Source organism: Gobio gobio, assembly GCF_949357685.1.
Source record: "Gobio gobio genome assembly, chromosome: 15".
In the NCBI taxonomy this organism is placed as follows: domain Eukaryota; kingdom Metazoa; phylum Chordata; class Actinopteri; order Cypriniformes; family Gobionidae; genus Gobio; species Gobio gobio.
Window position 1 is genome coordinate 33,455,431 of NC_137108.1, and position 72,089 is coordinate 33,527,519.

At 38.7% G+C, this 72,089-nt stretch overlaps 4 protein-coding genes across 6 annotated transcripts in view; all 4 read right to left on the reverse strand.

Annotated features, from left to right (window-relative positions):
• Positions 1 to 7,067: 7,067 nt before the first annotated feature.
• On the reverse strand, positions 7,068 to 18,850 carry faxcb (failed axon connections homolog, metaxin like GST domain containing b). Its single transcript, XM_079836306.1, has 6 exons — positions 18,405 to 18,850; positions 16,599 to 16,734; positions 16,157 to 16,353; positions 13,244 to 13,461; positions 10,677 to 10,793; positions 7,068 to 9,548 (listed from the first exon to the last, which is right to left on the reverse strand). The coding sequence occupies exons 1-6, from the start codon at positions 18,662 to 18,664 to the stop codon at positions 9,256 to 9,258; spliced, it is 1,221 nt and encodes a 406-aa protein (XP_079692432.1). The 5' UTR covers positions 18,665 to 18,850; the 3' UTR covers positions 7,068 to 9,255.
• A 2,207-nt stretch (positions 18,851 to 21,057) lies between these two features.
• coq3 (coenzyme Q3 methyltransferase) lies at positions 21,058 to 31,673 on the reverse strand. Its single transcript, XM_079836066.1, has 6 exons — positions 31,424 to 31,673; positions 31,095 to 31,247; positions 27,286 to 27,385; positions 22,404 to 22,646; positions 21,839 to 21,998; positions 21,058 to 21,592 (listed from the first exon to the last, which is right to left on the reverse strand). Exons 1-6 carry the CDS (start codon positions 31,585 to 31,587, stop codon positions 21,402 to 21,404), a joined length of 1,011 nt encoding a protein of 336 aa, XP_079692192.1. The 5' UTR covers positions 31,588 to 31,673; the 3' UTR covers positions 21,058 to 21,401.
• An 835-nt stretch (positions 31,674 to 32,508) lies between these two features.
• On the reverse strand, positions 32,509 to 46,062 carry pnisr (PNN-interacting serine/arginine-rich protein). Of its 3 annotated transcripts, none has more exons than XM_079836067.1 (12): positions 46,011 to 46,062; positions 45,335 to 45,442; positions 45,061 to 45,243; positions 43,871 to 44,106; positions 43,606 to 43,774; positions 39,385 to 39,575; positions 38,338 to 38,484; positions 38,155 to 38,254; positions 37,498 to 37,551; positions 37,002 to 37,193; positions 33,226 to 34,273; positions 32,509 to 32,870 (listed from the first exon to the last, which is right to left on the reverse strand). In XM_079836067.1, exons 2-12 carry the CDS (start codon positions 45,423 to 45,425, stop codon positions 32,840 to 32,842), a joined length of 2,442 nt encoding a protein of 813 aa, XP_079692193.1. In that variant the 5' UTR covers positions 45,426 to 45,442; positions 46,011 to 46,062; the 3' UTR covers positions 32,509 to 32,839. The 3 variants fall into 3 exon arrangements, with proteins under 3 accessions (XP_079692193.1, XP_079692194.1, XP_079692195.1); XM_079836068.1 differs by having other exon boundaries at positions 33,226 to 34,270; positions 46,011 to 46,049; XM_079836069.1 differs by having other exon boundaries at positions 33,226 to 34,270; positions 45,335 to 45,455; positions 46,011 to 46,035.
• Positions 46,063 to 52,202: 6,140 nt separating this feature from the next.
• usp45 (ubiquitin specific peptidase 45) overlaps positions 52,203 to 72,089 on the reverse strand; it is a 55,523-nt gene continuing 35,636 nt past the window's right edge. The window contains exons 9-18 of the mRNA XM_079836714.1: positions 63,896 to 63,983; positions 60,629 to 60,710; positions 60,306 to 60,397; positions 60,050 to 60,106; positions 59,779 to 59,907; positions 58,544 to 59,204; positions 55,827 to 55,924; positions 55,454 to 55,540; positions 55,204 to 55,345; positions 52,203 to 53,454 (exon numbers count right to left, since the gene is read on the reverse strand). Of these exons, the coding sequence (XP_079692840.1) occupies positions 53,324 to 53,454; positions 55,204 to 55,345; positions 55,454 to 55,540; positions 55,827 to 55,924; positions 58,544 to 59,204; positions 59,779 to 59,907; positions 60,050 to 60,106; positions 60,306 to 60,397; positions 60,629 to 60,710; positions 63,896 to 63,983 (1,567 nt within the window). The 3' untranslated portion in view covers positions 52,203 to 53,323. The remainder of the gene's footprint in view (positions 53,455 to 55,203; positions 55,346 to 55,453; positions 55,541 to 55,826; positions 55,925 to 58,543; positions 59,205 to 59,778; positions 59,908 to 60,049; positions 60,107 to 60,305; positions 60,398 to 60,628; positions 60,711 to 63,895; positions 63,984 to 72,089) is intronic.

Below are 72,089 nucleotides of genomic sequence, written 5' to 3' on the forward strand. Positions count from 1 at the left end.
AAAAAAAAGTTTGACTTTTGATTATTCAGACTGACAGCATGTCTAATGTCATAGTGCCCTCTATAGGCTGTAGGGAGAATGTGTTCAGTGGGTCTTTCTCTGGAGTGTCAGCAATAGCGGCCTAGTCCCGGATAGGTCACCATCAATAGCAATAAGGAGCAATAAATCAGTAATCAGGCACAACAGAAGTGTAACTGGAACTGAGATAAGATATGAAACTGAGGGATAAGCTATTTTTTCACTGTTTAAGTGAAGCTATTGACTTGTATCCATAAACAGCTGTCCACTTAGGCTCATAAGCACAACACATATTGTGGCACGTCTGCTGTCGTTGCAGCAGGTCGCCGCTTGAGTACCTGCAACTGCGAAATAAATCTCTTACACTGCGCCGCCTTTGGGAAAACTTTCAGTATCAGTGCCCCCAAAAAAGGCCCACGCCTAACTGATCCAACTGTTCTGTTTGCGCTCGTGTTTGTAAACAGATGAATAATTGAGCCAAGTTCAAATCCGCCGTGGCAGTGGGGTGAGAGAAGAGGAGGAGGATAGACAGATGGCCTAGAGCAGATAGTCTAAAGCGCAGCGCTCCGAGCGCACACACTAAAGAACGCGGGCCGGCATTGTTCCGCCCGCCAGGGCCGTGCTGTCATGCGGCGTACAAGCCATCCCCCCAGAGCCAAGGTCTTAGCGTGTCAGTGTCCCGGGCCCATTGTCTCTGCGTTTTTTAATTTCTGGGACGCAATCGAGTGTGACGCCAAAATGTTTACCTAGCGTGTCTGCCTTACCCATGAAGTGAGGAAAATAATAAAAGACAGAGAAAGGGAAAAAACATGTCCAAGGGTCTCAGCACAAAATAATCCACCGTAATGCTAGAGAGTTTAAAGAGGCTTTGCCAATATCCCTCTGTTTTCAGGAGGGAAAAAAAGAGGAGGGAGAGATAAAGAGCCAGGAGAAACCCATCAGGAGAGAGAGAGAAAGCTGCTAAAAAACCCCTCAGCCTCAATGGGATTGCTAATGATTGTTTTTAGAGAACAACAATTGTGGTATTAGGGCATAAGCAGCTGAAGATAACATCCAGGGGAAGAGAAACAGCAGCTTGGGGAAGGAGATAATGAGGGAAAAGTAGGGGATTCTGGGATGGGGGCCCGCTCTGTTGCTCCGATGCCCCTCTCAGTCATGGGGTATCAAAGTGACTCGCCCTCTCTCTTTCTCTCTTTTGAAAAAGTACCTGCTCTAATCCACCAAGACGACGGGGGTTGAAGACGTCCTTGCAGAGCAGATCGTGAAAAGCTGTAGGTCAGAGAACATGCACCCTCAGAAGCATCAAAAGTGAGAGTGGCTTCTCTGTCGTCATCCATTTGTGAGACAAATGGTCAGACATATGTGGGTCTTTGCAAAGAATATGATCAAGAACATGGCACATTCGCATTCGATTCAAAACAGGAGCTTACCGCGAGCTTATCGTTTCTGGCTCTGTCCGAGGAGGCTTTGAGAAGCGATGTCGGTGGAAAGACCAGCCCACACACATACAAACTCCCCCTGGCTCTTGTCCAGCAGGCGAGGAGACTCGTCCAAAACAAACCGGGTGCCAACAGGCAAACAAAGGCGTAATTGGTGAAGAAAACAGCGCCACCTGTTGGCGTTGTAGCCCGGTCTTTATGAACCACACCTGAGTCTGGCTGCCAAGGCTGAGGGGAGCGAGGTCTTCGGGAGGGCCCAGGGAGTCACCTGGCACATGCAGAGCTGCACTCTGGGCTCATGTGGGCCGTTTTATTCCCATCTCTCTGGATCCACAAAACACACACAAACAGGAAGACAGCGGGGGGCAGATGGAAGGGTCACTTTCTCTGCCAGGTGGCCAGGGGGCCTGAGGATGAAGCCAGATACGGTTTTCTCGTATAACACACACACACACACACACACACACACACACACACACACACACACACACACACACACACACACACACACACAGACTGAGAAATACAGAAGTATTATACACATAACGGTTCAAAGAAATGGGCATAGATTGTAGACATTCTTCACATTTATTGTTATGGTCTTTGTATATTTCATTTTATAGGACAGATTGGAGAGACAGGGAAATAGAATGGGATCGAGACAACACAGGCTGGATTCCAGATATCTTGATTCACTGCCTTACAATTCCCTGTTTATACCAGACGGTGTGAAGGAAGCATGTTCCATATGGATTGTGGAATATGTGTTGACTTTCAGCCGTGTTTGTGACTTTTCCTAGAGCCAGTGTGCAAACAAGTGAGCAGATGACTGAATGAATAAATGAAAGTATAGCAGAGCGAGTCCCTGCCATGTTCCTGCATGCTGATTACCCATAAGACTGGTTTTATTCTAAACCATTTAAACACACACACACACACATGCACACTCTAACTCTTTTGAAAGCAAACTCAGTATCTATCAATCATTTTTAACAAATCAGTAGTTCATAATTTAACTAAGTTATGTTCAAATCCAGTCCTTATATATTATCTCAGACTTAGGCTATATTATAACCCTAGATATTTTATCGTTAGAAATTTTGCTATATCGTTTATATTGCGGTATTAAAATATACACATAGCAGATAAAAAGTAGGACTTCCATGATGTTAAAAAAGGTGAATGTGAAAAAAGTACGTTACTTGCACTTACACACCCTAAGCACGCACAGAAAGCCACCTATCTCAGACTCTCTCTCTCTCTCTTTATTTCACTTTAACGGCTTGTTGCACTTGAATGGTCACAATTATGTCAAAATGTCCATCTTGTGGAGTATTCACATAATCACAATCGTTAATGCCTTAAATGAACATAAACAGGAAAGAAACGGATGTGTGCCAGTAGGTCCGTGCATTTATTCTTAAAGTGACAGCACCCTAATATACCTACTGCCGTCTGTCATCAATCAACAAAAGACAAAGAGAAAATGATCTGCTCTTAAATGAATAACTTTTGTGTCTTTAATAAGAATCAATTTATATGCAATTCATCACAGAGATAAGACATTTGATTATTCAGTTTCTGTAGTAGCCTACATCTACTGAACCTGAAATTTTATTTAATTTTCATCTTTGTTCTACTGCATTAGTTCAATTGATTATTTGCTTCTTTGTTCTTTTTAATAACTAAAATAAAATAACAAAAATAGCTATATCGTGATATATATCGTTATCGTGAAATAAAATGTGTCATCTCGTGAAATAATTTTTGCTGCAGCATTTCATTTTTTACTTAACTGTTAAAAATAAAATGTTTTTGGCTCAAAAATTGGAGGTGGCACATTTACATAAGCATGACGCTTCTGACTATTAGCAGAAACAAACAGGAGCTTTAAAAGGGATTCGCTCTAGGGTCTGAAAGTGGAATGACCTAAAGTCTCCCTGTCTTGGTGCCGAGCGTGTGCAGGCTGTGCCTGCCTCTGCCATCCTCAGTCCAAAGCCACAGATGCTCCAGTGTTTGTGTGTTGACTCTGTGTAATTTGTTTGCACTAATTTGTTTTGGGGTATCAGGGGAGTTCCCTTTTTAATTTGCCTCTCTCTGTTTACCCCTCTTTGTGGAGCACTGATCTGTTAAGCAGCAGTAAGAGCAAGAAAGAGAGAGGAAGAGAGAGAGAGATGGGGTGTAGAAGAGCCTAAATTAAAAGAAGGTACTATGCAGATTGTTTTAAGCTCTGGCTGCTCCGTCGGGCCCAAAGGCCTTGCTCGCAGCCTGCACCTGCTCCATCCCGCGGGAACCTGGTTCCTGATCCGTGGCCCCTCTCCCTCTCCTGTCTCTCTTCTCTTCTCTCTCTATCTCCCTCTCTCTCTCCCCTGCTGTTTCCTCTGCACGCCTCCAGTGCCTGGAAACGCCTTAATCAGCCCTCCTCTGCGCATGAATGGCTGCCACTCATTAGCCTGATTGAAAAGATGGTAGCTCATGCTAAACACACGCATACACACATGCACACACAGGTTGGAAAACATTCACACTCTGACTTTTTGAATATTAGGCCTAAAACCTATATTTAAGCAATTCAAAGTCAGTGTTCGTGTTCCGAATATCAGCATGACAGGTCATAAACAAAAGTTTAAAATTGAGTAACTTATTAACAGTTCAACTAACAAGACATTAATATAAGGCACTTCAATTTCAGACAGAGTATTGTCAGGTACGTGGTCTATTTTTGCTTCACAAATGAAAATACTGGCTTCAAAGTAAATAAAACATCCAAGCAAAATACAGTAGTGGTGTTTGGTTTGAGAATGAAGCAGAGTTTCGAATGAATCAATACAATGAATAAATCAATGACTCACTCATAAAACAAGTCAGGCCCTGTCCCAAATGGCACACTTCATATGCACTTTCGGTCTTGTGGATTTACAATGGCTGCCGTGTGCGCGTGTCCGTTAAGTCCATGAGGCCGTGGGTGTCCCATTTGTTATTTTAGGTCTCAGAAGGGTGCTCGCGAGCACCCCCCTTGCGGTCGATATGCGCCCTCGATGTGCACTTTTGCAGAGCCCGCACTGATGCCATTTGGGACAGGGCCTCACTTGTTTCGTTCCTGAATGAATCAGTGTTCTGAATGAATCAGAAGAACAGTGAATGATTCAATGTCTCACTCACAAAAGCTGCATTCTAAATTGCACAGTAGTAGGCGAAAAAAGTATGAGAAGAGTATCCAAATTCAAGGTATTCATATAACAGTAGGCGAAAAGTACCTGGATGACTTACTACTTCCGGCGAGATTTTTGAAGTGCGCATTTGAAGGACACTTTACTCAGGGCCGGCTCTAGCTCTTTGGTTGCCCTAGGCGAGATTGAGTTTTGCCCCCCCCCCTTAATTGTTAAGCCCACCGGCAACTATAGTTGCCAGTGTATAGTTGTCATTTTCCTTCTGTAAGTATTTTTCTAGATATTATCCATGTTTTATATCTTAATGACACACAAGCAGACAACCAAATAAAGGATTTCAAGAAGAAAAAAAAAGTATTAACTTCCTTCCTGTCACATGAAACTGCCAACTTCCTACCCCTACTTCCAGGGAGCACAACGAAGGCAAACCCTCCCAAAGAAAGGTCATTTTCATGTTACTAATAAGTATTTTTTGTTGACATATATATATCAACATAATCATGAAGGTCTCTAGAATCATCCAAACAAAACAAATCTTACAACAGATCTATAGTTTTTAGTATACTTAGTCAAACATAATACATTTGATTATGAATAAAGATTGATCTGTTGAAAGCAGTTATTTTGAGTTAGATGCTAAATGTTCTCCTCTTATCCATATTTGACATCGAAGGGGTGCATACGACATATTTGCCCACCGGCAACTATAGTTGCCACACATTCAATACGATTTTCAAGAAAAAATTCAAAAACCTGGGGAAAATAAATGCAGAACATGCCATTCAGAAAAAAGTTGGGCACAAATGGGTTAAGTATTTATAAAAACTATATAAACAAAAATGCTCCTATAGTTACTCCAATACTTAAGTGAAAGTTATCAGTTAGGGAAAGAAATTGATTTTACACACTTAAAGCTATATCGTATCGCATATCGAATATCGCATTATTTAACAAGGATATCGCAAATCGCATTTTTCTTCAATATCGCACAGCCCTAAGGATGTTAAAATAAACACAAACAAAAAAAATCACCTTTCAGGGGGGTATTCCAGAAAGCAAGGTTAACTTGCCGTCACATTCACCTTGAACTCCCGGTTGATTAATCCAAACCTTGCTTACTCGAGGTATAGCTGGTTCTAAAAACGAGTCCCGGAGCAAGTTCAGCCAATTCAGAGTATGTTCCCGGTTAACACACAACACATTCTCAACAGAGCAACGAATCAATGATTCACCATGGAAACAGACCCCCCCCAAAAAGTGCGCCATTCTTTTTCCTTCTTCTTTTGTTTAATGGCGAAGTTACATAACCTGCTTAGTGCACATCGCCACCTATTTGGTAGTTGTGCAATCATCTTTTCGTTTAATAAGTAGCCTATTATTCACTGAGAATACGGATTATATTGTTTGTTTGATGCTAATTAATTGAATGCATATCGTGTTAGATGATAAAAAATTAATATATTTGAATTGAATTAACATTTAAACATTACCTTGTTGTAATAGTGCTTTAGAATTTATATGTAATATTATATAACTAACTATATAACAAATTGAGTTATATTAATAATCATAGCCTACATCTGAATACCTTTTAAGCAAACTAACCCTAGAACATAACCTGCTCCGGAGCAGGTTAGAGAGTGAGTTGCTATGGCTACTTACATACCCTGAAAGTTACCTCCGTTTTTGGAACCGAAAGTTGAGGTTATCCGCTTACTTACTTTTAAACATAACCGGGTATGTCACATAACCTGCTTTCTGGAATACCCCCCTGCATGGTTTGTAAGAGAAAAACATGCCACACACACACACACACACACACACACACACACACACACACACACACACACACACACACACACACACACACACACACACACACACACACACACACACACACACACACACACACACACACACACACACACACACACACACACACACACACACACACACACACACACACACACACACACACACACACACACACACACACACACACACACATTGTGTTGCATTGTTGGGTTTTCATGTTTTATGGGGACTTTCCATAGGCGTAATGGTTTTTATACTGTATAAACTGTATTCTATATCCCCCTACACTGCCCCTGCCCCTAAACCTACCCATCATAGGAGACATTCTGCATTTTTACATTTTCAAAAAACACCACTTGTTTTTCACCTAAAAATGTCCCCACAAGGACGAGGATTTCGGATAGTGCCATCTTTGTGGGGACATTTTGTCCCCATAATGTAGGGATTACCAGTCCCCACACACACACACACACACGCACGCACGCACGCACGCACGCACGCACGCACGCACACACACACACACACACACACACACACACACACACACACACACACACACACACACACACACAGCTATTTTGATTGATGTTTTGGATCAATCATTGTCAAACAACCACTCAGTTCAGGATAACTAAGCACTCATGGGATGGTCTCATTTGTGCACATTTTATATTGTAGAATCTGTGCCTACATATATATTTATTATAATCATCATTTTGTTTCCATAGACAGGAAATTAACTCTGTAAAAGTCTATTTATATATACACATATCACAGAATTAAAATGCATCGGTTAATGCACATTTTTGATTTGGCTGCAACTGTTATTAAATCAAAATGACAATCAAAAAAATCACTGAAAAACCTTAATGTTTTTTTTATTAGGCTACTTATATCCCAAAAATAATCTGCAAAATTAAGTAATATTAACACAAAATTCATATGAGACTGGGTTTACAGGGTATTAAACCGGATCTATGCAGGGAATAAATATTTCATAGAAGATTTCCACTGGTGCACTTTACACCAGGTCACACAGACGCACACACACAAACACATGCAGGTAAATGATGTATTACATTTAGCTACTGTATATCATACACACACACATAACACATCTCACTGATTGTACGGACCCTGTTTTAAGTCCTCTCATTTTTCCATCCGTAACTGTACATTGTCCAATGTCTTTGAATAATCTAAAATGTGCAAAACAACAATATGGAAAGTAAACAACAGAAGTCTGCATAAAAGATCGAACCTTCCTGGGATTTGAATAATTTAATTTAGTACAGGCTTGGGTTTCAAGTAAATTCAACAGAAAGAGGGTGATCTCATCATGCTGCTGTTGATCACAACCATTTTTCCCTCAACTAAGGCAAATCCGCTTATCTGCACGCACTACACTTTGGTACACAAATCAGAAACATGGATAAAGAAAATGTATACTCGACCAAGGCTGACTGCTTAGTGTTCACTAGAGGTTTACTGTTGTTATTAATATTGAGAAATGTTCTTTTAAGGCAGAAGCTTGAAGCGATGCCAGCAACGGCCATACAAGTGGCTGCATAGGACCACCTCAATATGTGAATGGTCACAGTGCCCTCTGGTGGTGACATGCAAGCAGGTCTGCATTACAGAATCAAACAGAAAGAGAGACACATGGGGAAGAAGAGAAAAGACTGTCACACACACGTACAAATGGTTGCAGTCAGGCACACAGGTATTAAGCACCATTCAGACTGATCAAGAGTCAGCTGACACTGATGACACACACTGGAGCTTTAACAAATAAAGATGACAGAAAGGGATTCTGTACTATTGTATTAGCCTAAATATTTGGGATGATTGGATTCTCATTTTGTTATTTTAGTATTAAATGCTTTATAAATCTTCATCAGTCCTATTTTTAATAACTTTAGCTGATCTGGGAACAGGAATTATTAGATTTAAAGTCTCCATGAAGTCAAAGCTTTTATTGAATTTGGAATATTGCAGTATTTATTTAAAAAAACAAAATTATTCATGTGCCCTCATAATATTTAATCAAAATAACTTCCCCTACCTCTTTCAACTAATGACGTGTTTGCTGTCGTGAGGGCGGGACAACCTGTCACTAACATGAGATCGACCAATAGCAAACCACAATGATCCAATCAATGGACAAAATGTCCAGCCCTACATTTTTCCTTGTTTGAGAAGCCATTTCACTCGGATATACATCATAATAGGGAAGAAAAGATTATTGCAATTTCCGTTTCATGCCGAATTTAAACAGAAGCGAGTAATTCACACAGATTTAGTTTCAGTTGGCACAAAGGAAATCAGCCTGTCACAAAAAAATTCACCGTCAACCTCACACAAACATCCTAGAATCATGCAGGCTAGTGTTTAACTACATGATTCTGTTCAACGTTTGAGAGAAAACACATGTTTAGAAATTCCTTGACGGGTGTTACAAATTCAATGAGCGGAATTTCACTTGAAATGAAAGCCAATTCAAAACCATACTGAATCTGAGGACAAATGAACAGTTGTAATGTAAGACATCTGAGAAAGATGGATGAGATATAATGTTTTTACAAGGGTAACTGTTCAAGGATGATCTTTTACACGTCTCACTGGGAACTAAAGCGAGCGTCCGACTGTTGCGGTGTAAATCTTGAGGCGTACATGTCCCTGACTGATGCCACGTTGTATACACATATTTTGTTTTCCATCAAAGTGGGATTTATCCAGGCATGAAATATCAATATCAGTTTTGTGTGCCACCAGATGATACAGCAGATGAAACGCAACCACCTCTTTTAGATTTAACCCTTGACCTGCTCCACATCTGAGCCGTCTACTTCAATGTCAGAGTCTGAGAGCGAGTGTACAGAATGGTCTGAGTCTTGAGAGTTTGTGTTACTGAGTGAGAGCAGGCTTAGATCGCTCTCCTCTAAAGTGTCTGTCCTGGAAAAGAGACCAAGGTCCAGCTGGCAGGTGGGCGTCCCGCTGCTGTTGTTGTCGCTGTCATAACAGAAGTCCTCTAAGTCCACAAACCACTCAGGCCAGAACTTCCTCCGTATGCGCTCACAGTACATGGCGAGGTTGATCAGTTCTCCTGTGGACAGATAAACGTAATTGTTTATTGTGTAGCTTTCGTGAAACATGTCAAACAGGGTTAGCTGAGAATAAATGTTAATTATGTAGAAGAAAATGTTCTAAATAGAATCTTAAAGGGTACTTTCGGGTGCTTCATATATGGGTTCCTTTTAGGGATTCCCAGGATTTACTTTTAATTCATTTTTAATGTTAATTAAACTTTATGAATTAAGCAACTCATAAACATACTTTATCACAATAAGAAATATTAAATAACCCGTTAAACATGAAAGTATTGTGCAATAATTTAAGGACATTTCTCCTTATATAGAATCTTTTTGGCATAAGGGATTCTTTAAAATTGAGTCAGGAACTCTAGTGTTCTATATAGAATGGTTTTGGTTTGGTTTGGGTATTATGGTTTGGTTTGTTGTGGGTATTATTTCTTTAAGAATACAGCAACATATTTCTATACTGGTGAGGTGGATTAGCATGCAGACATGTTACATAAATAAATGCCTGTAATGCCATCTAGTGGATAAACTTAATAGTAACGTTCAACAAACTGCCATGCAAGGGCTCAAAAATGTAAAATAGTTTATCCAAAAAATTAAAATTCCAATACCTGGAACACAAAAGAAGATGTCAATCAGAATGTTCACGCTGCTTTTTAAAAAAGCAACTAAAGTGAATGTGCTGTTGAGCTCCAAAAATAACAAATGTACCCCAAAGTACCATAAACAAAATCCAAATGACTTGTGCACTATATGTTAAATATTCTGAAACCATATGATCACAAACAGACCATAGCTTGAGTAGTTGCAAATCTTACTTTTTTCTCCTTATAGTACTCATCCCCACTCACCAACATTGTATAGAATACAACAATATGAATATTCTGTCTAATCTCCTTTCTCATTGAAAAAACAAATTCATGCATGTTTGGAACAACATGAGGTTGAGTATTATTGGACAAACTGTCCCTTTAAATAACACAACAACAAAACTCCACGTGCACGTATCTCACATTTGTTCTCCAAATATTACTACTTGTGTTTTAATCGGCTAGACAACAATATCCGTGACTGATGCCGAGCGTTATGTTTCTATTAGGCATGCAAAACTGCAGTTGTGAGTTCTTGCTCACCTTTAATGAGCTGCTCGGGTCGTGTGCCAGGCAGCGTCCACATGGCTTGTGCAAGGTGACCGAACACTGTGGCATCCACACTGGACAGCTTGGGACCCATGATGTACTTCTTATCCCCTGGCAATCCAGAAAATAAATATCAAGCCCCAGGCATAATGTAAGAAAATAACATAATCTTCTTTAAGATTGTTTCAAAAACACATAGCCTTAAAACAGCCACTACAAGAAAAGATTTACCCATCAGTTTATTCAGTTATCAGATGGATATGGATTACACAAAACTACAACTACGTATGTAAAATAGTGTCTTCATGTTTTGTAACAGGTGTAGTTTCACTGACACTTGAGCTATATGATTCATTCCACCAAAGACTACATTACCCATAATCCTTTGCCCGGACTCATCATCACACATTGTTTGCACCTGTCTCATTACCTCATTACCCAATTACCCCAGCCTATATAGACCATGTTCACTCTGTCATTCACTGCAAAGTCTTGTTTGTTGTATAACTGCATTTCTGAGTGGTTTCCCTTGTCCCTTGTCCCTTGTCCCTTGTCCCTTGTCCCTTGTCCCTTGTCCCTTGTCCCTTGTCCCTTGTCCCTTGTCCCTTGTCCCTTGTCCCTTGTCCCTTGTCCCTTGTCCCTTGTCTCTTGGTTTTGGATTACTTGCCCGTTCCGTGGATTACCCTTTTGCCTTTCTCTCCTGTCTTGTTTGCTTGTTTGGACTGCTTGCATGTGTACAACCTTTTGCCAGTTTTTTGACTATGAGTGTGGATTACCCTTAGTTTAATAAAGCTGCATTTGGATCCTAAACCTTCTGTCTCAGAGCAATTACCTTACAATGATACTAACATATAGTTTTCATTTAAATATTAAAGGTATACTATGTGACTTTGGTAACACTTTACAATAAGGTTTCATTTGTTAACTAATGTATTAATGTATTAACTAACATGAGCAATACATTTGTATTGTGTTAACGTTAGTTAATAAAAAATACAGCTGTTCATTGTTTGTTCATGTTAACCAATGTTAACAAATACAACTTTTGTATGTATTAGTAAATGTTGAAATGGACATTAACAGATGAATAAATGCTGTTGGTAGTTCATCATTAGTTCTTGTTAACTAATGTAGTTAACTAATTTTAACTAATGAAACCTTATTGTAAAGTGTTACCATTACTTTTTTGTTCAAAATTAACTACATTTAAATAATGAGTCAATGAATCATCAATCCTTCTTCCAAAACTTGTTTTTGTCTTTCCCTGATTCACTTTAGTAAACCTATTATTAGTAAACCTATTATAAGTGTTTTTATTTTAGTCCTAGTGGGATGATTTTCGCATGTCACTTGTCCATGCGTGTTTTGACATTTTTTTGTAAATGGAGAAGAATTGCTCCGGCTATTTTGATGCATGTAGCTGTGGGAGTGGCATACATAAGTGTCACAATGAGCAGAGGAGAGTCTGCTGGCAAAAAGAGAATGCGACAGAGCTCGTAATAAAATGAGAATCAACATTGGCTTTGCTTTTTGGAGATGGCGAGCCGAGAACTGAGAGGTTTGAAATGTAGTACAAGTAACGCGGATATGGTGTAAATTGCCACATGTAGTTCTCGAATGGCTCGTTTCGACCGAGTGGTAGGTACGGTTCAGTACGTTATGCAATTTTTGCCGTTTCCATTGTCAGAAGTTGTGAATGGTACCCTATTTCCGATCCGTACTGTACCACCTTTTTGGCACCCTTCTGTTGGGGTACCTAGCACAGTAATCCGTTACTAAAGGGTGGAGCTAGACTCACTTCAGAATGTTGATTGGTTGACAAAGAATCATCACTTGCGTGTGATTTTTCGGCTGTGTTTTTTTCCTTGCAGCCTGCAGCCATGGCTCAAACAAAGTGTGTCTTCTTCTTGTGACAACAGCCACATGCTGAGAAGCAAGAACAAGACCTGCTGTATGTCATCCATAGTTGTTTACTGTGTCACTTTCTTCTTCACACGAGAATGACGTTGATCGCTACACCACGCCTATCATAATGGTACTGTTGGCGGTGGAAACACAAGCCGGATCAGGGTTTACGGTCCAGAATCATACAGTACTGAACTGTACCGCACCGCTCGGTGGAAACGAGCCATAACAGAGTTCATTGTAAAGCATAATCTTATCTGCTGTGATACAATTATTTCATTATGGTTATTGTGGTGCTGTGTTGGAATTTATTTTCAAGGAAGTACCGTGTCTATTAATGGGTATAGCTACAGTAACGTCTTCAGCTAGTCAGCTTGAGATCCTTTCCATCTAAACTGGTTGTATCTCTTAAGCCTAGTAGTGAATGCTTTATGAGCAGTAGGATAATCTCTCTCTTTTTTAGTTACGAAAAAGAATCCTATTCATCCGCACAGTCATGCAGAGCCGAAGCACAACCAAAATAATGTTCTTCCGCAAAATGCATGCAGTTTTGTTTTTTAGAGTTACATAGTGTGCCTTTAAATATTGTGATCACATCCCAAAAACATGCCACTGTCAAAGTATAACTTTAAACCTCTATTTCTTGTTCTCCTCACCTAGCAGTGTGGCCAGTGTGCGCATGTCCTTCTCCATAAGGGCATAAACCTCCTCTTTAGTGAAGCAGCCAATGCCATGGCAGTACATCTCCCTCTTTACAATCCCACCAGTCAGTTGGCACAAGATCCATTTGAGCAGGTCACTGAGGGGTCCGGGAAGGTCCAGCATCCTCTGAGTCTCCTGAACATTATCCACCCACTGACAGTATGCAATGGTCCTGTGAGGACAAGAGAGAAAGAAGAGTGAATTAGAGGTGATTCCCTCCATAAGTATGTATAGAGGCATTTGTACTGTGGGGAAAAAAGGTCATATAATGAAGACAACCTGTCCTTTTTGTATGGGTTTCAAACTTTAAGTCTTTAGAAAGCAGATTATGTGCATTATAACCATAGAATAGCTAATAACCATAGAATAGAACGTACGGCAGTTTAGACTAACATATTTTAAAACTTTACTGTGCTCTATTATGTATGCATGTACTGTATATTTAAATGCATTATACATTCAACATTTAGCAGCTGCTTTTATCTAAAACAGCTTAAAGATAAGGAAATCTACAACAAATAATTGATCATGAGCACACGCGATTCATCATAATATGGGCTTATTTATAATTCAGAGTTTATTATAACTGAGTGCAGCCTTAGTATCACACAGAAAACAAACTCAGTTTGGCCTTTGAGATTAAACTTTGAATGAATTCTCTGCTCTGTGATTATCTGAATCTATTTAATTAAAGCTGCCTTCTAATTAACTTCTTTGCACACTAGGCAATGCATTAATAAAAGCTGTTCATCCAAAATGGCTTCAAGCGCTCTTTGGGTTCATGGCTTTGAACTCACCACTTGGAATTTACAATCAGGTTTAAATCAGATTCAAAGCTTTAGTGTGTAAGTTCTGAGGCAAAAATAATGCCTTTATTCCATCATGTTGCTTTGACCAACATGGCATTTTAATCTGTAATGACATAATACATAGATTCCATGAAACAGTACTATACGCTACACACTATTTCTAGTCTTAATCTGAAATTACAATGTCTTTTCATTTAAAATCGGTCAAGTGGGTTCATTTCCGGACCAAATCCCACCAGCGCTATAATCCAGATTTTCTATCTATATCCCAGTATGACATCCATAACTCTTTATAGCTCAATAAATGTCCTTTCTCAGCAAGCTTTTCAGCTGACATACACAACACCACTCCGAAGTGGACAGATATTTCAAACCCTTGAATTATTCAATCAATAGCCATGTGGGAGCCTATATATAGCACAATGTAAAGTGTTTCTGACAATGTGAATACAGAATGCACAAGAAAAAAAAAGAAGAATTAATTGGAAGGAAGCTAATAATTCAAAAGCAATGAAGAGGAGGAAAATAGTGTCTATACCGTTGCTCTTCCCCCACCTTGATATTTTTTCCAGTATAATGCTTACTCTAACACACCCAATGTGTAGGATATCATTCTTTTTATAAACCTGATGCCTGCACTGCAAATCCTGCCAGCTGTACACTCCAAGCTTATTATGCATATTGTTTTATTTCAATGCGTTACTATTATGGACTGTATGGACTATGGAATTTATTATGCAAACAGAAACTGCAATTTTTCAAGGATTGAAATCTTACAATGATGAAGATTACTAATAATAACTAAGGTCTAGTTAAAATCATGACTCACATACTAAATCAAAGAAGTACCAAGTCTAAAATTCTGACAAAAAAATCATTACTATTCGATAGAATAATATATAAAAACATTTTTTGTTATATGTAATTATAATGTATTATATGTAAAAAATTATATGCATTTCATTTAATTAATTAGCATTTTATTATTATACATTTAAATATATTCACCAACCTAAATGATGAATCTTGATTTATACTTTTGGGTAGGGCTGTGCGCTATTGAAGAAAAATGCGATATGCAATACCTTGAATTAAATAATGTGATATTCGATATGCGATTCGATATTGCTTTAATGTGTAAAATCCATTTAAAAATTATTTAAAAACTGAGAATGATACCATTTATGTGTTTCACATTCTTTCTGGGAAAAGAAAGCGTTACTACAACTTCTGAAAGTGACCAGCAGTGTTTTAGCAAAAATTAATGTCACAAATCTGACAATATAATTTTAACATCAATGTAAACAAACAAAAAATGTAATGCCAATATTTAAATACCAAAAACTCTTTGACTTGGTACACTGATACATAATAAAGCTACAAAGGTTATTCAGCCAAGAGCACTGAGTGATTATCTCTTTTTCTTTTGTTGTTTGACAGACAGCGGCAGGTTTACTGTATATTAGCAGGTTTACTATAAACCGCATTTGGTTTCTTTCCCCAACTGATATCGTTCACTTAAAGCATAACCGACTGTGCTTACATGAATACTCATCAAGACGGCCATTTTGACACAACTGTGTGTGTATTTGACAGTTAGAGTGACTAGCAAGACACAAAACAGAACTGAAGGGATCACACGCTTTCAGAAAGGTGGATTGTGCGCACATTTCGGTGTGTGTGTCAGACAGCACAAGACTGCAAGGAGTTGTTTTTCGCAAGTTATTGCATTTAATAACTCTTTTTAACGTTAAGCAAGTCACATAAGTAACAGTCGTGTACCCATTCTCTGCTATATGCGTCGACCTAAAACGTACACTTTTCACAATGTTGAAGTAGCCTATTAAAATCATTCAGATATTTCGTGCCATTGCGATATGCATATCGCGATATGAACATTTGCGATATTTCGATAATTTCGACCATTGTGCATGTTACGTTAGAAGGGAAAACCACTGCTCTAGTCAATAATTAGTTAGTGCATATTTGTCCCTCCCATTCCAGCAATGGCTCAGTAGCAGGAGAGTGACTCATTCTGAATGCCAGTACATGACTCACCAGTACAAGTGTTCCTCCACCATCGTGGTGATGGCCCGCGCCACCGCCTGCTCCTGAGTGCTCAGACTCTTGTTCAAGCTCACACCAAGTTTCTCCTCCAGAAAGTCAATTATAAATTCTGTTCCACATACCTGCTCGTAGTTATACTCAACCCAAGGCATCTTGCCCTGGGAAGATAGGCTTCCGTCAAAGTAATTCTGCAATGAAGAAAATATAATGAGGGTGAAAAGATGTAAATATTAATAATTATAATAATAATCATTATCTTTATTCTGGGACATCTGGATGTGAATGAAAAACAAAAAAAACACTCTTATTTTCTAAGGGCTTTCATGAATTTCATTGACATTTCAACAGCAGATGTTGCAACTTCCAATAACTGCATGTAACCACTGATCAAAAGACATGGACTCCATGATCCATACTGCTCCTTCATGCATACTTGATAGGGCAGATCAACCATGCGCAGATATGTCTCCATTTTCAGGCAGAAAGGTGACAGGCTTGGCACCCCGTTTTTTGGCCTGGAGAACTGGTGAAGGATGATGGCGTCTTTAGAATCCAACTCTTGCTCTTTCCTGTAAGGAGACGATCAACCAGAGATTGTAAAATCAGACTATTTGAGATTTCAATATGAGCAGATATATAGTAAGTCAAAATACTGATGGTTAAATACTAGAATCAGACATGTAACAACTTTACATGTATTCATTTGCCATGCTTTTATATATATAAGGACTTATAGGATTCACGGTATGCATTTTATTATCAAATTTGTTCCCTGAGAGAATCCATCACCCTGTCATTTTAAAGCATCATGCTTTACCAGTTGAAGTACAGAGAGAAAATTGATTTACAAGAACACAACTTAGCCTTAAAAGCAGGCAGCTATTTAGCCCCCCAAAATCTTGTGGAATGCAGTGGAAAACACCTTATACTATAATTATGTGAAAACAGCAGGATGTGTGTGGGAGGAAAGAGGCAGATCTTATTTTACAAGCAGCAAATACAAGCAGTCCAAGCCTGAGCTTTCAAAACAACACAACCCAGTCCTATTCTGATCACAGACAATTTTAGAAACAACAGGCTAATACACATTCTTCAATCGCAATACATAATCTAAAACAGGACAAATCTCTCATTTCTACACCCAAAGAGCCAACAACAAATACAGATTTCCAAATTAGAACACAGTTTAAGAGTGAAGTTGGAGATTAATTTGCATAATGATTATACAACATACACCTGCAGGTCTGTAATTTACCATGATGGTAACAGAAAGATAGGCTACTCTTGACAAAATTAAGATCACAGAAAGTTTGCCTTATGCATTGTTTTGTGGTATGTAATTCTCAGAGTTGACAAACTGACACGTGTCATTAACTAGGCCAAAACAACACACTCCAGGACTTATTTTCCCAATTGATATAAAAAGACCATTCAGTTTTATAAGGACTCTCCACTCGCTCCCCCTCTCAGCTTTACAAGCTTCCTTGCAACTCTAAAATGAACATTCTTATGCACTAACAATGTATATGTATGTCTAATGTTTGTTTATTGCACACATTTGTCTTTTTACGTCAACACCAAATACTAATTTCCATTCTATGACAAACTGAACAGATAATAAAGCATAGAAAGCAAGAATGCTGCAGGGCTGAGGACTCAAACATGACGCTGTCCACTGCTTGTGGTGCTGAAACCCCCCAGATAAGTATTGTATGCGGATGAGAACGTCTTTTGCCACATTAAAACAGCTGTAAGTCTGTAAATTAAGACTTCCAACAGCCCACCTGAATTTATTAGGTAAATGGCCATCAGATAAGAAAGGTCGCTTGCACAACACAAGTCAAGGACATCACGATTCAGTGAAGTAAACAGTCACGATCACGTGCCGCATAATATGACGCTTCGCTTACACCAGGAACGAATTTATTAAGGTGCTTTTGTTCTATGCCAATGTAAACACGAGTAATTCCAGCTGAATACTTATGACAGGGCGTTTTCATATGCTCCAGTGCGGCCAAAACCCGCTTGTGCATGTCATTTATAAACGTGACTTGATGCAACCCAGCGGACGCGAGCTCAAAGAAAACACGGAGAAACTCACTGGAACTGGCACTGCCATGCGTACTAATATTTACATTCTCTAGACAGGTTCAAATGTATAAAGTATTTATGATGAGATATGACAAACAATAACAGATGGTAATTTCATATGTCATGTGACACAGGCCAAAGCACTGACCTGATGGAGAGCAGCTCGTGCAGTAGATACGCAGCCGCAGCCAGCAGGGCACCTCCGGTGATGTAAAGCGTCTTCCTCCACCAGGAATCCGATACCAATCCCGACATGATCCTACCGAGATCCTGCACAGGGACGGCAACTATGTACCCATACAATAAGTGACGCTCATCAGAGCCACACAACCCGAAGGACGGGCTCTGATTCCGGCCGAGATCAACCACGAACGACCGGGAGGAGGCGAAACCAGCAACCCAGTACATTATCTCTCTCCCCCCGCTTCCTCCAACGAATTCCACGCCACTTCATTTATCCATATAAATATGGACAAGTGTTACATGGTTGCGTGCTATGTCGGCCTCGTAAAGCAACAGAAAGGCATTTTTTAACGGGATTCGGCTCCCGCACGCAGCTCCGCATCCTCCTTTGTTGCTGTGCTGGAGCTGAGTGACGTCACGGCGCATCACACATGGGAACTAAGCAAAGAATCACATTCAGGCTTTTTATTAAACTAAATACGCAGGCCTAAGCATAATGTGAGGGACACATAGTTTTACATAGAGCAGGGGTTTTCAAACGTTATGATGCCAAGGACCCCCAAATATGATTAACCTTTTATGAGGGACCCTTTATCTAAACTGTTAGATAAATAGTAAGTGTGACATTATAAATACAACATTATTGTTTCCAAACTTAAATTGGCTATACTTAATGTTGGATGTATATACCAGAAGAACATTTTCAATGACAAATTTTTTGTATGAGCAACTTTCACAATAAATGTAATCAGCTTACATGTTGCATTAATTACACTGCCTTACAACCCCAGTGAGCGAGATAAAGGGCACTATAGTGAGAAAAACTCACTAGAAAGATACAAAGCAAACATATACAATTCTGGAAAGTATGTATATGGCAAGACAGGAGAGAAACATTTACATTTATGCATTTAGCAGACGCTTTTATCCAAAGCGACTTACAACTTGGGGGTACACAAAGCGATTGGTCATGAAGAGTCGAGTAAGCGCAACAAGTGCCTGAAATACTGAGACCGTGTACATTGCTCAGTGTAGCACAGGCTAGAGTAGGGAGGGGAAAAAGGAGGAGAAAGAGGAAAGGAAGGTTTTTTTTTAAGTGCTCACGGAAGAGCTGAGTTTTTAGTTGACTTTTGAATGATGTCAATGATTCTGCGTTTCGGATGGCGTTGGGAAAATCATTCCACCAGCTTGGAACGTTGAATGAAAATGTTCTGGAACATTTATGTTTGGTAGACTTGATCCATTTTTGCTGCATTCATCCCTGAAATTTTCTGGGGACCCCTTAAAACCTTCTGGAGGACCCCTGGGGGTCCCCAGACCACAGTTTGAAAACCCCTGACATAGAGTTACATATTATATAGTCAAAAGTTTTGGGACATCTGCCCTTTACATGCACATGAACTTAATGACATCCCATTCTTAATCTGTAGGGTTTAATATGGAGTTGGCTCACCCTTTGCAGATATAACAGATTACATTTCTGGGAAGGCTTTCCACAAGGTTTAGGAGTGTGTTTATGGGAATTTTTGACCATTCTTCTAGAAGCGCATTTGTGATGTCAGGCACTGGCGTTGGATGAGAAGGCCTGGCTCGCAGTCGCCGCTCTAATTCATCCCAAAGGTGTTCTATCGGGTTGAGGTGGAGGCCAGACAAGTTCCTCCACACCAAACTTGCTCCTCCATGTCTTTATGGACCTTGCTTTGTCCACTGGTGCCGAGTCATGTTGGAACAGGAAGGGACCATCCCCAAACTGTTCCCACAAAGTTGGGAGCATGAAATTGTCCAAAACGTCTTGGTATGCTGAAGCATTAGGAGTTAATTTCACTTGAACTAAGGGCAAGGCCAAGCCCAACCCCTGAAAAACAACCCCAGACCATAATCGGCCCCTCCACCAAACTTTACACTTGGCACAATGCAGTCAGGCAAGTACCGTTCTCCTGGAAACCGCCAAACCCGGATTCGTCCTTCAGATTGCCAGAGAGAGAAGCGTGAGTCATCACTCCAAAGAACACGTCTCCACTGCTCTAGAGTCCAGTGGTGGCTCATTTACACCACTGCATCCGATGCTTTGCATTGCACTTGGTGATGTAAGGCTTGGATGCAGCTGCTCGGCCATAGAAACCCATTCCATGACGCTCTCTACACACTGTTTTAAGCTAATATGAAGGCAACACAAAGTTTGGAAGTCTTTAGCTATTGACTCTGCAGAAAGTTGAAGACTTCTGTGCAATGTTGTTGAATTCTTAATCCTTTTTTACTTTTCAGTTATGTTATGCATTTTGACTAATTTAAAGATAATATATATTATGTGCGTGTATATACCACCCAGATTTTTCAGGGCATTTACCTATATAATATAAATAAGAAATATTTATATTTTACAGTGTGTAAATGCTCTGATAAATCTGGGTGAAAAACTAACATTGATAAATATAATTGTGGTGCTTTCTAGTCTTATGGTTAAACATGAAGCTGATCAAGAAGGCTTCTTGCTGTTATATTTCTTGTTTTATTTATATATGAAAGTTAGCATGATTGTTGTGACAAAGTAAATGTACTCGAAATAGAGAATTGTTCAGGCTGAATAAAACACTCTTAAAACACGAAAACTCATCAGATCTATTCTTTGTTTTCATTTTATTAAGTACATACACTTTATGTGCCATCAAAAAAATAATTATATCATTCTCGCTGTCTTATTTGACCTCTGACATGAACCAACCAGAGATCATCACCATAAAACACACTAGTATATTGTAGTTAATATACATTGAAGAATCTTTTAAATGAATATAGTGTGGTTCAAAAAAATAAATGTCTGATAAAATATGTTTTCTGAAGGAACACAAGGCAAATAATTATTACTGGTTCAGCAATGCACTATGTAACATTTTGAGATCACACTCTATCCTGGAGCAGGTGAAGTCTGTTTGATAGCAGTTCCACCCAACATAAAAAAAGCTCAACTGTAACTTGTGGCTCGGCCTGGCTCATCCAGATTTCCACTCTCAGCCCAGACCCGGTCAGGCTGGGGCTCTTCTTTGCGTTTGACTGCATGCAAAGCATAGTTGATGGCAGTGCTCTGCTGCCAGCTCCACGCTCCTGTGAGAGGATTGTACATCATGCCTCTGATAGCCTCCACGTAGAATCCAACTGGGATACAGTGAAACAGAGCGACAGTAAAAGCGAGTAACAAATGCAGCTGCACAATAAACACAGTAGCAGTGGAAATTTAGATCATATTGAGCAGTTATGTAATGCATACCAGGTTTTTCCAACAAGCTGTTATTAAAAAAGCAAAGGAGATTCATGAAAGAAAAGTGGAGGGGTAATGCCCAGAAACTGATCAATAAATGATTTTGAAGTGAGAGAGAAATGAGAGTCAGAGATGGCACTCACAAGACTCCAGCAGCCGTTCCAGATCCTCAGGGCTGATGAATTTCTCCCACTCATGAGTGCCACTCGGTACAATCCTTAACAGCTGCTCCGCTGCCACAATCCCAAAAACGTAGGACAAGTTGGTTTTGTTAATAGTGGTGATGAAAAGAGAGCCACCAGGCTGAAAGACAACACCAGCTCACATTAGTTTTGCAAATATAATTAATCTCAGATTTTTATTTGAATTTTTTTTTAAGGTTAGCTACACTGTAAAAGGGATATTGACAAACTTGTGTATGTGTGTGTACACACATATATTATATAATTTAATTATATCATATATTTTAATCTATTAACAGAAAGGGAAAAAAGCCTAACAGAAACAGGCTGACGAAAGTGCCTCTTAATTTAAAAGGATGACACAGCATTAGGAAAGATTATGGGGATTTGGAGTAACTCTTTAGGAAGACCTCTGACACACTGACCCAGAAGATTAAATCCATCCATTCAGTTGTCCTTGCTGAGAATCTCACTGTTACTTTGTGCTACTGTCATTGTTTTAGATGTCAGTGATGCGGTGACACACCTTCAACACCTGCAGGCAGCAGCTGGCAAAGGCGTCCAGGTCAGCCAGATGTTCCACCACCTCAGATGCCACTACGGCATCAAATCCCTCTACATCCTCCTCAGCGAGGTCTTCCAGGGTGCAGGCCTGATAGCGAACTCTCTCCCGCGATTCGGGATCGTAGGAGGAGTGCAGCTCTGCGGTCCGCACACTGTCCTCCACTGGGTCAATTCCCAGGACATCTGCTCCGAGCCTCCCTAGTGGCTGAGAAAGGTTAATGTTACAAACGTTCAAAATAAAAGCTAATTCAAAATATCAATAAATACTATACTACTACTATAATAGTATGCAAAACGCTTATCCACAGGACTGAAACTAGACAATTTTCAATGTTGATTTTAGATTAGAAAGCATAATTTAAATTATTAAGATTAAGATTTTAGTAAAAAATATATGTAATTGTTCAGTTTCAATGTAAAATGGTTGTTTACTAATGTACAGCAGCGACTCTAGGTTCCCTGTTTAAAGGTGCACTGTGCAAATTTTAGCGGTGAGGTTGCGAATTACAACCGCCCACCGCTCACCCCTCCCTTTCGAAGCACATAGAGAAGCTACAGTGGCCGACACAGGACAAAGATGTCATCGTCTGAGACAGCAGAGAGTAGCTAGCGCTCTGTAGAGAAGTTTAGGGCTACTGTAGAAACATGGCAGCGCAAAATGGTGACTTCACTGTAAGTGGACCCGCTGTGTACTGTATGTAGATAGAAATGGCTCATTCTAAGGTAATAAAAACATAAAGGTTCATTATGTAAGGTCTTTATACACCACTGAAAACATAGTTATGTATATTATATTGCATTTCTGTCAATAGATCCTCATAAATATTACACACTGCACCTTTAAGCAAAGCAAAAAAAATGCACCTTTGTGTTTTACTGGCCAATATAATAAAAATGATTTACATATATACACATGTAGGGGAGAGCGGGGCACAACCTAACCCTTTTTGACTTTCTCAGTTTGTGTAAATCCACTTGGGGGTCAGAGTATTTATTTTATCCCACATTCCTTTCACACATGTCTACAGGGAGTGCAGAATTATGAGGCACATTGATTTTCTGATCATATTTTTTTTCCAGGCACATTTGACCAATTCCAAACCACAGTAATCCTAATAACTACTATTGATTTAGTATTTAATAATGTATAAGTGATATATAATTGTTCATGAAGGCTGGAAATGAAAATCACCTTATATTCAGGTGTGCAGAATTATTAGGCATGTTTTCTTTTACAGATAAATTGAGCCAAAAAAGAGATTTAACTCAGACTGAAAAGTCAAAAAGTATTAAATGCCCATGAGAAGGATGCAATACTAATGCAATACTAGACATTGCAGTTAAGGCGTGACCATTGGACAGTGAAATGCTCGTTGGGTCAGCAGGGTCAGACAAAAACATGTGGCGGAGAAAAGACACCTGTTAACTGCAAAAGAATTAAGAATTAAGGTGAAGAATTAAGGGTGAAACCATCAGGAACCCTTTAGTCTCCAGCGCCACCATTTTCCAGAGCTGCAACCTACCTGGAGTCTCCAGAAGTGCAAGGTGTCAGGATCTCAGAGACTTCAGTTAGGTAAAGAATCCTAAAAAATGACCCCCACTAGATAAGAATCACAAGCTGAAGTGTTGTAAAATACATGAAGAAGGTTTTTTTATAGGCTTTATGGACAGATAGGTTGAGAGTGACTCTTGAAGGACCAGCACCACATCCTCTAGTACCACTGTTTGAAGAATTCATCTTCCAGAATCTGGCAGTACGTTTTGGGAGTTCATTTTTAGTCCATCTCTGCAAAACGGACTTCAGGATGGACTAAAATGAACTCCCAAAACGTACTGCCAGATTCTGGAAGATGAATTCTTCAAACAGTGGTACTAGAGGATGTGGTGCTGGTCCTTCAAGAGTCACTCTCAACCTATAAAACCTATAAAGCCTATAAAGCAGGCTTCATGTATTTTACAACACTTCAGCTTATAATTCTTATTTAGTGGGGGTCATTTTTTAGGATTCTTTACCTAACTGAAGTCTCTGAGATCCTGACACCTTGCACTTCTGGAGACTCCAGGTAGGTTGCAGCTCTGGAAAATGGTGGCGCTGGAGACTAAAGGGTTCCTGATGGTTTCACCCTTAATTCTTCACCTTAATTCTTAATTCTTTTGCAGTTAACAGGTGTCTTTTCTTCACCACATGTTTTTGTCAGATCCTGCTGACCCAACGAGCATTTCACTGTCCAATGGTCATGCCTTAACTGCAATGTCTAGTATTGCATTAGTATTGCATCCTTCTCATGGGCATTTAATACTTTTTGACTTTTCAGTCTGAGTTAAATCTCTTTTTTGGCTCAATTTATCTGTAAAAGAAAACATGCCTAATAATTCTGCACACCTGAATATAAGGTGATTTTCATTTCCAGCCTTCATGAACAATTATATATCACTTATACATTATTAAATACTAAATCAATAGTAGTTATTAGGATTACTGTGGTTTGGAATTGGTCAAATGTGCCTGGAAAAAAAATATGATCAGAAAATCAACGTGCCTAATAATTCTGCACTCCCTGTAGTACAATTATGTGGTTGTGTTTCATTCATACAGTGTATACTTTTTTCTTGATTTACCCCGAAAGAATGGAAGTGAAATGTGACAACATGCCCCATAGGTGGGGTACATTGTAACATGTGAGGGGCACATTGTAACATGACCAAATGACAGCTTAAAATTATATCTGATATAATAAAAAAAATATCCATGACAAACTAAAATATTTTGTCAACAAAATACAATTATTAACTTTTTAAAATAAAGGCTTTTTTTAAATCATTAAAAATATAAAAAAAATTTGAGTTTGACAACAAACACATCAGTAAATACAGCTATATAGCAGTGTAATAACATAGTTCTAATAGGGGCTCATTGTAACGCAGTGTTACAACTCACCCCATCTGCGCAACTCGGATTTAAATCGCGGCTTGTGTCTTCTGCTGTTAGATCAGCATTAACCCTCTGGGGTACTTCGGGTCAAAAAAGACCAGAAACGTTTTATACATTTTTAAAAAAAATCGTAGCTTCATCTGAATGGTCCGAAACTTGGTGACTTTATTGGGTATATGAACACCCCAAAAAATTGGGGACAGGATTTGAAAAGTATAAGTGGTTGTAAATCAAAATAGTCACAATCAGGACAAAAATTACCACCATAGGAAATTAATGGGAAATGGGCAAAAATATGAAAATACAGAGTTTTTTTGTCTGTTTTGCACTCTTGATAGATGGTGGTCCAGTGGGTTAAACCATGGACCTGATACGCAGAAGGTTGCTGGTTCGATCCCAGCGGTCACCACCAGTGTGTCCTTGAGCAAGGCACTTTACTCCATGTTGCTCCAGGGGGATTGTCCCTGTAATAAGGGCACTGTAAGTCGCTTTGGATAAAAGCGTCTGCCAAATGCATAAATATAAATATTGATGTTTTAGAGATTCACCCCTTCACTGTTGAGTCCTTTTCTTCTGCATCCTGGCTGATTTGTAGATTGTATGCACAAAAAAACCACAGTATTTTCATATTTTTGCCCATTTCCCATTAATTTCCTATGGGGGTCATTTTTGACCCGAAGGTCCTGAGTGTGACTTTTTTTTTTCAAATCCTGTCCCCAATTTTTTTGGGTGTTCATATACCAAGTACCAATAAAGTCACCAAGTTTCGGACCATTCCGATGAAGCTACGATTTTTTAAATTTTTTTATAAAACGCAAGATCCACTATAGTGGTAAAAATGTGCTATTGCATGCTAAAAATGCTCAATGTGTCCACCGGATGGCACCGATCTCATTAAAAAAAAATTGCTTTCATGAGGCCTAGGCTTGACTCGAAAATGAAATACAGCTTTAATAAAAAAAATTTAAAAATAATATATATATATATTTTATTATATTCAATGGGAAAAAATGGGTCATAATTATTGCATAAATATTAATTATAAATCATAAAATTATCTCAAAACAACACAAAAATTTTGAACAAAAATATATTTCATTGATTTTACTCAAATCTTTTTTATCTTAATCCCGCCCGTCATTTTTGACCCGAAGGTCCTTAGTGTGACCCATAAATGAAGAACCCCAGAAGGTTAAATAACGATCTCAACTGTTAAATAACAGATATAAGATTAAAATAATATCAGATTTGTCTTATTTTAAATAAACACAAAAAACAGAGATGAAAAATAAACTTAATTAAGTATGGTTAAATAAATGTTCAGTAATATCTTCCAAAGATTTTTTAATTTTGGCGCTATTTTTTCTCTAAATAATGTTGATATGGCAACTAGTAAATACACTAAGTTTAGTCATCCTGGCATGTGTGGAAAGTGTAAAAAATAAAAATAAAACATCTGCACATTGCCCTCTACTGGTCAGACAGGGCAGTGCTCCTGAAACAGGGCTGAAGTCACCAGTCAACTGTCTGTAGCACTGATGTGCCTCAAAGGGGATCTTCCGACATAAGCTTTTGCATGACAGGACACTCAAAAACATCACACTCACCAAAACACAACAACGACACATCAGGCAGGGAGACGGCCTAGAGAAAGTGTTTATCTTGACTGGGCGTGAAGCTGTCTGTTTTAATCATGCAGTTCAGTTAGTAGGTTTTCAGTTATCATTTGAGGCCAGCTAAAAATAATCATTCATGTTATCAAACCTAACAAACATGAGACCAGCTTTATTTTGCCATCAAACCCAGATCTGATAAAATAAGAAAATATCATACAGTAAACAGAAAAACTGACTCAATATTTATCTGCGTCTAGCTAGTCATTATAACAATTTTCATAATTAACACTAGTTACCTCACTTAAAATGCCTCCACCACAGCCAACGTCCAGTATTCTGAGCCCAGTCAGAGGTTTGCCCAACTGCCGGATGCCGTGCACATTCAACAAATTATCCCTGGAAATGAGGTCAAAGGTCACAAAATCAGGTTAAGAAGGCATTAGGCTAGAGGACTTGTCAGCTCCAGTCAAGCAGAATTTTGAAGCGACGTACATCAGACTGACGCAAAACAGAAAATCTGAAGCTAATCACAGCATGCAATTCTTGAGTCACAAACACATCTTACTGCTAGTCCCTCTGGCTAGACACATGCCTTTGACATCCTGAAGCACTTGTACATCCTCGCTGTTCGTCTCGCTGGACCCATAAGCAACATCCTCACGTTTCTACCCAAATGCTTGGACAGGCCTTGCAGACCGAAGCAGCCTGAGGTGCTCACTGCCAATCCTGTTAACTCAGCCCATCACTGCCCAAAAAAACCAAGTCTTTGAAGGAATTCCCTGCCAGATCTCTAGAAAACACACACTCCTCAAGTACAACATAATAACCAGCAACAACACTGAGGTCCCTCATTTAAACAAGCCCCCAGGGCACCGCCATACCCATGCACGCTGCAAATATGCTGTATACTCATCACAGATATAACTGATGCCGTGTTCAGGGAAGGGGAAGAAATTCCAGGAGACGAGGGGAAAACCTTACAATGACAATCGCAATATACATCCTGACTCTCACGGAAACAGCTGCCGAGAGAAGAATCAGACATGCTGCATAATCTCTAGCTGCTGTCTTCACCCTTTCACCCTAATCACCATTACCTGGACGTGAGGAAGAAGCTTCTGCTTTCTATCTGTGGAGATGCTACTAGAATAGATGCTAGTACTCATTTTTTAGCACAGCCCGACTCTGATTAATAGAAATGATTCAGTTCAGATGATTCCTTTGAAGAAAATATTTGAAAGAAAATTAATATATTTATTCTGCACTTGTATAAAAATCAAGTGACAGTAAAGACGTTTACATTATTCCAAACAATTTCTAATTCAAGTAATTGCTGTTCTATTGAGTGCTCTGTTCATTCAAATAATCCTGAAAAAAACAACAAATGTTGTTTCACAGCCATTTTGAACATTGATATTAATAAGAAATGTTTTTTGAACACCAAATCAGCATATTAGAATGATTTTTGAAGGCTCGTGTGACAGGAGTAATGATGAGACTGGAATAATGAAGCTGAAAATTCAGCTTTGCATCAAAGGAATCATTTACATTTTAAAATGCATCAAGATATTGCAGACTGTGTGTGTGGTATATAATTATATATATATATATATATATATATACAGTGGTGGAAATGGCCAAAATTCACTAGGCATACTCTAGTTTTTGAGTTGCACAGTTTAAGAGATCACAACAAAAAAAACTTCTAAATAAATTGTCCTCAGGTTAAAGAAAACTGTAGAATGTTTTGGATGGTTACTGTACATCTCAGTTTAATGCTTTGAAAATTAAGGCATATAAGGCAGTATATATATATATATATATATATATATATATATATATATATATATATATATATATATATATATATATATATATAATATTATATTATATATATATATATATATATACACAGTGAGGAAAATAAGTATTTGAACACCCTGCTATTTTGCAAGTTCTCCCTGTTAGATATCATGGAGGGGTCTGAAATTGTCATTGTTGGTGCATGTCCACTGTGAGAGACATAATATTAAAAAAAAAATCCAGAAATCACAATGTATGATTTTTGTAACTATTTTAACTATTTATTATAACTATTTATATGATACAGCTGCAAATAAGTATTTGAACACCTGAGAAAATCAATGTTAATATTTGGTACAGTAGCCTTTGTTTGCAATTACAGAGGACAAACGTTTCCTGTAGTTTTTCACCAGGTTTGCACACACTGCAGGAGGGATTTTTGGCCCACTCCTCCACACAAATCTTCTCTAGATCAGTCAGGTTTCTGGCCTGTCGCTGAGAAACACGGAGTTTGAGCTCCCTCCAAAGATTCTCTATTGGGTTTAGGTCTCATCTGACCACATGACTTTCTCCCAGGACTCCTCTGGATCATCCAAATGGTCATTGGCAAACTTAAGACGGGCCTGGACATGTGCTGGTTTAAGCAGGGGAACCTTCCGTGCCATGCATGATTTCAAACCATGATGTCTTAGTGTATTACCAACAGTAACCTTGGAAACGGTGGTCCCATCTCTTTTCAGGTCATTGACCAGCTCCTCCCGTGTAGTTCTGGGCTGATTTCTCACCTTTCTTAGGATCATTGAGACCCCACGAGGTGAGATCTTGCATGGAGCCCCAGTCCGAGGGAGATTGACAGTCATGTTTAGCTTCTTCCATTTTCTAATGATTGCTCCAACAGTGGACCTTTTTTTAACGACCTCAAACAGGTATATCTAATTTAGGATAATAAATGGAGTGGAGGTGGACATTTTAAAGGCAGACCAACAGGTCTTTGAGGGTCAGAATTCTAGCTGATAGACAGGTGTTCAAATACTTATTTGCAGCTGTATCATACAAATAAATAGTTAAAAAATCATACATTGTGATTTCTGGATTTTTTTTTCTAGATTATGTCTCTCACAGTGGACATGCACCTACGATGACAATTTCAGACCCCTCCATGATTTCTAAGTGGGACAACTTGCAAAATAGCAGGGTGTTCAAATACTTATTTTCCTCACTGTATATATCGATTAAAAAAGTAACTGATTAATCGCACATTCAACATCTGCATTTGTAATATTTTTTATATTGTAATAATTTCACAGTTACTCTCCAAATTATACTTAAAGACAGTATATTTTAAATGTTTGTTGTAATGGCATATTTTTATGAAGGCTAGTATCACTGATACTAAAACTGCTACTGATTTTTTTTTCTTTTTAAACATTAATGATAGACATTAAACATTACAGTATAAATAAAAGCTACATCAATTTCAAGTGAACCTAAAACAATATTCACACAAACCCATTATAATAAATGTCTGGGGGTACTTTGGAACATTTCAAACTAAAAGAACTTCTGTTAAATAAAATATCTCGCTTGGCATTGAACTTTGAGCTTTATAATTTTACAGGTATTATTTATGCTCTAACAGCAACATTACACACTAACTAAAGTCTGAAAAATGGGATCACGAAGAACAGGACCTTTAATTTCCAAAACTGTGGGAAAACATGAAACACTTTTGGGAAGTTGCAGGTGACATTCTACACTTCATTAAAACTATTTTAAGCTAGGGATGTATATTAAAAATCCAGTCACTACAATTATTTATAACCATGTTATAACCAAAATAATGGATTTCAAAATAAATATTTGTAATAAATAAATGTACAATGAAAGACTAAAAGTTAGTTAAATGTAATATTACATTTTTTGTGTTTTTATTGATAGTGTTTTCATATGTTATCTAAATTTAAAAGTAGATGAAAATGAGAATGCACAATTAAATATCTAATACTCGACTGATTTAGAAGATCAATTAAAAGATTTTAATATCGTCTGGAACCGATACATTCCTATTTAAAACACAATTTTGTTCATTCATACATTTTTTAATAAAGCTATTATGCATACAACATTTTGACATCAATTTATTAGTACCATTTAAAATTGAAGGAGACTAAATCTTAGGTTAAAAAAAATATATATGTATAATGTATAAGGGAAGTGTTATAAATAATTACCAAAACTCTTGCTGATGGTAAAGTGCTGTCATGCCACTTTTATAAGTAGAATAGCGGGTAGATGTACACACCGTATGAAAGGCACTCTCAGGTCATTCATGGAGTGAAGGGCTGCAAAATCTCCCTGTAAGTCCCACCACTTGCTCGCCATGGCCTGAAACTTCCGCACCTCGGCGGGGTCGAGAGTAGTCTGGGAAACCGTGCGGACATTTAGACGGGTCAATCTGCAGGAGAAAACTAATGTTAAAATCCATAAATTATAGGTCGTCGTGATCCGCTGGTAAACAAAAACTCAACGAACGGGTAAACATGAAAACTGGCCAATTAAGGGGAAAAAAAAGACATGCATTAACTACTGCATACTCGCTTGTTAACTCGATTAACGTTAAATCAGTCTCACCCGTTGGACAGCTGATTCTTCTGTCGGTGATGCTGACACACCGTCCAGCTGCACAGAGACCGCAATGGTTTCACTTTAGAGGACACGTTTCGGGTTAACCGGCATATAAACGTCGATTCTGCTAACAGCCCAAACGCTAATCGTGCAAATGTCTTGTAGTACATATTTGCATCTCATGTATCTTAAACTATCACTTGGCTTCAGTCATTAAATCCAATGTGACCGTGGCGTGTTCGCAGAACTTCTGACCGAGCAGAAACTCAACATGGAATTAAACGTTCCTATCCCATATAACAGTATGATAAACAAATGTAGTATTTTCAACTTTCGACACATTTCATTTATCTGAAAATGGTAATGGGTTTTAATAGTTTAGTTAATACTACGTTTTACATTAGAGCAATTCTGCAACCACGTTTGCTTGAACGCAAAATGTACTTCTCGCGGGAAAGAAAGAAAAGATATTGAAAATAAACTCTAAATTGTGGCTCATACGAGTCTAAAAATGTAATTCAGGGAATTAATCATATACTCACCCTCATCTCAACCAACCCCGTACGACTTTATTTCTATGTAATGCAGAATTTTTGAAGAATGTATTCAGGTCACAAAGTCAGTCTTTTGAGATGTTCACGAATCAGACTCGTACAGTTATCGGGTTCAACTCGCTGCCTCGGTTCGTTCGCAGGGCTCAACAGTTCTTCAGTGAATTACTTGAACATAATAGTTACACAAGGGAAGCTCATAGTTTCAGAATACTATTATAGTATAGTTCAGTCCACGAGACGTCTTTATGGTGTATTTGGAGGTTGATCCTCATTCACTTTATTTGTATTGAAAATGTCAGGATATATTCACTTTGTGTTCAGAGAGAGAGAGAAATAGTCAGGTTTAAAACACAAAAGGTAAGCGATCAAACTTTTCATTCTTGTGCAAACACTGAATGTGCTTTATAGACACAATGCTAAATCATGTAATGTAGATTTTATTATAAATATGCTCATAATAATTCTACACTGTTGATAGTTTGTCTTCACCCAGAACAAGGCATTTCAAGCAGCAAACAAAATGAAAGGCAGGCCATGTCAGACAGAAAGAATCATTCTTGTTTTATTGAACAATTTACATTAAATGAGAATTTATTTCCTCTGGTGTTAGGTCCTTAAAATGTTACAGTTTCAAGGTTCTATTGACTACTTGAACGCTTAGTCTTGCATAATACAAGGCAAAAAAGAAACTATCATTCAAAATCATCCGTTTTGAAGACAACACTTAAAAATACCATATATTTACAAAATGAGGGGAGTGAGGGGTTTGGAGTGGAGAGTTCACCTACAACGTTGCCTCGATAATGAGACAAGCCTGTTAACTCATGGAATTTTAAAAGAAGTGCACAGATCAGAGGCAGAACACCTCTTAACGCTTGCGACGGCTGGGAGACATGGACCTGCAAGAGAAGCGGGAGACAGACTATTAGTGCAATCACTAGAACAGATCACATCCAGAACTTCATACACACACCTTAAACAGCTGTTGGATCAACACTGAATGAGAAAAGGGGGGGAATGATATCAATCTCAGTAGCACTTGAGAAGCACAGCCCAACCATTTGTGGACAACTCAGCTAGCCATTACACATTCAACATTATGTGACTGCAAATTTAAATGTAACGTTAATTAAAAAGGAGCTTGAGCCTAATTTGAATTGCAACAGTTGTGACATTCTAAATACTATTGATCATTCACACACAAACAATTAAAACAGTTCAACAATAAAAAAGTAGAAAGAAAATGGATACTACCTTGATCGTGACTTAGACTTGTGTTTGCGGCTTGCCTTCTTACCAGACTTGTGAGATCTTTCCGTTGACCTTGATCGACTACGTTTTGATTTCTTAGACTTTTTTTCTTTGCTAACCTCAGGGGAAGGGGACCTGCTCCTGCTGGACTCCGAATCGGAATACTTCTTGCTAGCTTTGGCGGAGCCTTTCTTGCTAGATTTGCTGTCTTGCCGGGAAAACCGCTCACTGTGAGAGTCAGTCCTCTCGCTGTCTTTTTTCCGTTTTGATTTGCCATCGTCTTCCTCATCCCTTGCTGAACTGCCCTCAACCTCTTTCTCCTTGCCCTTCTGTTTGTCTTTCTTTTTATCTAATTCCTTCTCTTTTTTCTTCTTCTCCTTTTCGTGGCTCCGGCTCCTCTCTTTCCTCCTGTCTCTGTCCCTGTCCTTGCTGGAGGCTTTCTGTTTCCGCCTGTTGCGGCTCGTACTGCGACTCCGGCTGCGCCTGCGGTCCCTGCTGCGCCGCCTCTCTCTGCTGCGGCTGCGACTGGCTTTGGACCGACTCCTGCGGCCCCTGCTGGATCTGCGCTGCCGCGAATGGCTGCGCTTCCTGTGACGAGAGGAACGTTCGGTGCTGTGTGTGCGGCTGCTCCGCCTCCTGTCTCTGCCCTTGTCGCGCTCTGAGTGATGCCTGCGAGAGCTGCGACTTCGGCTGCGCCTGCGAGCCCCATGAGAGGCGGAGCGGCTGCGTCGCCTTTTCCTTCTAGGAGAGGAGGAGCGGGAGGAGCTGCGAGAGGAGGATGAGGAGGATGAAGATGACCGGCTGCTGGAAGAGCTAGAGCTGGAGGTACGGCTACGTCGCTCACTTGGTGAGGGGCTGGCACTTCCTCCATTACGCCCCGTGTGCTCTTTGCTCGACCGCTTGACCTCACTGACCTCAGCCTCACTACGCGACCTGCGTCGCTCTACTGTAGGCTCCGCCTCCCTTTCCCTAACTTCCTGTTTGTGTTTGGAATCTGTCTGCTCCTCATAACCTGCCCTCTCTCTGCTCACTCTGTCCGATGCCAAATCTTCTGAAAACACACAAACAAAAAGTTTACACATTTTACATGTAGGTTAAATAAAAAATATAATATATATATATAAAAATAGAAAAGTTATTTTATATCAAAAGTATAATATATAGTATTACATAACATACTTTATAATATAGCATATATTTTATATTTATTTTTACTTTATAAGTTAATTGTAAAAAATTAATACACATACATTCATATTTTTTATGAATATGTATGAAGATATACATCAATATATATGATATACATCAATATATATACACTAATTGTGATGACCGTTTGCAAAATATATATGTCTAACATATATTAGGGGTGTAACGGTACACAAAACTGACAGTTCGGTACATACCTCGGTTAAGTAGTCACGGTTCGGTACAGCAGTTTTACAAAATTGCTTATTTATTTTTATTAAAGTGTTTTACTGAAAAAAAAAAGTCTGTCCTTAAATGAATTAAATTATAACAATTTATTGAAGATATTGCTGTAAACTTTATAGGGAGCCCTTACTTGCACATTAATATTAAAGGTTAACAACAGAGTCCAAACTATTAGCCTAAATTCAGTTGCTATTTACTTTTAGGTATAATAATCAACGCTCAAATAACACAGTATGCAAACATGTAAACTTCACATAATGCAGTTTTTGCAATAACTTCTAAATCTAATTAAAAAAATATTTTTCTCAAATTCGTTGTTGAAGTATAATCATTTATAGGCTACACAGTGTGTCATTTTCATGACAGGTTTATTTATACATTAAATAATCAAGACATCATTAACAGGTTAAGTAGAATATAATAGGGCTGCTCGATTATGGAAAAAATCATAATCACGATTATTTTGGTCAATATTGAAATCACGATTATGTAACACGATTATTTCACATGACTTTGGGAATGTGTTGTATTTATTAAAAATACACCTTTCAACAATTCAATTGAAATTGTAACATTTGTTGTACTTTTTGAACTATTAAAATAAATAATATAACATATTCGAATCAAAGTATAAAAGTATTCACGTAAAAATGATAACCACAAATAAATAAGATCAACAATATGGTTCGGCTATGCTTTTCATGTACGTCTAACATTAGTTTTCAGGTACAGAAATGTATCAAATGTAAAATAACATTGCATATTTGAGTGCATAAATTAAAGATTAATCCTATTAAACTTACAAAAGCTATTCAATCAAGAGCGGTGAGTGATGTCCTTGTCTTTTGTTGTTTGACATTAAACAGACAGCAGTAAAGGCTACAGCCCCTTTAAGACCTCGCGTCTTCTTTATCGACTGTATAAAGTTCACTTAAGGCATATACAGACTATGTCTGCTAGAATACTCATCAAGATGGACATGTTTACATACGTTTTGTGTGAGTTTGTCCGTTTAAGAGCAAGACTTGAAAGAGAACTCAATATTTGCGCGCTGAGAGACGTGTGCGCGCTCTCGGATGAACGCACAGAGACACATTTTCTCACAGCGCGCGCGGCTTCTCATTCTAAACCTAAACCCTAAAGCACTAAACCCGGGTGATGACGGTGAAAACTACTGGTCATATTCGAAAATATGGCAGCACTCGCAATCTCGCATGCATTGAACAAAGTTTACAAAGAGAGAATTATTTGAAAAATATGAAGGAAAAAAAGGACGTTTACACGGCTCCCCTGCTCTCGTCAGTTTTTGTTTCTTTATTAGATTGTCATAGGTCACTCTGTTTAATTTTCAAGTGGTTAAACAAATTCGTGGTGTTCCCTTGCGTTGCAGCCACTACCATGTAGCAAATCTTAGCATGTTTCTGCTCGTCGTCTGATTCCTCGAAGCCAAACTGTTCCCAGACAACGGAGTTGGTTTTGCCTTTTTTGCTCACCAAACGCTGCTGTAACTGCCCTCCTTCTGCCATCTTTACTCGCGCCGAGTTTTTAAATTCCAGCGGATGATATGCACACGAGACTCACGACCTGAGAGATTGTGGGTTCGGGAGGGGCGGATGTGCGCGTGCGCGTTTCATTCAGAACGCAAGGCAAAATAATCGTTTTTTCTCGATTGTACTATTTTGGTGATCGTTGGGAGGCAAAATCGAAATCGAAATTCGATTAATTGCACAGCCCTAGAATATAATGAAAATATAGGCTAATATAGTGCATATATTTAGTGACAGTTGATTTCTCTAGTGAACTAACAGCTGTGGACACTGAATGCCTTCTGAGGTAAATGTGATGCTACACGACATTGTTTAGTTTACAAGCAGTTATATTGAGGTCTTTCCGCCGTTGAAACACTGATTAAGCGATTACACCACATATGATACGTGACAGTAATGTATCCTCAACATACCTTCAGATGTTCATTCATGTTTATTCTTTAGGAAGAGATGATCGATCGCATTCACAGATGATCGCGTTCACGCACTGACCCGCCTATACAGTGATCAGTCACGCCACATTAAAGAGCGTCAAAACGGCACTTATCGTTTGAATTTCGTAATAAAATGGACTGAATACGTAATATGTTCATTTGGAACTAGGATTGAAGTGTGTTCCGCGCTTAAAACAAGCCGACTGTTAACTGTTAAAGATTGCATTCGGAAACCTTTTGGTACACACGTGCACCGAACCGAAAGCCCTGTACCTAGACACCCCTAATAAATAAATAAATAAATATAAAAATTCACTGAAATATTATTAAAATGTTGAAGATTCTGTTCTCTGGATGAACCTACCTTTTATAGTCTGTACCTCCAGCGCCAGCCTCTCCTGCAGCTGCTGCTCCTCCCTCTCTTTGCGACGAAAGGCATCCTGTTTCTGGCGAATGCGGTGCTGCAGCTCCTCATCGTCTGTGTCTGATGAATCAGACCCCTTTGCACTCCGCTCCTCATCCTCACTCTCGTCCGAGCCGTACTCACCCAGCCCTCCTGCGGCAACAAAGCCCCTCTCTTATAACGGACAGCAGGAGCATTGCATTCATAGTCGCACGCTAACAGTCCCTCCTTTCTCACCTACTCAACTACACAATACTTCACTAAAGCCCACCTTAATAAAAGAAGCATGCGTTTTATAATCTTCTATAAAGTGTTGCTGGAAGCTAACCATTTTGAGAAGATCTGCTGCTTGAGCTCTTGAGCTTGTAACAAAGTTCATTAGAGAGCTGAGAACCCCCACACCCCGGTTTACTTCCCCCCCACCCCCCCCGGTGGTCTTAAATGTAAAGACACTTACCAAGGCCGGTCAGAGAAGCCAGTGCATTTGACTGTGCCAGCTGTTTTGCAGGAGCTTTGATTCACATCAACAACAGGAACAACATGTTAAAACACATACAGCCACCACTTTCGAATAGGCAAGAGTCTCTAGAGATGAGGGTACACATATGCACTATTCACAAGAACTGCCATCAGCAAAAAAAACAACAAAAACAAAACAAAAAAAAGATGGAGAGAAGAAAAAGGTTATCACACAAAGTCTGTCAAACACAGGCAAACAGTGGAGGAGAAAACCAGTCTGTACTAATGCAGTCTCACTTTCGAAAGGAGAAGCCATCTGGCAAACACAGAAGTGAAGAAGTACTTTTGTTGTAAATCTAGGAACGGATTTGATTTTGAACCCTTTGAAAGATTGCATTTAACTGCATCTGTGTGACCATATCTACCCTCCCTCTGCAGTTTGTTTTCATCTTCTGTTGCATTAGCAGAGAATGGCCGATGAAGAATTACACTTTTGCTTATAAAGTATTACCAAGGTGCATCAGTCAGAAAAAGGTTTCATATATTCATATATCAGTCAAAACATAAGCAAGTCTAATTTCTGTGAAAATGTGGCTGTTCCTCAGAATTAAGCGTGAACGCACAGTTGCACGGAGAGAAGGGAACAGGAGCAGACCTTTAGTGGCTTTGCGATGAGCCTCTTTAGCCACTTGGAAGATCTCCTCATTTGTGACTTCAAGAAGGACTTCGGTGAGAAGAGTTTTAGTCATCACCATCTGAAAGAAAAACAGGAATGGGTCAAAAGCACGTCACAAGTGTGGACAGGTGAATGCTAAGACAGAGGATTGCGTAAACAGACCAGCTGAAACTCTTTCTCCTCTTCTGTCATGTCTGGCTCACTTTGGTCTTCTTGTACGGGAGGAGAAGTTCTACCGCCAAACTCCAGTCTCCTCCCTGATTCGCCATCCTCGCCGGCACCATCTTCACCATCCTCATCATCACTGTCCTGAATTAAAGAGTAGACGATGATTGGACCAGAGACCACATACTTACGGATGACATTAGCGCCGAGAGGTATTTTTAGTATCAGTGTGCAACAGCTAACAAGCAATGTAACAACTTAAAAGACTCCATGAAATTAATTGGGAGTTTTGTGGCTCAGTCCCTGTCGGATAGTTAAGGTGCTAGTTTATGCCTATAAATTAACAGATATACTCTACTGTTCAAAAAGGTATGGGGCTGTATATTTTTGAAAGTCATCTCTTATGCTCACCAAGACTGCATTTATTTGATCAAAAATACAATAAAAACAGTAATATTCAGAAATATTTTTTGCAAATTAATGTTTTAAAATGTAATATGCTTGTGGTGCCAAATAAGTATTCTCAGCATCATTAATCCAGTCTTCAGTGTCACATGATCCCTCAGAAATCATTCTAATATGCTGATTTGGTGCTTAAAAATATTTCTTGTTTTTTATGTTAAAAAGAGATGTGCTACTTAATATTCTTTTTAAACTAATGCACCCCCCCCCCAGAATTTATTGATAATACTAATTTCAGAAGAAACTATTTGAAATAGAATTATGGTACCAATGTTAGTCATTACTGCCAGTTGATTAATTTAATGCAGCCCTTACTGAATAATAGTAGTACTTTCTTTAAACATTTACTAACCTCAAACTTTTGAACAGTAGTGTACAGACTTAATGTTTCAATGAAAAACGCATCAACAAGAGGAATAAATTTGTGCTTGTTGAGCCATTTCATGGGGTCATTTAATGAATTACTTAATAACGATCATGTCAATGAACATTTGTGCATGTCAGTGAACCCTGGGACAACAGTTGCCAAAGTAACCTCAGCAGGTTCCTTCGCTGTAAACTGATTCTGAAAAAGATGCTTACAAATTTGCTCTTGCGTGGCAACCGAGGCCCATCACCTTCCTCCTCTACCATATCGCTATCCCTTTCATTAATTGCCATTTCAGCACGCTCTTTCTCCATCCTCTCCTTCTCCAATCTTTTCTGCTTCTCACGGTCCATCTTTTCCAGGCCTTCTCGAATCCATGCCGGTAAAGTCCTCCGTTTAACAGCATCTAGAACCAAGACAATGTCACCATTTGCATCCCTCTGTAACAGGTCGCAAACACACCAAGTCAACGTCTAAGAAATAGCATAGATGTGACTGTTGTTGGCTCGCGTTTTGCTGCATCTTGGCCAAAGGAAATAATTGTCTATATCAGCAGATATTAATAGTCTATATTCGCCATTCAAAAAAGAAAACCACAGCTAGGACGACAGATATACAAAACGTAAACAAAGCAGCACTTTGAATATCAATCATATCACTTTCTTCACTCCAGGCAGTTCATGGTGTTATGAAAATATTTGCACACTAGAATGCTCAAGTAAGATAATGTAAATTATATCAGCCTTCTGTCTGTGCTGTCTTGAATTCTTTGTTCGCTTTTATCACTTTCCACTAATTCTCTAAACTGAACAGCCAATCAGGGGTGCGTTTCCGTAGTAAGTACAGATGCACCGATAGGATTTTTTGGGGCCGATACCAATATTTATCACTTCCCCTCTTATTTGAAATGTCATTAAAATAGATTTTTGATCATGTTTTAAATCAGCAAAGTAAAAAACAACAACATTACATTAACTTACAGCCTACTAGCTAGTTTATTGCTACATTATCAACTCATTTCTAATAAACATAGACTGGATCCTTTTAACATTCAGCATAACATCCTTCTAACATAAATATATATAAATACTAGGGATGGGCATGATTAATCGACGATCGATATTTGATCGTTAAGAATTTCGTCGATCACGTTAATTTGTTATCGATTAATCTAATGCAGGTTGCGTTGCGTAGTGTGAGTCTTGAAGCAATTAAATTAATTTCACTGTGTGGTGAAGTTCACTGCAAACATTGCGATGCCGTGTATAAGTACAACACGGCCACGACTCAAATGATGTACCACTTAAACAAAGTGCATCCATCCCTGGTTAATGTCGGTGGCGGTGCATCCAGTCTCAACCTAGCATCAAGTCGGCGTTAGCACGGACTTGCTGTGATGCACAACGAGCAGAGAAAATTACCCAAGGGATCTGCAAGTTCATTGAGTTGGATATTCTGCCCTTAAGTATTGTTGAGGGCAATGGTTTTCGAGAACTGATACATTTATTGGAACCAGCATATCAAATTCCATCACGACGTACCATCACCAGACTGGTAGAAACTCACTACGAAGAACGAAAGCAGCAGCTGTTAAAAGAATTGAGCAAAGCTGAGAGAGTTGCTTTAACTACAGATTTCTGGACCGCTTTAACAGCTGAGAGCTACATCACCATAACCTGCCAGCTACATCATTCGCCGCGTTTCCATTACAGATTTGCCCAAAACTCTTGCGATATTTTCTAAAGGTCGATAAAAAAATATTGCGAAATGACGACGTTTCCATTAACTGATGTATGCGACTAAAACAATTTTTCTCTTCTCGTGATAAGTCATTCCAAAAATGATGCTACGTATGTTGTTAGGTTTATGTATATCCCAGCCACCGCGCGCCATTATTTTTAATGGAAAGAGACGTGTGTGTGTGTGTTATCCAAGCATTGATGGCAAGGAAGGCACCTTAAACTTGAGCGGCACATATGAGGTGTTATGAGAAATTGTGACATTTTATATTCTATTGTTTTTTATGAGTTTAATAAAGAACTCTGTCTCGTCTTCTGTCCAAACATACCATCATCTGTAAAGAATGATTCACTTTTACATACGCCGGGTGTGACGCATTGCCACATACAGAGACGAGCGAAAAGTTTGAATCTTCATGGTGATAACTCAAGTTTTTTTTTTACCACTTCGTTATTTTGGCTTGGAATTTCGTTCGTTGGAAATATAAACTGAATTTAGATATGCCTTTGAAATGAAAAACTTTGCGTTTAATAAACAAAATATATTTTTTAAATGAAGACAGCGTTTGGAGTGGAGTGCAAAATAATCTGTTCCCTTAGTCCACAGCCTTTGCCGTTATTGAGAGTGTACAGAAATAAAAGTAGAGAGTTTACTGTTTATTATAATTATGTCTTGCACTTATCTGTAGTATGGCTAGACATTATGGAGTATTGTGAGTTATTTCGCTGTCATAAAGGAAAAAACCCATCAAAAGGCGCTGACGACTTCGTTGGACAGAGGGTTAAAGAAAACGTAGCCTATGTTAAAATATTATAATTTTTTTATTTCATATGTTGATTATGAAAAGTGAGCAGCATGAGTAAACATCAGATGCGCATATGTCTTGGGGACATGGATTTTGGGCACTTCGTTGAATTGTGTTTTCTAGAAAGTCTTTCTTTAAAATTTATTTCGTTTTGTATAAATTGTATTTTAATTTTGATTAATGTTTAATACACTATTTGCCTGTATATTTAATAAATAAGAAGCAAACCAAGATCGCCGGGAATGGATTGACATGCGTAACTGGGCTGTTTCCGCTGCCTTTGAGTAGGCTACGGTTTAAACTATAGCGTCTTTCAGTTTTAATACATTTCTTGACTATGTCTTAATTACAGTGCGGAAAAACGCACTGTAACTGTAAAAACGCATTCGTTTCCATGGCAGTTTTGCGAAAATTTCCTTTTTCTAATTGCCTGAAAAACAACCTTGTGCTAGCGTAAAAACTTTTTTGCGCTATATGGGAGTTTTTGCGAAATTGAATGGAAACACGGCTAGTGATGACTGGCAAATGAACTCAGCGGTCCTGTTCACAGAAAGCCTGCCAGTTTTGAGTTACATGTAGACAAAACCTGTCAGATCTAAGTATTATGTTTTTTGTTTAAGTGATTCTTTTTTATTATTATTATTATTATTTTGGAACAAATGAAATCTGTTTAAGAACGCCGGCTCGCAGCTGCAGGTTCCGCTGCTTTAGAGCACCGCATATGCACGCGCATATATGTTCGGTTTGCCTAACTGAATGTAGTTTAACTGTCTGCAACAAGTTGATCTTGTAATAAAGGTCTCATCGAGGAAAAACACTTTATTTTAGTATTCATTGCATTTTTTTAATTATAAAAGTTAAATAATTAATTTTATTATAAAAATATTAATGATTAATCGATAGTCGATCGTTAATTCTCCCGACGATCGACTAAGAAAACGTAATCGAATGCCCATCCCTAATAAATACAGCAGAAAATATGAAATAAACAGTGCTTTTTAAGTAGGTCTAATGTTAAATAGCACTGCATATTCTTCAATGTATAAATTAAATGCATATTTACAAAATTGGTCGATAAATATCAGCGGCCGTTACATCGGTGCATCCCTAGTTGCAAGTTTCATTGTTATCAACAAAATTCAGATCTCCATCACCAACGCCCCCAATGGAGATTCAACATGCTGAATCGGGCAAACTCCCACTGATGTGAGTCCAAGTAGAGCCGACGCATCAGCATAATTAATTAAGCAAATTAGCCGATTTGCATAGAATGCGTTGATTCGTCTCGCTGTTTATGTTTATCCGCAATAATTGCGTCTCCGACTCATGGTCATGCTGAAAATCATTCGTTATTACAAAAACTCTCCTACCTCATAACGCCGAGACGGCAGCACAAGTGTTTGGACTATTACAGTGAACTTTTACAAAATACTAGAATAAGGTTTTCAATCCCATATTTCGTGCTTAATACGGTTGCGTTTATACAGCATTCTGCTTTTAATAAGCTGCCGTGGGTGCGAGGCTGTGAGACACGTGACACAAACATACTCTCTGCAACCAGTTACAAAGCACTTAACGCTATTGTTGACTTAAAATATTGAATGAACTCATGCCTCGATTTGATTTATTTACTAATGCACTGTGAATCGTGGTAAAACATCATGGTTTAATGGACCCTACCATGTATGATACTATCGATATAGTTAGTTAGGATGCGGTTGTGACTTGAACATGTGAATCAACATTTATTCAAGCAGCTACTTTAATTTCCTGAATAAACAACTTAATTCACACTTGTAAGCAATTACTGCTGTAAATCCTAAACGGCCGAACATCAGCTTGGTGTGTCACGGCCCTTTATGCTTCTACCTTAATCAATATTTATATTCACCAAGAGTAGGCGTATCTGGTTTTATTCCCATCTGGTTGGGTGATCTGGGCCGTTCTGGTCTGAAGGTAGGAAGCCGGTCTCTTCGGTTCTGCGGCCCTTCAGGCCAATAAGGTGCGTGAAACCCGGTGGACGGTGGTCCGTATGCTGCCCCTGTTGGAGCTGCTCCATGCTAAGATGAAATGGAAATAAATTGGAAATAAATTATTAAAACAAAAGTTAAGAGATTGAAAATAACTTTTGATAAGCCAGACCTAAGCAAGCATACCTGATAATCAAACTGATTGACACCAACTGGGCCAATAGGGTAAGGCTCAGGCTGCCCACCAAACCCATGACTGTTTTGAGAAAAGCCCCCATGGTGTGGGTCGCCAGGAAAATCCAAACTATCTTGACTGTTACTGTCTTCCGATGGGTTGACCACATCCATCGGTCCTTGGCCAGGAGGAATCCATGCTTGTTCTGGAGGGGGAGGAGGAGGTGGCTGGCTATGCATTCCCCACTCTATAAACAATCCGCAAATAAGACCATAATTTAAACACTTTTAACATATCAGCTGTGCACTATGATCAGCACTGGTGTGTTGAAGTAAAAAAACACAATGGCAAGTTCAGTTTTCAAATGTATAGGTCCTACCTACTTTGCCATGTATATATAAAAAGAAATGTTGTGCATCAACAGACAAAAAAATAATTTGTATGTGTGTGTGTTTGGGATCTGTCCAATGTTTATATCCAAACAGAATACAAAAATCTAGTGATTTGATTTCAGGTGATTAAATGTGGGTACTTGAACACAACTCGAAATTTGACATTGATAGACTTGCATCATTTTTGGTGAAAAAAATGCATCTACACAACTTCACATGTTTATCTGTTGTAGCTTATCCAAGTTGAGTGGATAAAAGACACAAATGCATCAGAGAAGCACTAATTAAGCATTACTGTTTCAGTAGCCCTTCAAAAATATTTTGTCTGAAACTGAACATTTCTTTCTTTCATGTTTCGGTGCATCACCAAAGTTGATCCTTTGGAAACACTTAATTTAGCTGTAGGGCTACCTCTACTTTCTATCAATTGAATAGCAACAGAGCTATAGTGATAACTTATCAGAGAATTAAGTAGGACAAGTACTTAGTTCTATCCACTGGTTATTGACTGGATGGAAGCAGATCTGAATGAGAGTTTACAGTCGATTGTAAGAAAGAGGCGGGGTTTAAGCTGACAAACAACACCACAGAAGTCTGTCGTTTCACCAGAAGATTGAGTTATGACATTTTATTAAACATGCATAGATCAACGGTTCACAAGACAAGATGCATTTAGAAAATGTAAATTTCATGGCATGGCAAACAATGCAGTCAGCAATGAGTCTGAAACTGGACGCATGGTTTACTCTATTTTTTTTAATTGGTAATCTCTTTTAAAATCCCCATGGTCAAACTGAAACATTTCTCACCTGGTTGCCAACCCCTGCTAAAACTGGGTTCGCCTGGAAAGGCACTATGGTTATTATGGGCTGGAGGTTCCATGTTCTGCATCTCCTGGCCATTGGGCTGAATCCCTGGCTGGTCGGCAACCCCTCCAGTGGATTCTTTCTGTGCTATCCATGCTTGTGCTAGAGCCGCCCAGTCCACTTGACCTGCAAAACACACACAAAACTCAGCAGTTCAAACACATGATCTACATGACCAATGTATGTTACCTCAGTCAGATAAAAACAACCGCCTAACCTGGATCCTGCTGATGCTGAAATGACTGCATCCACTGCTGCTGCGAGCCCAGGGGCCACTGAGGCCAGGGTTGTCCTCCCTGGTCCCACATCTCTCACCTTGTGATTCCTGTGCCAGAAGCCTGTTTGTCAGATTATGTAGCACTGATATTTTGAAGCAATTGGTACAATACACACGCAGATGTGCATGAAACACTATATTTGCACATAATTAACAGGGAACAAAGGGTGACGGCAAATTAAGCGTTGTAAGGACATGAAAAATAAAATAAAAATTAATTGCGGATCATAATATTTGTAATGTAACCCGCACAGCTACAGTTGCGAAGACAGCAAAGAAAAAACAAGCGCAAACAGACTACAGCAAAACCTAGGATGGTATATGCATCCCTAAATGTATGCCGCGTACTTTATACAGTCTTTGTGGGCATTACCTTTTTGTATTTCACAGAATATAATTATGACGGGAATTAAATGAACACAAGCGTCGTCGTAAAAATGCCTATGCAAGCGTTAGGCCGCGCGTCTACAATATTTACGCTCATTAAAAAGATATGCAAGGCTGTTTAAACGCACAAAATGTACTAGATTACTAATCGCCGCAATTGATCCCAATGAGAAGCGCAGGACACTGAAGGAGTTCGCTAAAGATTTACAGACACGTTGCTTTTTCTTACCTCTCCACTTTTCACCAGTAAAATGGCGTTGGAATGATGACCCGGAAACAATGGCAGCAACAGTGACCTCACCCCACCGGCCCTCTAGTGGATATACATGGGGGATCATATAAAAATAAAATAATAAAGACTATTTCTATACACATTTTTCATGATTATTATTATCTATTTTTTTAAATAACAACAGTTATTATCTAAAAACATAACATACTGTGTTAAACTAAAACGAATAACGTTAACTGAAATTATCTGAACATAGCAAGGAAAATGCTTAATGGATTACCCCTTTAAAAATATTGTAAACTTTGGAGCGTGTTTGTTTTATATATGCACATTTCTGCATATCATCAAGTCTATGGTAGGATGAATAAATCAGCAGCTGTCAACCTATGTTTGACAAATGTCCCCCCACTGTCAAGACAATATTTGAAGGCCTACCACCCCACCAATTAAGCAATAAGATACGAGCTTGTTCTTTTACAAAACGGTTATCACACAATATAAATATTAAATAAACAAATATGTATCAGTGCACCTTTCATGAAGTAAAATCACTAAAAGCCTTCCTTCCGCTGGCAAAAATAGTCCCTGGGCCTGAACATAGACCGAACCATAGGCCTGAACGGCTCAGCAACAGATGTTACATTACGCCATTAGATGGTGGCAAAGACTGCCTTTATGAGTGAGTCAGCAGCGAAGAAGACTTCTATATTGAAAGGACTAAAACTCGTGAACACGGAGCAATACGCAACTGACAAATGATTTGACTAGCGCCGTCAGGGAAACCCACTGTTAAAAAGACAGGATATTGCAGCAGACATTCGAATGAATTTTTATTATGAACATAGGACTGACCTGAAGGAAAATGCTATATCTAACTGCAAGTCTCTCTCTCTCTCTCTCTCTCTCTCTCTCTCTCTCTCTCTCTCTCTCTCTCTCTCTCTCTCTCTCTCTCTCTCTCTCTCTCTCACACACACACACACACACACACACACACTAAATTATCTCTAAATAATACAGTGAGCTTCAATGAACAATATGAGAACAAACATGTTTACAGTGAATCGGATACACAGAACTGGTGGGTGAAGCGGCCGGTGAGCCGTTTTATCGATTTTTTTTCTTTTTACAGTCAGTAATGGTTTTATCGTAAATAAAACACAGCTATTGACCAATCAGAATCAAGGACTGGAACTAACCGTTTTATAAAGATAGGTTTTTTTTGTTTTATAATGAGACTACATGAAATTTGTCTATTGTACTAGGCCTATTTATATGTGTTTAATAGTAATGGGAAAATGCGATTAAAATGTTCTAATAATTACCAGTTACATCATCTCAAAATGACCAGGGGCAGTCTGTACCATGAAGCTAGTTTCACTGGCTAGCCAGGTAAGTTTCCGTTTAGATTGCGCCAGTCCTGAGTTGTCATTGAAACTTAAGCTCCATTGCTAACCTGCCCCGGAGCAGGTTATGTTCTACATAAGAGATCTCAAACTGAAATTGGACCAGCTCTGAGCAAAGTGGCATGAAATAAAGTCAATCCCCCAGTTTCTCTTGCTCCAAATTAAAGGTCACTATATCATAAAAAAATAAATAAATATATATATATATATATATATATATATATATATATATATATATATATATATATATATATATATATATATATATATATATATATATATATAATATACAGATATGTAGAAATAGTAAACTGTAGAATAAAGCTCTAAAAATGTGACCTTCGAGTGTCTAGCATAGGCTATATATATATATATATATATATATATATATATATATATAGATATAGAGATAGATAGATAGATAGATAGATAGATAGATAGATAGATAGATAGATAGATAGATAGATAGATAGATAGATAGATAGATAGATAGATAGATAGATAGATAGATAGATAGATAGATAGATAGATAGGGTAAAATAAGTATCGAACACGTCACCATTTTTCTCAGTTAATGTATTTCTAAAGGTGCTATTGACATTCAATTTTCACCAGATGTTTGTAACAACCCATGCAATCCACACATGCAAAGAAATCAAACCATAGATGTCCATAAATTAAGTTTTTTAATAATGTTAATTGACACAGGGGAAAAGTAATGAACACGCTTACTAAAATGTATTTAATACTTCATACAAAAGCCTTTGTTTGTAATGCCAGCTTCAAGACGCCTCCTGTATGGAGAAACGAGTTGCATGCATTGCTGAGGTGTGATTTTGGCCCATTCTTCCACACAAAGTCTTCAAATATTGAAGGTTCCGTGGGCCTCTTCTATGAACTCTGATCTTTAGTCAGATCTTTAATCTTTAGCAGATTTTTTTTATCAAGAATGTCTCTGTACCTTTTTCCATTCATTCATCCTTCCTTCAATTATTTGAAGTTTGCCAGTACCGTGTGCTGAAAAACAGCCCCACACCATGATGTTCCCACCTCCAAACTTCACTGTTGGTACAGTGTTTTTGAGGTGATGTGCAGTGCCATTTCTCCTCCAAACATGGTGTGTATTATGGCATCCAAAGAGTTCAACTTTGGTCTCATCTGACCAGACCATATTCTCCCAGTATTTCACAGGCCTGTCCAAATGTTGTGCAGCAAACTTTAAATGAGCTTCAACATGTCTTTTCTTCAGCAGTGGAGTCTTGCGTGGTGTGTGTATACAGGCCATGGCGGTTGAGTGCATTACTTATTGTTTTTAGTTGAAACAATTGTACCCGCTAATTCCAGGTCTTTCTGAAGTTGTCCACAAGTGATCCTTGGCTCTTGGACAACACTTCTGATAATTATTTTCACTCCTCTGTCAGAAATCTTGCGAGGAGCACCTGGTCATGGCCGGTTTATGGTGAAATTATGTTCTTTCCACTTATGGATTATGGCCCCAACAGTGCTCACTGGAACATTCAGAAGCTTTGAAATCCTTCTGTAACCAATGCCATCAGTATGCTTTGCAACAATAAGGTTGCGAAGGTCTTGCGAGAGCTCTTCGCTTTTACCCATCATGAGATATTTTTTGTGACATCTTGGTAATGAGACACCTTTTTATAGGCCATCAGTTGGGACTGAACCAGCTGATATTAATTTGCATTGACAAGGGGAAGGATTGCTTTCTATTTACTGATTGTCTTGGCTTTCCATGCCTTTTTGCACCTCCCTTTCTTCATGTGTTCAATATTTTTTCCCTGTGTCATTTAACATTACACAACTTATTTATGGACATCTATGGTTTGATTTCTTTACATGTGTGAATTGCATGGGTTGTTACCAACATCTGGTGAAAATTTCATGTCAATAGCACCTTTAGAAATATATTTGCTGAGAAAAATGGTGACGTGTTCAATATTTATTTTACCCGCTGTATGTATGTATGTATGTATGTATGTATGAGTGTGTGTGTATGTATATATACAGTGAGGAAAATAAGTATTTGAACACCCTGCTATTTTGCAAGTTCTCCCACTTAGAAATCATGGAGGGGTCTGAAATTGTCATCGTAGGTGCATGTCCACTGTGAGAGACATAATAAAAAAAAAAATATCCAGAGATCACAATATATGATTTTTTTAACTATTTATTTGTATGATACAGCTGCAAATATGAATTTGAACACCTGAGAAAATCAATGTTAATATTTGGTACAGTAGCCTTTGTTTGCAATTACAGCGGTCAAACGTTTCCTGTACTTTTTCCAAACACGTTTAGTGGAATTATGACCAAAAAGTTCTATTTTGGTCTCATCTGACCACATGACTTTCTCCCAGGACTCCTCTGGATCATCCAAATGGTCATTGGCAAACTTAAGACGGGCCTGGACATGTGCTGGTTTAAGCAGGGGAACCTTCTGTGCCATGCATGATTTCAAACCATGACATCATAGTGTATTACCAACAGTAACCTTGGAAACGGTGGTCCCAGCTCTTTTCAGGTCATTGACCAGCTCCTCCCGTGTAGTTCTGGGCTGATTTCTCACCTTTCTTAGGATCATTGAGACCCCACGAGGTGAGATCTTGCATGGAGCCCCAGTCCGAGGGAGATTGACAGTCATGTTTAGCTTCTTCCATTTTCTAATGATTGCTCCAACAGTGGACCTTTTTTCACCAAGCTGCTTGGCAATTTCCCCGTAGCCCTTTCCAGCCTTTTTTGGTCTTGGCCATGTTAGTAGTTGGATTCTAACTAATTGTATGGGGTGGACAGGTGTCTTTATGCAGCTAACGACCTCAAACAGGTGCATCTAATTTAGGATAATAAATGGAGTGGAGGTGGACATTTTAAAGGCAGACTAACAGGTCTTTGAGGGTCAGAATTCTAGCTGATAGACAGGTGTTCAAATACTTGTTTGCAGCTGTATCATACAAATAAATAGTTAAAAAAAAATCATATATTGTGATTTCTGGAATTTTTATTTTTTTAGATTATGTCTCTCACAGTGGACATGCACCTACAATGACAATTTCAGACCCCTCCTTGATTTCCAAGTGGGAGAACTGGCAAAATAGCAGGGTGTTCAAATACTTATTTTCCTCACTGTATATATAGAAATATAATATCTACTATATAAACCGATTTCACAACTTTCACTTGCACTGATAGCAAGATATTTTCTATATTTATCCTCTTACACAGAAAAGTATTTTCTTCTGTGTAAATGCATTTTAATTCTTTATATTCTTCAATCTCTTAATGTTCGGGCAAAAGAGTTTTGAATCTCGTTGAAGGCTTTCTCGCAAGATGTGAATCACACTTTCTGTGTTGAAAGGCATGCGATTGGCTGCTCATTGCTGATGTCACACTTTCATGTGCACGCGCTCCACAAACTCAGGATCAAAGCCTGCATTGACAAAGAAAGCTGGTGATCAGCATCATGATACCAACAAAGCCGGATTGTATTGGTTTTGTCAACTCAAAACGAATCCTGTAACCCTGAGTTTGTTCAGCTACCATCATGGTACAGGCCCCAGTTCCCATATATTGTTATAAGAATGTAATGTAAGAGTCTTTTCTTTTAGGTTCTCTGGTTGCCATTTGTGAATTCTGAATTTACTCTCAAAGACAAGAGTGCACTGTAGTATTGATTGACACAACATTGAGTTGATGTTTCAGTGAGCACTTCAATACCACACTGCTACTGAAGCTTGTGTACAATGAAGGAATTTCAAGGACAAACCTTCAACAAACTAAGAATAATGTAAAGCACCCAAGAGTTGAATACACTCAACATTCCAGATAACCTCTGGCATCTTCAACACATAATAGCAGATAAATGTGCACACTAGGACTGGTTCAATAGCAAGAAATGAGATGGCCATCACTTAAATAAAGCTCTGATATCCTATCCATCATATCGATTCATGTCATACACTTCTAGTTTCTAGCGTCCAGTAACAGGGAATTTTACTCACCCAGCCTCAGACAAGTGTAACACTGTGCTGCCACCCCAAAACGACAGAGCTGCATTTGCAAGAATGACAGAAGAGGTTACATGTTGTCGAGTAAACCAGAAACACAGCTGGGTCAAAAAAGATAACAAGCATCATCTCTAACCACTTGTTATGTCTGCCCTGAAGGTATGAAGAAAAGCAAAAACCCTTTCCCACCCTGACATGTCTTCACATTCAGCGGGTTCTTTTGAAAGCAAAAGCATCTCCACCCGTCTACCAGATCAGGTTTCTCTGTCAGTTCAGACTGAGGGAACACATCATATCATTAACTCGCATTAAATCACTCGCAACAACATCCCAAAACCAGAGCCCTGCTTTAAAAATAGACACACGCCTCACAAAGATTGTTGGTGTCTTTACACTCGGTTGTAGCTGATCACTGTCTAACATCTTGATTTGAATGTCACAGAATGAGGAGAGGAGGAAGGCAGGAGGACAGGATCGTTTCGGACGTTGCCCTTTTCTGGATTCCACACCCACCTCCTCTTCACCAGTCAGGGACATGGTCTAAAACAGCACGCCTTTTCACCCGTCATGCCGCATCGCAGCCGTGGATAGAGTGAAAATGGCATCCTGGGATTTGTGGCGACAGTGGAGACTAATGGTCGACAACATCTCCAGAGAGAGAGAGAGAGAGAGAGAGAGAGAGAGAGACAGAGAGAGAGAGAGAGAGAGAGAGAGAGAGAGAGAGAAAGAGAGAAGACACCCGTAAATAACCCGACAGCCCACTCAAAGGTTTTTGTCAACTAAATGTATTTAAATTATTTTAAATGATTTAATACTAGATTATATTCACAAAATTCAAGCAAAAGAACAGCTTGAGGAACCCTGAAGCCTTACACACCACACAAATCTATGGTGTTACAATATCTGCCCAGGAAACAGAATAAATAGTATTGAACAGGATACATTTTTTACATACAATTATGTATATTTATAATCGGTATATACACAAATCGTTCTCTTTATACTCTTGAATTTAATACTTTGCTAAAGGCATGCCAAAACAATCTCAGCCTTCATAAACTGTAGGCACTGATCTGATGTAGTCATGTGTGAAACATAATAATATAAAAAAATTCTATTCATATTTAGTTAGGCATGAGGCAAAGTTCAGGAATACTGCACCAACTACTTAACATATAGATATTGAGAAATATGTTATATTTCAGTTGTAAATTCATAAAACCTTACAGGAGGGCCCTTTGAATCAAACTATTGATACATTAAAAAATATGAAGAATTAGTCTTGATCTAGCAAATCAAAGTTAAATGTGTTAACAAAAATAAATGAAAGAAAATCAAAAAGTTACAATTTATTATATTGTTGTCAGTCAGCCTTGTGAATGTAATATTGCCTCCTAACAAATCATGACATGTTGTTTGTGCAGTGACTAGCTTGTGTGATCCAGTGCAGAATATGACAGGTTTAAACAGCTTTGAAAGCAACAGCTGCATATTGTGCGGAGTTTCCCTTTCACAACAAAGGTTATAGACTCTTTTGGCACAATCCTCCCTTTCATATTATATATTTTATACATATTACCCTACAAATTACTCTTTGGCAATTTCTCCTGCAAAATGAACACACGAAAAATAATGTTGAGCTCAAATATTAGCAGAAAATAAAAATAACTTAAATTTTAGAATAAGATTTTACATCAATAGTAACGGCTCCCAATTTTAATTCAGATCACCTTGAGTAATGAAGTCAAAAGTCCAAGCTTTTAGTATGTGGAATCCTTCTTACATTAAAATACAGGGATATAGGCATGCAAGTGCTCGCTGGTTGTCTGAGCTGATATTGCCTTTTGCATTCATCTGGATCGTGTCGCATTCACACGGCCGCACGGCTCTATAGCAGTTCTTCGTAGAAGAGTAAATAAGCTTGAGAGTTCAGCACTCTGGACTCCGGTACAGTCTGTACGTTGGTGTCGCTAACATACACCCACTGGCCTTGTGGGGCTGAACTGGCCTCTCTGGAACCTAAAGAACATACAGAGATGTTGGTATTCAGAGGAACACAAAGTGGCTGATATGAGGTTGAAAAAAAAAACATCCAGATTGCGCTTCTAATTATCAGTGTTGGCATTAAACAGTAAAACACAACCAAGTGAAGATAAAAAAAAAAATAGGGCTGTGAATTAAATAAAAATGTATTAATTGCAGTTTTTATTCACATCTAATATTTAAACTTGTAATCATAAATATTTGTACACAAAATGTGTATCAATCAACTTAATATGGAATCAATGTGCATTGGAAATACATTTAATATTTTATTAAATATTTTTTTGATTTATAGCCATTTAACACTATATTTGAAGGCAATCATTTAGTCTTTAAAGGGTTAGTTCACCCAAAAATGAAAATTCTGTCATTAATTACTCACTCTCATGTCGTTTCAAACCCGTAAGACCTTCGATCATCTTCAGAACACAAGTGAAGATATTTTTGATGAAATCCGAGAGCTGGTACCAGAAAGGTAGTAAAGACGTCGTTAAAATCGTTTATATGACTCCAGTGGTTCAATCTTATTTTTTTTAAAGCGACAAGAAATCTTTTATGTGTGCAAAAACAAACAAAACAACTTTATTCAACAATTTCTTCTATCCTGTGTCAGACTCAAAGTAAAGAGTGCAGCGCTTCCAGAACGCTGGCTTACCATTGGCCACCACTGTTCACGTGAGCACCACGATGCATGCGCACGAGTCCTTCTGCCATGGAACTAGGAAACACTGCACTGTTTACACGGTGTTAACAGTGCAAGAGTCTGGCACAGGCTAGAAGAAATTGTTGAATAAAGTCGTTGTTTTTTTGCAGACAAAAAGTATTCTCGTTGCTTCATAAAATTAAGATTGAACCACTGGAGTCACATAAACGATTTTAAAGATGTATTTACTACCTTTCTGGGCCTTGAAAGTGTTAATTAAACTCCTGTCTATGGGGGGTCAGAGAGCTCTCGGATTTCATCAAAAATATCTTCATTCGTGTTCCGAAGATGAACATAGGTCTTACAGGTTTGGAACGACATGAGAGTGAGGAATTAATTACAGAATTTTTCATTTCAATAGACGTAAACAATCATCACCAAAACCCATTCTAATAAAATGTCACATTTGGCTTTGCCTTTATTTAGGATGAAATAACTCCATGATAACTGAAATAACTGAGGATCGATCCTCTTGATACTTCAGGAATTATTTACACATCCCTAACGATTTGACGCTCTTTTTTTTCACTTTTGTCTTTTCTGGTCCTTTAAACCCAAACACAAGAAAGGCGACTGAAAAAAAGCATGAAGACACAAGGGCAAAATGTATTTTCAGCCCCTGCTGCCATTCAAAGAGTCGAGTCTTGCATTCTCAACTCTCACAACAATTCAGTTTGAATTTGTGCACTACAATAGTTAGTTGTGTGTGCGCAATCTTTTCTCACAGCTCTCCGTGGGCTTTTCACTCACTGTTCCAAATGGTGGAACTGCTGAAAGGCAGGCTCTTTCCTTGAGTAGAGAGCGGAGAAGAACGCATCTATATATCATCAACAGCAAACAAATCGCGCTTGGCCTTTACTGAACGAGCCGCATCTTCAAGGTTGCGGTGAATGGGGGACCAATGCCGGGATGCAACCAACCCTTTGTTTACCCACAGGTTATTCAGGCCTTTCAGAAGCAGCTGCGAAGGAAACATATTGACGCTCACATGAAAACTATATACTGCCTGGGCGGCATTGTACCTGACTGGTTCCGGCGCTGCTCAGGTTTACGCTGAGGTGTGCGGACCTTCACATAGGCTGCGTAATGCCCCCCTCGCATTGATCCACTGTGTTCCACAATGCCATACAAGCTGTAAAGCACACGCTCTCCTGACCCAAGGTTCTGCCACACGCATAAATACTCAATTAATACTGCACACTTACACATTGAAGAATGGCACAGATTCATAAATCACTAATCTTGACTGATATGTATAACTCCAATCAGTACCTTACAAGTGGCAGAGCAGAAAGGAGCCAGGTCCAGCATAAGGGGAAAGTCCACATGTCTATTAACTTTCCTCAGATTCATCCCGGCCTGCAAAAGTGAAGACCGCTCAATCAGTGCATCACCACACAATGAAGCACACAACATAACCTTGCTCGGAAAAACATGATTATAGATTTTTTTTCACCCTAGAGTTTCTTTTCTTTCGAAAGTATGCTCTGTTAATAGACTCTGAAGACGACAATGAGCATTTCATCAAATTAAAATGTACATTCTTTGTCTAACAGTGATTATATTGTAACAACCTGGCTGAAACGACACAAAAAAGTACTTATGCAACACAAATGACAAGTGCAACTTCTATGAGGATTCTGACCTGATGAAAGCGTTTAAGGTGAAGAGTGACCACCGGAGGAAGTGCCGAGATGAGCATCTGTTTACGGGCACTGGTGTACACTTTCTCAGTCTTCTTATCTGAAACATTCATATAAAACAAGTGACATGCAACAAATGGTGTAAGGAGAATTACACACTCAGGCTTTTGAAATCTTACTACCCGAGTGTTAATTCTGAATCTTGACTACACCACAGAGAGTATAAAGAGGGAAAAAGGAATGTATGAATAAATAGGCAGTAATTGTAATGCTTAGCAAAATGGCAAACACATAGTTCTTGGGCAAAAAATATTTTAGAATGTTTTATATTTAACAAAATTAAAAATGTACCATTGTTCTGTTAAAACAACTACATTTTAAACCTTGAGCCTTCATAAATCACAAGCAGTCATTTGTCCATAAATTGCCGGATTTAAATGGATTTTATGAACAATTTCCACAGAATTGGTTTGGCCCATGTTTTATGAATATGGCCAAATGTTTGTTTGATTTTACTGGTGAATTTGACTACACTAAAGCATCACTTTTTTCAGTATGTACTCATTAACTGAACATCTTTCAGTGGTCAGTGTAGTTGTAAATACATACACATATACAGTATATTGGCAAAAGTTTTGGGACATCTGCCTTTGCATGCACATGAACTTTAATGACATCCCATTCATAATCCGTAGGGTTTAATATACAGTTGGCCCACCCTTTGCAGCTATAACAGTTTCAACCCTTCTGGAAAGGCTTTCCATAAGGTTTAGGAGTGTGTTTATGGGAATTTGACCATTCTTCTAGAAGTGCATTTGTGAGGTCAGGCACTGACGTTGGACGAGCGAGAAGGCCTGGCTCGCAGTCTCCGATTTAATTAATCCCAAATGTGTTCTATCGGGTTGAGGTCAGTCAAGTTCCTCCACACCAAACTCGCTCATCCATGTCTTTATGGACCTTGCTTTGTGCACTGGTGCACAGTCACGTTGGAACAGGAAGGGACCATCCCCAAACTGTTACCACAAAGTTAGGAGCATGAAATTGTCCAAAATGTCTTGGTATGCTGAAGCCTTAAGAGCAACCAAGGGGCCAAGCCCAACCCCTGAAAAACAAGCCCACACCAAACTTTACACATGGCACACTGCAGTCAGGCAAGTATCGTTCTCATGGCAACTGCCAAACCCAGACTCATTCATCAAATTGCCAGACAGAGAAGTGTGATTCATCACTCTAAAGAACACGTCGCCACTGCTCTAGAGTCCAGTGGTGGCGTGCTTTACATCACTGCATCCGACACTTTGCATTGCACTTGGTGTAAGCCTTGGATGCAGCTGCTCGGCCATGGAAAAATTCCATGAAGCTCTCTACGCACTGTTCTTGAGCTAATATGGAGGCCACACAAAGTTTGGAGGTCTATAGCTATTGAAAGTTGGCAACTTCTGCGCATTGTGTGCCTCAGCATGTGCTGACCCTGCTCTGTGATTTTATGAGGCCTACCACTTCGTGGCTGTTGTTCCCAATAGCTTCCACTTTGTTATAATATCACTAACAGTTGACCGTGGAATATTTAGTAGTGAGGAAATTTCACGAATGGACTTATTGCACAGGTGGCAACCTATCACAGCACCATGCTTGAATTCACTGAGCTCCTGAGAGCGAATCATTCTTTCACAAATGTTTGTAATAGCAGTCTGTATGCCTATGTGCTTGATTTTATACACCTGTGGCCATGGAAGTGAATGGAACACCTGAATGATTCAATGAATTAAATACTTTTGGCAATATAGTGTATATAAAGGTCGTAACCATGTCTTGAACATTGGGGGGGGGGCATTTTTATTTTTATAAATCATTAAGAAACAGAACAGTGAACGAAATTCTAGGTCTAATTCTAGTTGGAAAATAATAATTTTGGGACTATTTGCAAATAATATTAGCATTAATTTGCATCAAATATATCATTAGTCTCGAGATTCTTCCCATTAGTGAATAAATACATAGATCCACTGTTAACATTCAAACTCCCTAGTGGTCTGGTGGTAGAATTTTTGTAAACCATGTCGAAGGTTACCGGTTCTAATCCACCCTCATATAGTTTTTTTTTCTTCATTAAAATCAAAGGTGTGAGCATGGACACGTTTGTGTGCAGTTGGTTTGAAGATAGATAGATTGACGTGCTTGTCTGTGTGAAGACCGAACGAGCCAAAAGAGAATATAAACCCCGCCTTCTTTGATTTGATTGGCCATCTCAATCATTTTGACATTGACAAGGGCCATTAGACCTGAGGCAGACCAGACCAAAATGTAACTTTTAAACCTTTTTGTCATCCTAACATATATAGTGCTGCATAATGAAGTGCAGTGCAAGAATGTTTAAATATTGGGGGGGACAATTTGGCTATTTGGCTTGTCCCCCTAAATGTCTATGATGGTTACAGCCCTGAAATATATATTATATTTCATACACTACATTTCAAAAGTTTGGGATCTGAAAGATTTTTTGTTAAAAAAAAAAAAAAAAAAATCTCTGATGCCCACCAAGGCTACATTTATGATCAAAAATACAGTAAAAAGAGAAATATTGTGAAATATTATAATTTAAAATAACTGTTTTCTATTTCAATATATTTTTTTAATGGTTTGTTCCTCAAGCAACATTTTATAATTATTATCAAAGTTGAAATCAGAGAATAGTGGTATGTGGTGTGAGAATACATACCACTCCTCTTCATCTGTCTCTGCCTCCTCTCAGTGCAGTTCTCACAAAGCAGTTTGTTGTTGCCCATGAGCAGCTCAACAGAGGTGAACTGATGAAGACAGGACTGTACCGAGCACTCTTTAGAGCTGGGGGTGTAGCTGTGACAGAGTGCTTGGAAGGCCCCTTGGTGGTGCTGACGGTCTCTCTCCCGGATTTCGGTCGGTTCCTCTGGGCTGTGGCTTACAGGTAGAGTGTCGGTAGAAGTGTGCACCAGTCCCAGCTTGGACACAGCGCTGACAAGCTGCTCTACAGCACCGCCCTGCTGAGGTCTAATGGAGGCTAAGGGAGTGGGACTCGGGCTCAGGTTGGGTTTTAGACTTGGATTGTGTGCCGTTGTGTTTGCAGTCGTGGTGGTTAAGACTTTATCTGATGTGCTACTATGACTGGACACAGATGGGATTCGAGGAGACCATTCGCTCTCAGAGGCCTCGCTGTCTGCATCATTACTGCTGTCCTGGAGGTTGGAGTCTTTCTCACTGCAGTCTGATTGGCTGCCCATCGTATCCGCACGGTAACTGGCCAGGCCACGACCAGCCACGCAGAGCTCCTCCTCTTGTCGGCTAGAAACCGAGTCTGCACCTCTCTCATCATGAGAAGTGGATGAATGGCGACCCTGTAGCTTCTGATCACATCGACACACACACATAAAGTAATATTAAATACAAGGAAGCTAGGAAGCACGTAAACTACCATTTAAAATGTAGGGTTAGTAAGATTTATTTTTAAAGAAAATAATATTTTACTGAACAAGGATGCATTAAACTGATCAAAAGTGACAGTAAAGATTTTTATTTTAAATATAAGCTGTTCTTTTCATCAAAGAACCCTGAATGTATCTCAGTTTTCACAAAAATATATAATAACAGCACATCTGTTTTCAACATTGATTAAGAAATAATTAATGTTGAAAATCAAAGTAAGAAATCATTCTTGAGCACCAAATCAACATATTAGAATGATTGCGACACTGAAGACTCCTGAAAATTAATTCAAAATGAATTCAAATGGAAAACAGTTATTTTAAATTGCAATAATGTTTTACGATATTACTATTTTACTGTATTTTTGATCAAATAAATACAGCCTTGGTGAAAATAAGACACCTCTTTAAAAAAAATAATCTTACACACTACAAACGTTTAAATGATAGTGTGTAAGAAGAAGAATGCTTCTCTTATAATAATGGCTCCACCTACCTGTCCACTCAACCTCCTGCTGTTTCGATTGGCTTGTGAGTGGGCAGCTGATGAGTCATCATGAGAGACCAGACCGTCTTGCTCCCGCCCACTTTTCCCCAGTCTCCCAGGGTTTGTGGGCTTAGAGATCTGGGGGGGGGAAATATAGACAAACCCTCAAAAGAAAGCCCAGGACATTCAACGCAGGGACAGATTATTAAACGGAAGTACAACAAAGAAGATGATTTTTTTTTTTTTTAATTGTGGAATGATAAATAAAGGCTGCTCTCACCCTCTCCTCTATAATGGGAAGGGAAATGTCAATGAAGGCTTCCTTTACTGTGGAAATCTAGAAGTAAAGCATGTGAACATTTCACTTAATCACTGTATTATTTAAATAAATACTATATATTTTATAAACTATTAATAAATACTATATATTATTTAGTATAAAATAAAAATATTAAAACATATACACACACACATATATATATATATATAATATCTTTGTATTTGGACATTGTTCATTACAAATGAGAAATGCTCACGTGTTCACACTCTTCACACATTATGGTGCTGGTTAGCTCTCCGACAAAAATACGATCTACAAAATTCATTTTCACTCCTTCCTTTCCATAAGCTGTAGATCATAAAAACAAGCAACAATTATTTATATACACATGCACACACACATACATTCAAACAACTCAAATATGTATATTAAGCAGAACACAAATAATATATCCTTTTTTTAAATGATAATTGAAATAGTGGCATTATTTCTAGAGGCTTGTGAATGCCAGCTGTCACTAGATGGCAATATTGTTCTGAGCGATGTGAAATGCAGGTGATGGAAGCAGAGGTGGAGCACCCTTCACTTGTCGTTTTGTCTCCTCATCAGCTGTCTTCTCCGTGGGGTTGTTAAAGGCTTTGAGGATGCCTGCTTTAATTCGCTGTCAATGTAAACACAATGTGATGCCACTTTGTTAGATAATAAAGCTCAAACAGTTGCGGTCACAAAAAGCTCTTTTTATCATGTTCAAAATAATAGAGGCACAGTAAAGAAGTTTTAATAATCTTTTAATAATGAAAAGTTGACATTTCAATTAAATAAAAAAGACAAACAAAAATGTCAACATTTTAGTTATGTGTGAATTTTTTTTCTTGTATCTATAAACAATCAAATAAGACAGCCGTTTCAGACTTTAAACTGTTCACCCTTGGACGTGTTCTTTTGTTTCTTTTTGCTGTGGTAAATTAAAGCAAATGCAAGGCCATGAGCACATGCACATGGTGAAAAGTAAATGTGTGCTTCACATATTTTACACGACACATGCATTGTATCTCCCATGTATGTGTGGGCATAAAGACTTGTGAAGGCGAGTGTCTCTGTGCTTTTAATGAGAGGTGACATGGTCAGTGACTGTGTTGGTGAGAGAGCTGTTAGAAGACACAGTCACAGTAAAGCACCAATCAATAGATAATTGGCCGTGGTGGCGATGTCTGTGGGGCTCGACCAGTCTCCCCCATTGTCCCGTCCCCACGCTCAGGATGGCCTATTTAGGTCAAAAGCCTGGTTAATCCCTCTCCTTCAGCCAGTCAACCCCCAACCCCCCCATCTGTGTCGGACCCCACTACAACACACACTAATTAATCACACAAACACACACACCCTTAAATAACTAGGCCACCACACTCTTGAGAAGTTGAGCTCACTTAAGCGGCCCCTTTCTTAGCATTTTTATTCAACAGCTAATTGATGATAATTCATTGATGTTAATTAGCATATTGTGAGCAGTGATCCTATTGGCTAATCGGCATAAATATTGTGGTGTCCATGTTAAGGGACTGGCTTAAGGGGTCTCAGCTCTGTTACACCGTAGCTAAGAAATTAATTGACGCATTTTTATTGTTTTATAGCGTGTTTCTATAAAACAATAAAAATCACAATATTCTTGATCGTAACCCCTTGCTTTGGAGATTGTTTCACTTTTACATCGTTAGATCTGTAAATCAGTACATAACTACTGTTTATATACAGTACATATACTTTTTTTGTTTTTGAAATAAGTCACGTAAACTCACCAGATTATTATCAAAAATATAGTAAAACATTAATATTATGAAATAGTATTACAATTGAACTATTTTCTATTTAAATATATTTTAAAATGCCTGTCTGTGATAGCAAAGCTGAATTTTCAGCAGTCATTAATCCAGTCTTCAGTGTCACTTCAGAAATCATACTAATATGCTGATTTGCTGCTCAAGTAACATTTCTTACTATTATTAATGGAAAAAAATTGAAAACAGCTATGCTGCTTGATATTTTGTGGAAACAGACATATTTTTCAGCATTCTATAGAAAAAAAAATAGAAAGACATATTTTTCAGCATTCTATAGAAAAAAAAATAGAAAGAGAAATAGAAAATAACAGGATTTATGTGAAATATGAATCTTTCGCAACATTATAAAAATTCTTTACTGTACTTTTATTCAGCAAGGACGCATTATTAATTTCTTTCATTAAAATTAAATCTTCCTGAACCTAATCGTGTATAAATATTTTTTATTTGTTATGTCTTAAAAGCTATGCACATATATCAAAATACATGCTGTCTGTAAATTTACTGAAGTACATGATAACGAGGGGGAAAAAAAATCATATCCCAGTATTTTAATAGAGTTTTCTCAACTTTTTCTATTTGGATAAAAAATATATGTTGTCATATAAAAAAAATTCATGTTGAAGGCCATGAAAACAAACAGTGAATGTAAACATGTAGGCTATGCTATATAAAATGTGTAAAAAAAGTTAAAATAACATTACATTCTAACATTGTGACAACAACCTTACAATCTAAAACCAAATAAAGCAGTTAAAACCACTATATTAAAAATGAAAATAAATAAAAACAAAAGCATAGACTAAATGTTAATTGGTGAGAGAAAAACACATTCACTCATCTGAGCTTTATATTAGCCTACATTTGATTACCATTTGCTGACATAAGGCTCATCCACTTCTAAAAGCAAATTGGAAATATTTGCATGACCTCTAAAATGTACAGATGGAGAATATAACTGAAATGTAACGCATGCACTGAGGAAAACACCACGTATAAAACAGCACAAGTATCTGTCAGAGCATCTGACGGGGCAAGCCGTGTCAAAATCTAAGCATTAACTATATCTTACTCTCTTAATCTCTTAAATTATTTTGAAGCCCTTAATATATTATGCTCTCCACTATTTTCCAGATGCGCTCGTAATATCAAACTACTGTAAATTGATATAAACAGTATTGCCATATCCTATATAGTTTATATATCAATATCTTACAAACTCGATATACCGCCATCCCTAATGAGGAACATTTAAACCAGACTGCTTCCTGTGTTCTCCCCCTCTGCAGCCCCAAAGTGTGGAGGGAGGGAGGGACGGACCTCCATCACAAAGCCTCAACAAGCAGCTGACTGTTTCCCAGGATGCACAATGAGGCCAGTCGCGCCACTTGCAAGGTTCCTAAGTGGCACAACTGTCCACATTCACAAGTCTGAAAGGGCCTGGCTGGCCCTGGGGCTCATCGCCCAATGCTGCAACCCGCTTTCTTAGGGCAGTTAGGGCCACTGGTGGGGTTGTGTGGGTCTTGGCCCCTGGCACGTCCGCATTAAGAGACCCACAAGCTGTATCGTTCTACAAGAAGCACCCTAGCAAACCACTATGCATCTGCTTGTGAGAGGTCAATGTCCCAATGTCAGTATGCAAAAGCAGCCTTTTGCAGTGACTGGTCTAGTTTATGCACTGAGGGAGACTGAGGGCATAACGCTGAGAACAAGACCCCCTACAGACCTGGTATTAACATCCGTTGAAGCACTCCAATTGAAACAGGATGACACTAAACAGATAAACCGTTTTCTTTAGATTTTTTCTTATTATTATTGTTTTTATATTATTCTATTCTAATACATTTTTAATGAATTAATCTGGATTAATTGTTAACCTTCCCATCAAAATGAAATCACAAGTGTTGACAGAAGATGCACATATCCTCCAGGTCTAAATGGTCTGACTATTTGTGATCGGATCCCATTAATCTTCATATCATGAGTAAGAAAAACTAAATCACACACTCACCTTTGTCTCCTCCACTCTCATAGAGTCCAGGAGGTAGTGTAGCAATTCCTGACTGTCCTGTTGCTGGTAACCCTTAAAGCGAGGGGCCCTGCACACACACACACACACACACACACACACACACACACACACACACACAGAGAGAGAGGCAAAGAATGAGAATTCCTGTCACACAAACACATTCGCACAAGTGTAAATACATCCAAAGGGACAAAAGGAGCCAAAGCCATGCAAACACCAATTAGCCACACACAAAAAGCAATCAGCAGCGTATAGATGAGTAAAGAAAAGAGAAGAATGGACATAATCTTCTCTCAAGGCCTTTTCTCTGATGCTGCATGAGTTTCTCGCCGTCTCTCGACAGGTTTTAGGATCTTAGGGGCAGCTGTTATTTTTCCCTGACTACTTTAATTCACTTTTCATTTCATCCTTCAACCAGCTGAGGTTGGTCACACACATGCAGCCACACATTCACTTTCATACACAACAGAGATATATAAAAGTATGCAGACCTTTAACCAGTTCTCTGACTCTACTGAATTCCAAATCCAAGATTGGAATTTATTTCTCAGTTTTTTTCTGCAAGTCTGTAAGTATTCAATTCCAACATTTTAACATGGGAAAAACCACCTTATACAGAAAAGTCATTTTTAGGGCGAGTATGTATGTTGTTGATGTGTATTTTTGTTTGATTATTCTAGGCTGGTGTGTTTATGTTGCTTAGGTCTACTTTAGTAATTGATATTTCAAATGGCCAAAAAATTTTCTCAATATAAAATTGAACCGAGAAGAGCAAAGCGTTATTAAGACACTGGGGGCAGTTGTGGCCTAATGGCTAGATAGTCGGACGTGTAACCCAAAGGGTATGGGTTCGATTCTCGATACCGGCAGACAGGAAACACAGAGATACCCTTGAGCAAGGCACCTACCTCCCAATTGCTCCCTATGCACCGCAGTGAATGGCTGCCCACTGCTCTGGGTGTGTGTGTTCACTAATCGCTGCTCCTAATGTGTGTGTGTGTGTGCACTAACTTAGACGGGCCATACTTGGCCTTCACTTTACATAATTTCACTTCATATATATTGCCATACTTGGCCTTCACTTCACATCACTTCATATATAATGAAGTGACTGCAATAAAAATAATTAATACATATTGTTTGCATAAAAACATTCTGCATGTAATTCTGCATTTGTAAATATTGATCAATGTGATATGAAGTTTAAACAAACCATTTTAACAGAGATCAACTGAAAACACAAGCTCTTACTAGAAAAATATCCTCATTGAACAGTATTTACAGTTGCTTAACGTAATTGTCAGCCGAGATTTTCTGCCTGTTTTCTAAAACCGACAACAGCAGCAACTTAAGGCATTGATGACAAAAAATGTATGGCGCCTACATTTCGGTGCATCTTTAAACACTTGTCATATCTTGGTGTCCTTCAAAAACATTTAATGCCACATGTTCAAAATAACTGAAATTACAGAACAGAACCAGACAAGACTACCCTAAATATGCCAGACTGGAGGACAGTGGTAATGTGGATGTTTGTCCTTCCTCCCAGCTAACCCCGTGGTAAATCGAACGGAAAAACGTGTTGGGCGTTTAGAAAACATCTCTTTAGACTCTCTGTTGGGCAGCCCAGACCAGATGTGGCCCAGCTGTGGAGGACATATGGGCAGCTGGAGCCAGCCCTGCATTAACCTGTTGAGCAATGAAGGCTGGATAACTGGTCAAGATGATGGGAAGGCCATTTGGTCTGGTGATGAACCCAAGGGTAAAGGGGCAAGTCAAGGTGTTGGGTCGGGTTGGGACGCCTGAGGCTGTCCAGATGCTCAATGATTTTGCCATTACCTGCTAAGCTTGCAAGCACTATGTGTGTGTGTGTGTGTGTGTGTGTGTGTGTGTGTGTGTGTGTTATGTAGTGTGAGGGCAGGCTGGATGATTGAATGCATGGGCAGGACGGATGGTCGGGCAGTCTGGAACGCCTGTACCATGGGCTGATGAGGTCTGACGTTCTGCCTGGCTCTGTGTGACTGGAGTGTGTTTAAGAACGTCCAGCCACCTGCTTCTAACACAGGTCATGAGCAGGGGGTCTGGAGACACAGCCTTCCTCCCCTTTCTTGGTTTCTCACTGCTGCTTTTCCCTCAGCACCACCGCGCTAACATATTATTTTGATAAATTCACTTTACACTTTAGTTCAAAAGTTTGGGGTCAGTAAATTAGGTCAATTGGTTTACACAAGGTCACATTAAAATAATTGAAAATAACAAAAAGTACTTTTACATTGTTACAAAAAATTCATTACGGCAAGAAAAATTGTTGATCAAAGAATCCTGAAAAAAATACAAACAAAATATGGTTTCCATAAAAGTATTAAGCACCACAACTGTTTTCAACGTATATTAGAATGATTTCTGAAGGATCATGGTGACACTAAAGACCAGAGTGTAACGGCTGCTGAGAATTCAGATTTGCCATTACAGGAATACATTTTAATAATATTTCACAATTTTAATATTTTTTTAAATCAAATATATGCAGCCTTGTAAGCATGAGGCTTCTTATATAAATATTTATAAAACAATTTCTTTTCCTCCCCATATTTATGACATTGTTATCTTTTCTCATCTCATTGTTTGTAATAATATAATTCGATTTTGAACCCCACCGTTTATGTAAATTAGATATTGACTAATATTAATTATTTGACTGATACCAGTACCGATTATTTTAGTTTAAGTGTCCAAAAACCAATATGCAGAAGCAATTTTAAAATGTCTCGAGAGATCTGCATCTGCCAAACAGTAGGCCAATCGTGCTGGTATAGCTCAGCATAAGCATCAGAACAGAGTGAGTGTGTTCTGGAGGGAAGCTGACGGGTGAGATGGGCTCCAGTAGGAGAGGTGGGAGAGAGAAAGCGAGAATGTTCTGGAAGCTCATTCCACTGGAAGAGAAGGCTGAAGGAGCCTGTAGCGGTGCGCCCAATATGGCCCTGCCACAGACGGACAGCTGTAACCACTAACACAATTAACAGCGGATGAGTTAGTACCAGACGCCAGGCAGCCCCAGCACAATGCTGCAATGCACACATGCACACAAGCAGACTACATCAGTCAAATATAAAACACTCCCATACATGCATCTTACACGGAGCACAAAACAAAACAACAAACAGTTCTATGAAACTGACATTGTACTACAGTCAAATATTTTTGTATCATGAATGCTTAACTGTAGTTGGCCAAAGTAAACAACCTCCAAACAGTGGTGATACCTAGCTGCAATAAATAACATTATTGCCATTTATTCAATAATTTATTTAATTTAGTTTATTCAATTGGCTCTCAATCATTTTGATGTCCCACATTCAATAAAAAACAATTTAAAGCCTACTGAAGGCTACTATAAGTTTCCTCTGGTCCATCTGCTGTAATGATAAAGCTTTGTTTTCATTACTTTCACAACAGAGACTAGGATTGTCCATATTAAAATAATTAGAATATGTATTTAGTTAAGAGCTGAATGTTCTTCAAGGATCACACTTTTACAATTTACATGAAGTTACATTACTTTTCCAGACTTTTGTAATTTACTGGTAGGCAGCCTTTAAAGGGATAGCCCATGATTTAGTCACCCTCATGACATCCTAGATATGACATTCTTCTTTCAGACAAATACAATCAGAGTTATATTTTAAAAAAAGTCCTGGCTCTTCCAAGCTTTATAATGGCAGTGACTTGTTGGGTCATTTTTGAAGTCCATAAAAGTGCATCTATCCATCATTTAACTGCTCCACACGGCTCCGGGCGGTTAATAAAGGCCTTCTGATGCGAAGTGACGCATTTGTGTAAGAAAAACATCCATATTTAAAACTTTATAGACTAAAATAACTAGCTTCCGGCATTCAGCGGTACGCAGGACTTACAGCGAAAGAGTAACCCCTGACGCAATGTATAGGAGCATCGCAAGCTTTGACGCCTCTCGCAGATAGGGCTGAGCAACAAACTCAAGCCCCTCTTCTCTTATATCGAAATTCTCTGCCATTTCTCTTTAAAAATTCTCGTTTTAGACTTCTAATTCATGACCAGTGTTTTGTTTTGCTCTATCCTCTGGGCTTCTGCGTTCGTCAATATACATGCGTCAAGGGTTACTCATCTTTTGTAAGTCGACTTGCGTACCACTGAATGCCGGAATTTCGTTATTTTAGTCTATAAAGTTTAAAATATGGATATTTTTCTAACACAAATGTGCCACTTCGCGTCAGAAGGCCTTTATTAACCCCCAGAGGCATGTGGAGCAGTTATATGATGGAAGCACTTTTATGGACTTCAAAACCGAACCAAGAAGTCACTGCCATTATAAAGCTTGGAAGAGCCAGGACTTTTTAAATATAACTCTGATTGTATTCGTCTGAAAGAATAATGTCATATACACCCAGGATGACTTGAGGGTGAGTAAATCATGGGCTAATTTTCATATTTGTTTTAACTATCCCTTTAAAGGCTTAAAGGCTTCAACGCGGGTCCCCTTACAGTGAAGTTGCCATTTTGCGCCGCCATGTTTCTACATAGACCGTAAAATAATATGGACGACGGGACTTAATTGGCTTCCGCTGACGAGAGTTGAAGCTTTCGGAGGCCAGCACACGACGCTGACATCTTACAGATTTGGGACCGAGTCTGCACAGTAGTAATCTCGGCACCCGAAATCTGCGCGGTAGAGGGCAGGAAGTAGAGGCGCGATTATCAAAAGCCCGCCCACACTCTCACAGATGCAGAACAATTCATTATGTTGGTGTGAAATAAAGTTATGGAAATGTAGAAATTAAAGCTAAAGCTCCAATCTCCAATCTTTTCCCAAAAATCCAGAAAAAAGTCTGTTGGTGCCTCAGTGATAACTTCACTCAGAGAAGCCGTCAATCATTACGTCACACCCCCCGTTTTTATAGTATCAAATAACTAACTAAAAACATATTTGAAAAAAATGAACACTTGAAAAAACATACTGCTCTACAGAGCTCTAGCTACTCTCTGCTGTCTCAGATGGCAACATCTTTGTCCTGTGCTCCGAAAAGGAGGGGTGAGCAGTGGGCAGTTGCAAATCACAACCTCACTATTAGATAGGGGTGGCACGGTGCATGAAATAAAACGAACCGTTCGGTTTGCTTGTCTCGGTTCGGAGCATGTGCGCCGCACGGTTTCGACGCATGCGCAATGTATCCTCGTGCCCGTAGGTTACCTCAGACAGTGGGTGTCCTTTTCGCGCGAAATAAGAGGGGTGTGTGGACATACAGTAAAATAAAGTAAAAGTGGAGTGCTGCAGGTCACGTCTCGTGTAGAAATGCAAGTGGGAGAGATAAGGAAGGCTGCCCGGAGTTGGAGGATGCGCCAGCGACGTATAGCAAGCAGGGCAGATGCAATGCGTATGGAGAGCGGGAGCCGCGCGCGCCCTGTCTCGCGCAGCTGAACCGCGGCTCGTGTATTGCAAATACAGACAAATGTTGTCCATTCTGTCACATTTTCCGGTGTTCTCCTCCGACCCCTGTCTGTCTCATGCTTTGATTTATGATGGGCAGCATATATCTGCTGCAAATGCGACCGTGTTCCTCATACGGCCCCATATGTTGTCTCATACACACATGCATATAACATGTTGTATACAAGTAGTTCACATGATAAATGTAACATTTAAAAGTTAAGATATGCTTCTAGTTTTAATAATTTAAACATGCCTTTGAAGTTTGGCCGAAAACTTCTGGCAGTGTTGTGTTTTCGTGTATTTTTTTTTTTTTTTCACAGTGCTGGATGTCATATGGTGATTGTGAAACACACGGAACACTTCATGGTGAAATTTGTTAATCAGGTCAGCTGAATTAAAGCCACAGTGCATTGTTCTGATCAAAATTGACATGATTAACATGAAAAATGTTACGCCATGTGTCGGACTCGGTAGACAGCCAGTTAGGAAACAACTTCTACATGATATAACAATTGTGGATGATTAAGCTATATATCATATGCTGAAGTAAATTTCTGTAGTGTTAACGATTAAAAACAACAACAACAACAGTACAGAACCAAAAAACCGTGACCCTAAAACCGTGATACGAAACGAACCGTGGGCTTTGTGAACCGTGCCACCCCTACTATTAGATGCCGCTAAAATTTACACACTGAACCTTAAAAAAAAAAAAAAACATTTTACTCAATTTGTTCTCAATAAAATATTTTAGAGCTTGAAAAACCTATATTCTTTATAAAAATGTGTATGCGGATTGTTTTAACTCTTTCCCCGCCAGCGGTTTTTAAAACAAAAGTTGCCAGCCTACGCCATCGCTTATAATCATTTTCACAACAGTTTAGTGGCCCCCAGAATATTTTGTGGTATAAATATCTGAACATGCAATATAATTTTATTCTAGCTTCATGCATTCTTTTTTTATCAACACTTGAATGTGGGTAAGTGTAATAAAAAAAAGCAACATTTTGAGCAAAAGCTGAGAAAATTGCGTTTTTGTCAAAGACTGCATCTAGATCAGATTCAGAACGATGATCAAAACATGATGGAATAGATCGAGTCCATCAACACCCCCAAAGTCATATACCACTTCCTGGGTCAACATTTTATTCTGTAACATTAGGCCATTTTGATTTAAATGCTGTTTATTGTTCATGATCACATTATTTTTCATATGCACCTGCTTACATATGCGATCGCTTGTTTCTGCTTTTTCTTTTTCCTGTGTTTTGTTCTGGAGATACTGTACTCATTCAGGAGATGCGTACTAGCGCCCCATACCTTATAACAGTGATAACACAGAAAGCCATATAAACTCGTCGTCATTGGCAGAGAAGAGTCTCATAAATGAGTTAACTCATCAATGGCAGGGAAAGAGTTAATTTACATGACATCTAGAAATCAAACTTCTAAAATTAGGCTACTTCCTATATTCAGGTTTTCCAAGAACATTGGAAACCTGGTTCTTCAAAAGAAAAAAAAACAGATGTTGAGGGTATGAACTAAAATGAGAAATAGCTTGTTGTTTTAGCTTATTTTAATGCTTGTTTTTGTCTTATTTTAAACTACTTTAAGACATCTTGAGGCCTACTTTGACTTTTATAGCCCCCTGGTTGAGAACTAATTAATTATTCGGTAAGCAGCCAACAAACTGGACAATAATCTCATTTAGATTACCACCTCTACATGTCAAGGTTTATTTTGTAATAAAAACTGTCCAGCTGTATATTATCCCTCACATCAATTCTGTCGCAGATGATCTAGAAATCTAACAAACAACAAGGAGTAAATTAAAAACACAAAATCTGATGTTCTTGCTCTTGTAAAACTAACATTCAATCAGCAAAAAAAGGCAAAACCTTTTGAGAAAGCAACCTGTAACTGCTTAGTTTTGAACCCCATAAAATTAGCAACAATGGAGAGAATTTAAGACATATGAAGACCAAAAATAAAATAGGCTAGAGTCTATTATTCCACCTCTCAAAACAAGGACATCCTTGAAAGTGCTGCATTTCAAACCAATGCCTGTATGCTTGAATTACTGTACTTACAGACATGAAATAAGTACCATTCCACCTCAACGTGAAATATGCAAAGGGTTTGAGAGCGGATTATAACACAAATATAAATTCAAATGTAGTTACAGAAAGCATAATATAAGGACATCTTACAGGCTGGGACCCTCAGTAGCACCAGGAGCAGTGTGTGGTGAGCAGGGAAGGCTGCTCGCTGCTGGCGCTGGTGCTGCTTAGATCTGTCCAGCTGGCAGTGTGACCTGGCCCTCGACCAACCATGCCAACAGCACTCAGCTGTGTAACACACACAAACACACACACTACTTGTTCTTCACCCATTTAATGGTTGGTGTTCATCCCACCTTCAAAAATACTGTCCTTTAAAGCACGATGTCTCAAAAGATGCCATTCTGCCACATTGTCCAACATAGCAAATGTACAAGATGGTGTTCAAGATGGCGCAGTAGTTCAAGTACCCCATCAGACCAGCAGCTGTGACCCGCAGTTTGCCAGTCAACAAACACATTAAACAAACAGGATCTTTCCTGTCAAGGACATGTTGGATCGTACAAGCACACACACATAAACCATGCAGCACAGAAGGCCTTCACTTGACCCTACGAGCTGCTGCTCTATAGTGCTGAAAGTGTGT

What these genes read in the sequence shown, in the direction of transcription:
- coq3 (XM_079836066.1), bottom strand. Translation starts at nt 31,587, where the DNA reads ATGTACTACAAGACATTTGCACGATTAGCGTTTGGGCTGTTAGCAGAA. An exon ending in CTGAGAGTGCCTTTCATACG is followed by an intron (nt 27,386 to 31,094) that starts GTGTGTACATCT and finishes CCTCATTTCCAG; the next exon opens with GGATAATTTGTTGAATGTGC. An exon ending in GTGGAGGCATTTTAAGTGAG is followed by an intron (nt 22,647 to 27,285) that starts GTAACTAGTGTT and finishes AACCTTTCTCAG; the next exon opens with CCACTAGGGAGGCTCGGAGC.
- pnisr (XM_079836067.1), bottom strand. Translation starts at nt 45,425, where the DNA reads ATGTGGGACCAGGGAGGACAACCCTGGCCTCAGTGGCCCCTGGGCTCG. An exon ending in GGAGGTACAGACTATAAAAG is followed by an intron (nt 34,274 to 37,001) that starts GTAGGTTCATCC and finishes GTGTGTTTTCAG; the next exon opens with AAGATTTGGCATCGGACAGA. An exon ending in AAGTCTAAGTCACGATCAAG is followed by an intron (nt 32,871 to 33,225) that starts GTAGTATCCATT and finishes CTTCTCTTGCAG; the next exon opens with GTCCATGTCTCCCAGCCGTC.
- faxcb (XM_079836306.1), bottom strand. Translation starts at nt 18,664, where the DNA reads ATGTACTGGGTTGCTGGTTTCGCCTCCTCCCGGTCGTTCGTGGTTGAT. An exon ending in CACGAGCTGCTCTCCATCAG is followed by an intron (nt 16,735 to 18,404) that starts GTCAGTGCTTTG and finishes GTCTCCTTACAG; the next exon opens with GAAAGAGCAAGAGTTGGATT. An exon ending in ACCCGAGCAGCTCATTAAAG is followed by an intron (nt 9,549 to 10,676) that starts GTGAGCAAGAAC and finishes ATCTGTCCACAG; the next exon opens with GAGAACTGATCAACCTCGCC.